Consider the following 72,089-nt stretch of genomic DNA (forward strand, 5'->3'; position numbering starts at 1 on the left):
AAACATTATCTGCCCTGGTATCTTCATGACAAAGGGGGATTTCCTCCCTGCTGTAGATCAGGATCTGTCTTCAGAGAAGCTTGTTCGAGGCTACAACATAATCATGTTAAAACACAGACTTTCAAAATGACCTGAAGGGGTAGCCAGCTGGTATAAATTATGGATAAAGTCAAAGCCAGAATGGCTTTCATTTAGCTTTTATGGGCTCCACACAGGTCTCAGCCTCAGGCTCACTGAAGTAATTTTCAATTTTCTCTTAACTCCTACAAATCAAAGTATTTTATCTACTGCTCTGTATCTCTGATGGTGGTTGTGGGTGGCACACCTTTAAAATGCCTGTTTTCCTTTCTCAGTGTAGCTATTAGTCATCTACAAGAGATTCCCATCTTCAGAGCCTCCCAGCCATTTCACCTGTTTTCCATCAATAACAATCAGTCCCTTACTTCCATCCACTCAAGGGACCCCTTTCCTTCCCTTCATTAAATGGTAGCATGTGCTGCTCGCTAGCTCTGGCTGGTTGAGCACACCTGTGCTGTTCTGCCTTTTAAAAAGACATGCACCGAGGGGTGAGCTGAGGCTTTTGGAAGTAGTGTTTTATGATGATTGGGGAGGTGGCTTTATTGAGGCATAAAAACAGAGTGTTCAGTAGCTTTCATGGAAATGCAAACACTAGCTAGGACACCTGAAAGGTGGGAGGAGGAGAGACAGACTGTGACAGGTTCTGTTCTTCTAAAAGAGAAACATTGATTTAGTCCTGATGTTGCTTGTTGGGGCAGCCTCATGTGATTTACCTTGTGCTCTCAGGTATTCCCAGGGGGGCAGTAATCACAAATAAATTTTCATATGGCAAGGTGCTTTAGTCAGCTTATCTTGATGCTGTTGTCCTCCTCTGGAGGGAAGAGATTAGAGCAGAGAGTGGAGGTTCCTCTTTTCTGAAGTTACCAGCCTCTGCTTCACTCAGCTGATGGAACGAGCAAGTTCCCAAGTCATGTGGGCTGATTAGTGTGTATTTTACATCAGTATGAACATCCTTTCGGGGTGTATATGTGTGTCTGCATATACTGGCCATGGATAGTATCTTAGCTGCTGAGTCCCTGTGTGGCGTCAGGCAGGTCCCTTGACTGTCAGATGCATTGTACTATCCACCTGTGAAATTGAATAAAGAGCAGAAACCTGCCTGCTGAGCAGATTGTTTCTAAACTGCATCTCTTATTATTCAAACCAGCACTTCCAGTTTATACAGAACTATACCATGCCATACTTGTCAATGTACCCTGTGCTCTTAGGGTCATGTCTCTACTTGCCCTGATTGAGAAAGGGTATAGCCTTTGATACTGCTTGGCTTTCCTCTGCTCTGTTAGAGAAATGCCACGAAGCTTGAACTGTCTCATGAGCAGATCCCCAACCACCTTAAGCACACAAGAGTTCTGCTCCACAGTGTGCAGTAAAGCCTGAAGAGGAAGAGGGTTTAATTTGAATAGGTGTGACCCTAAATACAGTAGAATATAAACCCACTGAAACTAGCAATAGGCCAGACCTGCAAAATGTGGGTCTGGATTTGTTTTATGCTCCTCATAATACTGATACCAAGCTGGGTGGGGTTGCAAGTGTTTTGGGGGGATAGGATTATAATTCAAAATAATCTGGACAAAGTGGAGAAATGGCCTGAAGTAAATAGGGTGAAATTCAATCAGGACAAATGCAAAGTACTCCACTTAGGAAGGAACAATTGGTTTCATACATAAAATGGGAAATGACTGCCTAGGAAGGAGTACTGCGGAAAGGGATCTGGAGTCATAGTGGACCACAAGCTAAATATGAGTAAACAGTGTGTTGCGCAAAAAAAAAAAAAAAAAAAAAAAAAAAGAACATCATTCTAGGATGTCTTAGTGGAAGTGTTGTAAGCAAGACATGGGTAGTAATTCTTCCACTCTACTCTGTGCTGATTAGGCCTCAGCTGGAGTATTGTGTCCAGTTCTGGGCGCCACATTTCAGGAAAGATGTGGACAAATTGGAGAAAGTCCAGAGAAGAGCAACAAAAATGATGAAGTGAGCTGTAGCTCATGAAAGCTTATGCTCAAATAAATTTGTGAGTCTCTAAGGTGCCACAAGTACTCCTTTTCTTTTTGTTGATACAGACTAACACGGCTGCTACTCTGAAACCTGTCAAAAATGATTAAAGGTCTAGAAAACATGACCTCTGATGGAAGACTGAAAAAATTGGGTTTTTTTAGTCTGGAAAGGAGAAGACTGAGAGGGGACATGATAATAGTTTTCAAGTGCATAGAAGGTTGTTACAAAGAGGAGGGAGAAAAGTTGTTCTTAACCTCTGAGGATAGAACAAAAAGCAATGTGCTTAAATTGCAACAAGGGAGATTTAGGTTGGACACCAGGAAAAACTTCTTAAGTGTCAGTGTGGTTAAGCACTGGAATAAATTGCCTAGGGAGGTCGTAGAATCTCCATCATTGGGAGATTTTTACAAGCAGGTTAGACAAGCACCTGCCAGGGATGGTCTAGATAATATTGTCATGAGTACAGGAGACTGGACTGGATGACCTCTCAAGGTCCCTTCCAGTGCTATGATTCTATGATCCCTAAGCATATGGATGTTCAGATCTGGGAATTTGATTTGTCCTGGTTTTTAGATAGAGGCCAGATGTTAAATTCAGATTCCAGCAGTCTCCCCCCTACCCACACACATTTGGGGACATTGGGAGACTGCATTTGAACTGGCATTAGAAGGTCCTGAATTCTAATCCTGGCCTTGCTACTGACTTGCTGGGTGGCCTTGGGCAAGTTACATGATTTCTTTGTGCCTCAGTTTCCACATCTGTGAACTGAAGAATTGCACTATGTAAGTGAGATTAGAATCAGGCCCACAAAATACAATTTGAAATCCCAAAGATAACAAAAGAGGTGTCTGTCACTGAGCCTTGTACCTCCCTGTTTATTCCCTACATCAATGTTGGGGATAGGTAATATCCAAAGAACCTTATCATTTCAGCTGCAGCCACATAATGTGCTAATCTTAAACCTACAGTCCTCCATCTTCACACCCAAAATATTTTACAAGGGTATCAATTAATTACTAAACAACTTAAATTGTTCGTGGCATTAATTAATGGATGAGGAACAGGGTTACGTCTGGGGAATTCTAATGCTTTGAGCCAAACAATTTGAATGTTTATTTCAAGCTTGTTTCAGTTGAAAACTAAGGAGTCAAAGTGCATTGCTAAATATTCATGGTCATTATTAACTGTGTTAATCACTGTGCTGTGCCCCTCGAGCATGAGAATAACATTTTTTGCATTATATGCTGCAAGCTGTAGGGGACAGCATAGGTCTCCGGAGAATGCCAGTGTTTTTCATTAAATACAATGCATAAGCAATTAATATGTAGGGAAAAAATGAGGCATCATTGTAATCAATCACATTAATTCAAGGATCGGCAACCTTTGGCACGCAGCCCATCAGGGAAATCCACTGGTGGGCCAGGACGGTTTGTTTACCTGCAGCATCCGCAGGTTCAGCTGATCACAGCTCCCACTGCAGTTCCAGGCCAATGGGGGCTGTGGGAAGTGGCAGCCAGCACATCCCTCAGCCCACGCCGCTTCCCACAGCCCCCATTGGCCTGAAACGGCGAACCGCGGCCAGTGGGAACTGTGATCTGCAGACTCTGCAGGTAAACAAACCAACCCGGCCCGCCAGCGGATTTCCCTGATGGGCCGCATGCCAAAGGTTGCTGATCCCTGCATTAACTGTGAGAGCACTTTAACTGTGCGGTGATATTCTGACACACATGGGAACTTGACTTCAGCGATCTTTTGTGCCCCATCTGTAAAATGGGCTGAATAATCCTTCCTTTATCCGTCGCGTCTAGATTGTGAGTACCTCGATGGAGGGATTGTTTCTGATTGAGTCTTTGTGCGTTGCCCAGCAGAATGGGGAGCTCAGATCTCACTAGGGTATGTAGGTTTTAGCTGTGATATAAATAATGAAAGGGGTAAAGAAGTTCAGGATCCTTTCATTCACGCTGTCTTTAGTGGCTCACAGACATAGGTGGTTTATTTTGGGGGAGTCATTCTTATCCACCTCTTAGATGGTCTATGTTTTTTTTCTTTTCGTCTGTATTTCTTCTCCCTTATTCTTCTGTAGCTAAGAGTATTTGCATGAAAAGAGGGTCTGTTCTGCAAGAATTCTTCTGATCTGGATGCTTATAACTCCCCACCACCACCAAATAATCATAATGTTCCTTTTAGGAAAATATGAATTCATTTACTTGAAATAGCCTTCTGAGATATGCACTTTGTTTTCATTAGCTACCCAAGAAAGAAGCAATTTTGGTTGTTACTCCAGCATCTTTCAGTACAGCACAAGCAATATAAATGGAGATACTCCATCTAAGAGAGCAGACAACAGAACTGAAACAATTACAATTTCCATTTATTTTACACTGACATAAAGGATGTGCATTTTTTTTTTTCTTTTCAAGCTAGACAATACAGGTGCCTGTTTCAATGGGACAGATACTTTATTACAGTTGTCTGGGGTTGTTAACCCAAAAGCCTGCCTCACATAGCCAGCCTTAGCTTTAGGCACCTTAAAATGAATAAGTAAATTGATTGAAAGTCATAGCTGCAGCCTGCTTTGGAGAAATTTTGGACATAAATAATGTTTGTACTGAGCAGTAACTAGTGCTGCCTTTGCTCAGAGAGACTAGCGTTATTTACTGTTCTTCACTGAAGCGCTAACGATGGTTTGGTGCAATACAGTATACAAATGAAGGTCGTCTCCCCCTGAAGACCTTACAAACGAAAAGACAGATACGGAGAAAAGGGGATGCACTGTTTAAGGAAACCTGGGAAAAGGAATTGGTTGGAATTGGATTACTTCTTGTGAGCATTTAGGAGGAAGTGAGTTCTAGGAGGCACTTTAGCTTATTAACTTGAATGCAAAAGGTCATAATCCTGAATCAGTGTTCATAAGAAAGGGCAGACTTCCAGAATAAGTTCATTCTCTCTACTGTGCCTTCTGAGGCACTTAAATGTACAGTAAGACCATCATTCACTGTGGGTAATACCGTAACTAGTGGCATTCCTCCACTCTGCTTTCTTGGAAGTTTATCATTATTGATGTCCTAAAGAGGGCTAGGTGTGTCCCAAGACTGCTGAAAGACATAATCACTGCCCAATAAGCTTACAAACTCAGGCCCGGATGCTGCAAAGTACTTACCTTTTATGTACACAAGCTATCCCAATTTAAATTTGCTGGGATTACCCATGTGTTTAAAGTTAAACTCATGCTTAAGTTCTTAGCAGGCTCAGGGCCTTAATCATTATTGAGAGTTTCTATAACCTGAGAAGTGAATCAAAAACTATGGTCTTTCTTTTATTTAATTTTAAAAAGTACCCCATGGGAGTAGAGCCATGCCCCCAGGTTGTTAAATCTGACTGCTGGTGATAGCTCGGGGCAAGGATGAGGCACTGTAGTACAACGTTGTGTCAGGGTGTGTGGGTGTTTTATTTGTAAGATACTTGGTTGTGTGTGCGGGAGAGAGATCAAATTTCCTCCAGTGGCTTGGCTCACAGAGAGAATAGAGAATTTTATTTCACTACTATCAACCACTTTAAGGAAGACCTCCTTGTTGTAGAGCAGGGGTTCTCAACCTATTTCTTTTTCTGGCCCCCTCCAACATGCTATAAAAATTCCATAGTCCACCTGGGCCACAACAACTGTTTTTCTGCACATCCAGTAGCTTAAAAGCCGGAGCTGGCATTAGTAGGTAGTAAGCAGGGGCCCCACGCCACAAGGGGCCCCTCAAAGCTAAGCTGCTCAGGCTTTGGCTTCAGCCCTGGGCGGTGGGACTTGGGCTTTGGCTTCAGCCCCAGGCAGCCCTTGGGCTTCGGCTATAGCAAGTCTAACACCATCCCTGCTCTATGGTTTATTTTGGCAGACCCCCTGAAACCTGCTTGCAGGGACACCCCCTGCCCCCAGACCCATGGTGGAGAACCACTATTGTAGGGGATCTAGGTTTTCCTTCTGAAGGAACAAGGTTCTGTGGTTCTAATTGTGAATATTTAGAGCTACTACTCATGATGGCCACTAGGGGCCATATAACAAGGAGGTAAGGATCTGCGTAGACCTTACCCAGCTCAATGGGAATGTCTGTCTCTAGCATCCCCCATTTTTTCATGTTCTCTGTATATATATCTTCCTACTGTATTTTCAACTACATGCATCTGATGAAGTGGGTTTTAGCCCACGAAAGCTTATGCCCAAATAAATTTGTTAGTTTCTAAGGTGCCACAAGTATTCCTCCTTCCTTCTGTCTGTAGAGTGACATGTAGTCCCATGGACTGAATGCATCCTTGGTCAACTTAATGAAGCAAAAGTCTTCTCATTAGACCATAAGAACGGCCATACTGGGTCAGACCAAAGGTTATGAGAAGGAGTAAGTAACACGTTCTTATTTACTTTCTCCTCACCAATCATGATTTTATAGATCTCTAGTATAATCTTGTCCCCTCTTTGAGAAGCATTTCCCCAGCTGGGAGCAATGAGACAGGCAGTCTGCATTGAAGGAAACTCCATGCTGTTTCTTTACTAAGATGTAGATTTGTGTCCCTGCCCCCTTTCCTGCCAGAGCATGGCCACTTAGCAGGTAATGGTCCATCAGCCTTGTTTACACCTGAGTGAGGCATCAGTTTTCCCTTTGTCTCTGAGGAATGGGTTTGGCCACTGCCCACGTTTATTTGGAAAAGATATGTTTAGTCATGATCTCGGCTTATGTTTATAACTTCACATGTAACACAGCTATGTGCATTTTGCCATGCTATTACTGATCATCAGATTATGAGGTTTTTAAATGATTCCTCCTCACAAGGCATACTTTTTACAAATGTTAGTGCAATAACCTATAGCAGTGGTTCTCAAAGCTGGTCCGCTGCTTGTTCAGGGAAAGCCCCTGGCAGGCTGGGCCAGTTTGTTTACCTGCCGCGTCTGCAGGTTCGGCCGATCGCGGCTCCCACTGGCCGCGGTTCGCTGCTCCAAGCCAATGGGGGCTGTGGGAAGCGGCGCGGGCCAAGGGACATGCTGGCCGCCCTTCCCGCAGCCCCCATTGGCCTGGAGCGGCGAACCGTGACCAGTGGGAGCCACAATCGGCTGAACATGCGGACGCGGCAGGTAAACAAACCGGCCCAGCCTGCCAGGGGCTTTCCCTGAACAAGCAGCGGACCGGCTTTGAGAACCACTGGCCTATAGGGTGTGAAGCCAGGAGTATATTCTGTCACAGTGTGAAAGCATTTGTTTCTAGGTAGTAAGATTTACCTTTGGTTCCAGTTAAGATGAGCAATCAGTCTCTATGAACTGCCTTGTTAAATGACAAACTGAGTGACAAAAGTAGCAGAAGGAGGAAAGATCCTCAATCTGATCCAGATTCAGATGTCCATCAAAACTCCAGGAGCTGGATAAAATGTACCAGAAAATCCAAAACATTTACTTGTATTTACTGGGAGGTGAGTGATTCAGTCTGATCAAGTGTGGCAGAGAAACACCATAGTTTGGGATTTTAAAAAACAGTTCCACAGCTTTGAGGGAGATCCAGTTCAAGCAACTTCACGGATCACTGGAGAGGTATGGCATGGGGAGATGGGCAGTCACTCGAACTTAAGTTCTTTTTGGAGTTTGTTACATCCGCACATCTGTTGACCAGGCACTTGGACATACTTAGCGCAGTCCCCACCCAATGGCAGGAGCTACTGTTTGTACTTTAACCCAGCAGAGAATCCATATGGGACCCTCTTGGTATAAAGCAGGGATTGGCAACCTTTGGCATGCGGCCCCCCCTGGCGGGCCAGGCCTGTTTGTTTACCTGCCGTGTCCACAGGTTCGGCCGATCACAGCTCCCACTGGCCGTGGTTCGCTGTCCCAGGCCAATGGGGCATGCGGGAAGCGGCGGCCAGCACATCCCTCGGCCTGTGCTGCTTCCCGCAGCCCCCGTTGGCCTGGAGCAGCGAACTGTGGCCAGTGGGAGCTGCCATCGGCCGAACCTGTGGAGATGGCAGGTAAACAAACTGGCCTGACCTGCCAGGGGGCTTACCCTGGCGGGCCATGTGCCAAAGGTCGCCAACCCCTAGTGTAAAGAGAGCTGCTCTTCCATTGGCTGAGACGGTAGGAGCTATGCTGTAATCTCATCTGGAAGTTACTGTCTGTATATTTTACAGCTGTCAATGCTAACACAGTTGGGGAGGTGGCAAACTGTAAGATTCTAATCGATTCTAACTGAAAAATGTAAGTGTGCTCTTCCTTATTGAAATCTAGATACACTATGGGTCAGATTCGGAGTGGATATATTATTTAGATCATGAGCTTTTTGGGGCTAGGCACTTTTTTTCTTCTACATGTCTGTAAAGTGCATACATGGAGTTGCTGCTATAATAATAGCCAAAAAATAATGAAGTGTAAGTAGGTGCAAAAACGCTGATGTCAACAGAGTTGCACACACTTTCACCTGTTCTGAATTTGGCTCACCACATTTAGGGCCTGATTCTCCATTGCCTGGCTCTAGTGTTTGCTCATTTGCACCAGAGCAAAATGAATGTGAAGTGGGTACAAAATGCTACCATTCTGTTTTCGCAATACTTTACCTCCCCTCTGCCCCCAACCCCCTTCATATTGGCGTAAATTACTTCACAAGTCACAGTTACCATATAAAAGCCTAATTCATTGTGGCTCTAACATCTCCATAGGAGAAATGCTACTGCACTGATCCCTGTCACTGTCATGAGGTAAATTATCCAGTAATAACCTGAAGGTGATGATCTGAATTGAGAAGCCACTGTGAATTATGCCATTGCATAGATTGCTTGTGAAAATATCTTTTTCTGCTTTTACCTACCCAGTCAGCCTAACTTATGCAAATTAAACAGCATTTCTATAGCTTTTGTTCATCCTTACTAGTAGTTTTCCAGTCCTAAAACTCCATATATTAACTAATAATGTAGCACTTTGTGTTTGGCATTTTCATATTACATATGCATAATTTCCCCCTCAATACAAAAGTCACTAATGGATCATCACTCTGCAAATGCACCCAACTATTTCAAGGCAGGAGGAGTGGGACTGCTAAGTGACAGTACTTGTGAGTATATGGCACATTTCCATAAGGAAACTGATCATTAATTTTTTGAATTCACACTGAAAGATTGGCCCAGGGAAGCGGGACTAAAATGGTAAAATATCAAATGTTTCATCCAATTTAAAGCATACACAGCCCATCATCATGCTGCTTGTTGGCTAGCACCTTGATTTAAATTACATGGCTTGTTAGTAGAGCTATGCCTGTAGCCATTATCACCTTGGGTTGAGGCCTTGTCACTTTGTAAAGCACTACAGCTGGCTGAAATTTTTTAAAACTTGTTTTTTGGTTGCAAACATTTTCACAAAAAAGTGTGTGCCCCCCCCCCCCCGCCATTTCTGATGCATTCCACTAAGCGGGGCTGGACCATGTTAGTATATGGACGAGAGACCTCCCCCGAAAAAAGCCAAATGCAGCAGGACATGCTGTTCTTATAGGTGGCATTCTTCTCTCCAAGTCAACAGTGAAACAGTGTTCCAGCACATTACTAATGGGTGCTCTGCTGCTGCAGGTCCTGACTATCCATTCATAGACGTGAAGGCCAGAAAGGACCATTAGATCATATAGAGTGACCTCCTGCATAACACAGGCCATAGAAATTCATCCATTATTGAGACCAGCAACTTGAGTTTGACTGCAGCATAGCTCCCAAAAGGCATCTGGTCTTGATGTGAAGACTTCAAGAGATGGAGAATCTCCACATCCTTTGGTAGTTTGTTCCAATGATTAATCACCCTCTCTATTAAATATTTGTGCCTTATTTTTAATATGAGTAGGGCTGGCTTTAACTTCCACCCATTGGCCTTATTTTGCCTTTCTTTAGAGATCGTACACTGATCAGTTAATCTCTTCCTCTTTTTTTGTTAAACTAAAGAGATTGAACTCCTTGAAATGCACTGAAAAGCATTTTTCCTGCCCTCAAATAATTTTTGTAGCTCTTCTCTGCACTCTTTTTCTCTAATATTTCACATCCTTTTTTAAAATGTTGACATCAGGATTGGTTCCAGTAAACTATTTGCAGTTATTAAACTACGTAAGCATTTTCCACAAGAATTGGAATAAAAATTCCAGCATGTGCCCAAATTCTCACATGGGCTATTTTATTCTGCCTCACTGGAAGGTTCCCTGCAGTTTCAATCCGATACAGTATTTTTCCTCTCTTCTAAACTTGTTGTGTGGCTGCATGCTGGCAAATTGTTGTGCTTCACCCCAGTGGTGGATGGCTACGCTAAAATGGTGGGTGAAGTAATTTCCATGTGCTTATCCATGGTTGTTTTTTTTAAAAAAATAATATTATATATCAGTTTGATTGAGAGCTTTCTGGATAAAAGCTATTTTACAAATATAAGATCGCATTGACTCGGCAATTCACGTTGCTGCTCTGTGAGGAATCAGTATTTTTTCCCAAGCCCAGGTCTGCTGTTGTTTTGATGAAGGAAGGCCTGACCAGCTTTCTTCTCAAAGAAAGAGATAAAGATTAACTGCTACCAAGTTTAGACAAGTTCATGATCAATTTCTGGTCTGTGAATAATTCTGTAGGACCCAGAGTCTAGGTCATATACAGTAAACAGCTGGATAAACTACATATATATGTAGAGCTAGGAATAGAACAAATCGGTAGTTGATAGCAACAGAACTTTCTAAACTGTGCAATGAAGGCCTTTAGTAGTGCAAATTTGGAAGCAAGTGTTATCTTCCAAAACTGAGACTGGGAATCCAATTTTGAGAATGTAGACATGGGGGATCCAGGGGACATAGTGTACTTAGAATTTCAGAAAGCCTTCGACAAGGTCCCTCACCAAAGGCTCTTAAGCGTAGTAAGCTGTCATGGGATAAGAGGGAAGGTCCTCTCATGGATCAGTAACTGGTTAAAAGGCAGGAAACAAAGGGTAGGAATAAATGGTCAGTTCTCAGAATGGAGAGAGTGGTGTCCCCCAGGGGTCTGTACTGGGACCAGTCCTAGTCAATATATTCATAAATGATCTGGGAAAAGGGTAAACAGTGAGGTGGCAAAAATTGTAGATGATACAAAACTACTCAAGATAGTTAAGTCCAAAGCAGACTGTGAAGAGCTACAAAAGGATCTCACAAAACTGGGAGACTAGGCAACAAAATGGCAGATGAAATTCAATGCTGATAAATGCAAAGATCACAACTATATAGAAAAAGATGGGGTCTAAATTAGCTGTTACCACTCCAGAGAAAGATCTTGGCGTCACTGTGGATAATTCTCTGAAAACATCCACTCAGTGTGCAGCAGCAGTCAAAAAAGCTAACAATGTTGGGAATCGTTAAGAAAGGGATAGATCATAAGACAGAAAATGTCATATTGCCTCTATGTAAATCAATGGGACATTCACATCTTGAATATTGCGTGCAGATGTGCTTGCCCCATCTCAAAAAAAAGATACATTGGAATTGGAAAAGGTTAAGATAAGGGCAACAAAAATTATTAGGCGTATGAAACAGCTTCCATATCAGGAGAGATTAATATGATTGGGACTTTTCAACTTGGAAAATGGGGGATATGATAGAGGTCTATAAGATCATGACTGGTGTGAAGAAAGGAAATAGGAAGTGTTATTTACTCTTTCTCATAACACAAGAACTAGGGGTCACCAGATGAAATTAATAGGTATCAGGTTTAAAACAAACAAAAGGAAGTATTTCTTCACACAACGCACCGTCAACCTGTGGAACTCTTTCCCAGAGGTTGTTGTGAAGGCCAAGACTATAACAGGGTTCAGAAAAGAACTAGATAAATTCATGGAGGACAGGTCCATCAATGGCTATTAGCCAGGTTGGGCAGGGATGGTGTCCCTAGCCTCTGTTTGCCAGAAGCTGGGAATGGGAGAAAGGGGATGGATCACTTGACAATTACCTGTTTTGTTCATTTCCTCTGGGGCACCTGGCATTGGCCACTGTCAGAAGACAGGCTACTGGGCTAGATTGGACCTTTGGTCTGACCCAGTATGACTGTTCTTATAAAAAGAAGTGGTAAACACCCCAAGTAACTCCCCCTCCTCCCCCGCCCATCACATTCTCTGCACCTGAAAAGACAAAGGAAGCAGCTGCTGGACTCTGGGGGAGGAGTCCTGACTGAGTAAGGTCAGTAAGACTGCTGAAAGCATGTGATGATGAAACTTCTCTTTGAAGGCTAGGATGCTTTGAATCTAATATAATTTTTAAGTTAAGTACTAGTAAGTATTTTAATCTTGTAACCATTTCTGACTTTTATGCCTCATTACTTGTACTCACTAAAAATCTGTCTTTGTAGTTAATAAACTTGTTTCATTGTTTTAATCTAATCCAGTGTGTTTAAATTGAAATGTCTGGATAACTATTTAAAATAATAAACTGGCATATTATTCCCTTAAAGGAATAACAGACATAGTATATTTGTACTGTTGAGGAGAGGGCTGGGCAGTACAGGACAAACATTTCTGGGGGAAGATCCAAGACTGGGTGTGTGTTGAGGTTGCCCTGCAGTATAACCAAGGCTGGTGAGAGCCAAGGTGTGGCTTGGATGACTGCAGTACACACAGACACAGCTGGGAGTGACTTACATGCTGGAGGTTGTTTGTGAGCAGTCCAGGTTGGAGGCTACAACAGCAGAGCATGATAAAGGGCACCCCAGGTTACAGAGCACAGGTGACACAATCCCCCCACTAGTCTGGATTGTGCCCCAGTATGTCACACACACATAAAAGGAGATTGTAGAGTACTTTCAATCCAACATCTCACCTATCCTCCAACTGCTATAATCAGAGAACGTAATTTTACTTTAGATTCTAAGGCTGGGCTTTTCAAAGCAGAGAGCCACTCAACTTCCACTGAAAATCAATTAGGTATCTACTCCAATAGGCTCCTTTTAAAATTTCTCATGACAGACATCATTAAAATGTATCTGAAAATGCCAGTGAAAATACACATCCATATTAATTTCAACCCCATTTTCAGAACACAAAACTGGGGGAAATTGTGTGGCAAATGTTGAATTTTTAATGGCATATACTGGCTATAAATTTATTCATTTGAAATTACCCAGAATGAGCCATAATTTTGCTAGAAACTGTTTTGTATAGGGCCATCTAGACTTGCGCCTGGGAGCTGAACTGGATGATCCCACAGTTTTTGGTTTTTTTTTCTTCCGTCTGTAACTTAACATTCATAGACAGACTTCAGGATGTGACATCTTTTTATTCATTTCACATAACACATACAAACTTTCTATTTGTTCTAAGGCCCATTTTCCTTGCACAATTTGACCAACGAGGAACACAGTTTATTATCTGTTTTTATTAACTAAAAATCCCAGACTAATGATGAGGAAACATTTCCAGGAGTTTTGAACATCAGCTGGATTCTTACTGTGCCAGAAACTCCATGTCATTATGCACAAGTGACCAAGAGGTAACTAGGAAACATCACACAGTCATGACAGCAGCGAGACGCAGGAAATCCATCTTCCGTGGGGGACTTACAGTCACTACAGAGCAGACAGGACCCTGATGCTTTAATCTCCAACACTGGCTTTGTTTGAAAAAATAAAAAGTTACATTTGGACAGAGCAATAACTCAGATAAGCACAAGATCCTTACTGGAAATGTGAAGGTTGAAAGTCACAATAAAAGGGAGAAACATCTGTTTCCTGCACAGCTCTTGTCAAACATTTTTATAAAGTTCTAACTAGTTTCATTGTGATTTGTGAAAAGGTCCAAAAATTCAGGGAACAAAGTGAGGAGAACTTTTGAAGGGAATCCTTTTCTCTTTTTATTCCATTTATTTCTCCTCCGAATGGGTGTATATTTTTAGATTCTCTTCCCTCCTCTCCAAACCCCATGATCAAAAATGTAATTCTGCTCTTTGATCTCTCCTGTGCTTCCTTTTGAGTGTTGCTTGACATGGCACTTCCCACAAGAGATGCAAAATTCATTCATCCTGAATGAGTAGAAAATAAAAGCTGCAATTGTTAGTGACAAATATTTGGGGTTCCCTCCCTTTTCTTCCCCCTTTTCACAACAAGAAGGCCACATACACAGATTCAAGAACAATACAGACAGGTGAGTTGACAAGTGTTTAGGCTATTGATTATCTATTTAAATTCTCTTACAGGTGGAGGCCAAAGACCTGGAGGGTAGATATACTCTTCTGCCAGCCATCGCTTCTCAATGAAGCTGTGAGCTGTTGCTGTGAACTCGAACAGCAATCATTGTGCACACAGCTATCACTGAAGCCCAGAGGTTTACAGGACTAGACATTTTATACAAATAACAAAAGCCTCCAAAGATACACTAGATAGAATATAAAATTGAGAAGGGATATAAACCTTCATGTTTCAGGGCATAAACCAATCACTAACTTAGAAGACTTAAGACAAAACTTCCTTTATGGGCAGGTTTTTCCATAATTGTCACTTATAGGGTTTTATGCAACTTCCCCTGAAGCATCTCATACTGGCCACAGGAAACCACATTAGATAGACCATTGGTCCAATGTCCGGAACATAAGTATTGTCATATATCTGCTATAGACACTCAATGAAGCCTATCCTAGAAATCAAGCAGTCTTTAAAAGAAACCAACAGTCTCTTAAATAGACAGATTTCCCTATCGCAAAGCCAGACCCACATTTCCCATAGGGCTCAACGAGGGGAACTTATTTGTGAGTACATATAATATCGGAAAGCTGCACTTGAGGGTAAGTACTTTGTTCCACGATGACACCATGCTGTGCAAGTAGTTTGGTTCAGGTGAAATGGAAAGTAGAGGTCAGGCTTGGCTAGTAGGAGAGCAAATTGCAAATATTAAGGCCAAATATTGTTTAAATGCACTTTCTTATGTAGAAATGAAGATTCATTTAGTACAAGGGATGGTGAGGTAGGTTTGTCTTTTTGTTTTAATTTGGGGGGAAACTGTGGTGTCAATTTAAAAAGGGAACAATAGCAATGTCTTGAGCCAGGAATAGATGCTATCCAAGCTCTTGACGACAGATGCTATGCAAATTTCCCTCACTCATACCTCCCAGTAAGCCTCAGTTCTACTTACTCAAATTTAGTCCATGGCATTTCTATTGTGACAATCAGCATGGTTTAGATGCCAATTCTGGACCCCAGTTATTCCAGTCCTGGTCACACACCATTAGCACTGTCCATGAATCTTACTGCAGTTAAGTTCTGTTCCAATCCTCATACCCCCTACACAGCTTTACCAATGCATCTCAGTCATAAACTATCTTTGAAACGACTAAGCGCAGGCTGCTAATCATGACAATCTGTGTTGGTTTTGTTATGGGGAAAGGTGTCCCCTGAGACTAGATTAATAACCAAATGCTCTGAAGTGTCCTAATGAATGTGTGCTGATGTCTGCATCAATCAAAGCTGGGGTTTGGGTAGGAGTTATTAATGAAAGTGAACTAAACCATCTTACAAGTTTCATAAGAACATAAGAATGGCCATACTGGGTCAGACCAAAGGTCCATCTAGCCCAGTATCCTGTCTTATGACAGTGGCCAATGCCAGGTGCCCCAGGGGGAATGAACAGAACAGGTAATCATCATGTGATCCATCCCCTGTCACCCATTCCCAGCTTCTGGCAAACAGAGGCTAGGGACACCATCCCTGCCCATCCTGGCTAATAGCCATTGATGGACCTATCCTCCATGAACTTATCTACTTCTTTTTTTTTTAACTCTGTTATAGTATTGGCCTTCACAACATCCTCTGGCAAAGAATTCCACACGCTGACTGTGCATTGTATGACGAAGGAAAAAAGAAAAGCTCCATTTATTACAACTTCGACAGCTACGTGCTGAACGTGAGCACTGTAAGGTTTGAGGTAAGAACAGTGTTCTGCTACAGGGGTGGGCACTGGGGCTGTCCAGCCATCCCTCATCGAGGTGGGAGAATAGAGTCTTGAATCATGGCAGAAGGACCTCCCAGTAGCTGGTACTAGTCAGCTGAGAGTAGAGTGTTGAACTCTCTCTCTCTTCTCCCACAGCCTTCAATGAGAGCAGGATTGGGCCCAGATACTGCAGTCAGTCCATCCATCCCTGTGTCATCAGACAGATTTTATTTTTCTCAAGGCTTTTTTAGTTTATTTTAGTATCTCGGTGAGCCTGAGGGCCATGAACCCTCTTCGGGGAATAGGTGCTAAAGAACACCAAGAAACAACGTCTACTGAGTGTGTAACAAAACACAGCTTCATAAACAACTTGAACTGAATATCCTGATCTGCAGCTGAGCAAGCTGTCAGGAATAGGTCCAAGAGAACTCCCTCCTCTCCCCCTAGCGGGTTGTATCTAAGCCCTTTACACACTAGTAGGAGGATTAGGCACTGAGGCAACAATCAAGAAGACAAGAATATGCTTTATCTTCTGTCACAGCCCTAGACCAGGTGATGAAAGGTAAAATACAGGATTAATAAGCAAACCACTGGCAAAAATATCTGCTGTCAAAAGAAAAAGGAGAATGCTAAGGCCTGGAATGATGTGCAGCAGATTCAGACAGGCAATGTGAGAGAAGAATGAAAAGGATGGAAGGATTTCAATGGGACAAATTCAGAAAGAAAATGACACTTTATTCAGAAAGCTGGAACCATATGCCACAGCAGTGAGTGACGGAATAGGCTTTGAATGGGTTCCGCTCATCTGGCTTTCTGCTATATCCGAGCCTTCAAAGCTAGAAGACCATCCCTTAGAGCTTAGCTTCTTTAAAGAGTGTCTGAGATAAATTACATTTGGTTTTATAAATCTGCCTTTGTGTCCTTCAGAGGTTTCCAATTGGGGTTTCATCCAAAGTGCAGGAAGTTCAGAAATGTTGCTTACCTGCTGAAATTACGTGTGTCGTTAAATATATGATGTGAAGGAAGCAGACATGTTACCTTTCAGCCAGAGAGCTGTAGAGCAAGTTGTCCTGACTTGAGAGAAAAGCTTTCACTTCACTCTCCGCTGCAAAGGGGACCTATTTATTTGTTTGCAAAGGGACAAAATCACTGTTTCAATCTCTTTGCAGTTTGCTTCTGAGCTGCTTGTCTGTTTGCTTCCCCTCCTTTGATTTTGGTGGGAGCAACTCTAAGTACGGTTACATTTACACCTTCTTCTAGATCATTAATGAAAAATTCAGTGTGGTTTCCTATAGTGACCCCTGTGAAACTTGGGACTTGAGTCAAAGCCCATTGAAATCAATGAAAATCTTTCCATTGACATCAGTGGGCTTTGAATCAGGCCTTTGGTACTGTTTCACATTTGAAGGGCTACAATTAATGACTATATTGTGTCTCCTTCATCAGCTAATTTCTAATTCATGGTGAGTTCTCTTTATCTAGCTGGTGTTTTTCCTGCATCTTTGTTTGCTACGTAGTGCGACTATATAACGACTTGTTTCTGAAATTCAAATATCCTCTGTGGCACATTCCCCATTATCTACTTCATCAGTAATTATGCTGAAGGCCATTAGATTCATTTGGCTTGAGCTAGTGTTAATAAATGCACGCTGTTAATTGGTCATTAGACACATCTCTCCTGAATCCTTACATATTGACTCACATCAGCCTGTGCTCCAAAATTTTCCCTGGAACAGACAGTTCACCAAACCTACAATGTGACAGGCTTGCCTTCTAGTGAAATTGGGGAATAGCAGGGGAGGTTCTGGGGTTTGCTTGCCAATGACTAATTCACCAAATCACCCATTTGCCTAGACGTTTTATCACTGAGAAGTGTCAAAGAACTCAAAACTATATCTACAGAGCATGAAAAGGTCCGGATCACACAAATTTCCTCGAATGCCTCTCCCCCCCACCCCAAAACTCCATTTGAAAAGCCTGATAGCTATGTTACAGAGCTGCCTGCTTCCCTCAACGTCTATGCCCTATTGCACTGTATCACCTAGAAAGAAGCTCTGTCCCTTGCCCAAGAAGGTCACTTGTACTTGGCCAAAACTGGGCACCCAACTCTAAGTAAATGGCAATCATGATCAGAGAAAGTCCTTGGATTTATCTCTCCATCTTTCCCACCTGAAATAACTATCCAGGACTCTATCCTGAGAAGCAGCGACTGTCAAATAAATTTGGGCATCATGGTGGATAATCAGCTGACCATGGGCTCCCAGGTCGACACTGTGGCTAAAAGGACTAATGCAATCCATGGATGCATAAACAGGGGAATCCTGTATTTGGCACTAGTGTGATGGCTGCTGGAATACAGTGTCCTGTTCTGGTGTCCATACTTAAAGAAGGATGTTGACAAATTGAAGAGAGTTCAAAGAAGAGTCACAAGAATGATTGAAGGATTAGAAAACTTGCCTTACAGGGATAGACTCAGAGAGCTCAATCTATTTAGCTTAACAAAGAGAAGGTTAATGGATGTCTTGATTAGTCTATGAGTACCTACAAGGGGAACAAATATTTAATAATGGGCTCATCAATCTAGCAAAGAGAGGTATAACATGATCCAATGGCTGGAAGTTGAAGCTAGACAAACTCAGACTTTTAACAATGAGGGTATTTAACCACTGGAACAACTTACCACGGATCATGATGGAGTCTCCATCACTGACCATTTTAAAATCAAGCTTAAATATTTTTCTATAAGACATGTTTTAAAATTATTTTGGGGAAATTCAATGGCCTGTGTTATACAGGAAACCAGACTAGATGATCTTAATGATGCCTTCTGGCCTTGCATCTCTGAGCCTGGTGTAATGCCACAGCACCCCCATCTCTAGTCACTGGAAGTCTGAAAGAAAATATCCAGACTGCTACCAACAGTAAAAGAAGATTATTATTGTTATTATGAAACATTTATATATAGTAACGCCTACAGCCCAGCCAGTTTGGAGCCCCATTCTGCTATGTGCCAGACAAACACAGTAAATGACAATCCTTGCCTTAGAGATTCACTTTTGGGTCCAACAGTAGAGCATCTTGATTTTTGATACAAAGTTGCTTAAGACCCCAATTCAGTAAAGTGCTTAAGCACATGATTAGTCCCTCTGAAGTCATATGCTTAAATGTTAGGCATGTGTTTTAAGTACTTCGTTGATTCAGGCCTTAGTCTGTGTTCTAGCAAGGGCAGATTCCATGTACTTTTTAGAACTTTAGACCAATAAAAAGGACACATAAATTATTATAAGTCTAGTGCCATGCAGTTGAGTTTAGTGTAGATACAATTTCTTGCCACTCTGACTTTGCCAGTCAAACCAGCCGGCATACCCTTTTTCTGTCACACATTCTATCATTAACCTAATGTGAGAGAATTGCTGCTATCGGTATCTTCTTTCTTTGCTATATTAATGGGAACCCTTCGAGCGACACAGAAGCCTCTGGCAATGGGGAAAGCCTGTTGAGTTCCAAATCTCATCCAGGCATCAATAATTACCGTTACAGACAGCAAAGTAATTATCATGATTTACAGAGCCAGTGATTAACATATGCTCATCCAGGGAAGCAATCTCAGCAATTAAAGAAGAGCTGCTCTTGGCAACAGATCCAGGGAAGACGTGGCCAAGTGTAATGGCAGAGAGCTGGCAAACCAGAGGGAAACAAAGTAGACAACCCACTCATAGGAGGAGGGATATGTTATTCCTTCAAAAGTAAACATGAAGCAATTCAAAAAGAGTAAGGAATATCAAAAGGGGGCAAGAAAATAAATTTAGAAGAGGCATCAAATGTCTTCCATCAAATGTCTTCAGCTGACAGTGATAACAGAATAACTTGCATTCCCATAGAATCTTTTCAGCTGGAAGGATCCCAAGTCATTTTATTGACTCTGTATAAGGATTACTCACTGAAATGGAAGCTGTTTCTGGGTGGACCACAGAAGCCATTCTATGCCAGCAATATTGCCTAATAGTATTAAGCAAGAGTAGTGAAGAATAACTTCTGTAGTTTAACAACAAGAAGGACTTTTAGGGCAGGGGCAACATAAACATGGGAATTTGAATTTGATCAGAGGACTGAGGCCAACACCCCATTGCCTACAAAGAGTGCTCATATGGTGGTTCTTTAAAGAACCACAACTAGTCAGATCCCCAGTTCTATATTTCACATGAAAGATGTCAATATTAGTGTTGTTGCTATGATTATTTTATAGTACCCCAAAGCATGATAGGAACTTTTACAGAACATATAGAAAGTGATGGTCCCTGTTCCAAAGAAGTTAGATCTCATAGTAGATATAATGTGATCTGGGGGGATAACAAACTGTACAGAGGGGTGGGGAAAGAAATGACAACGGTTACAACAAGGTGCTCAGATACCAAGGTTACCCACTTTAGGCGGATGCTCATCTTGGTGGGTTATTTTAAAGGGTATCTGAACAGATTTAATAGTCATATATTAATTGACTTTGGGGAGATTTTCAAAGGCACACATGGTAGTTAAAATCTCAACTCCCATTGACTTTTGGCTGTTGTGACATTCTACACCCCAGGGGAGTGCCCTATAGCCCCCATATTCATCATTTGTATATAACTGTGATACTGCATATAAAGCATGCCATGTGAGGTATCATGGGAAAGCTTATGATCTGCTGAAACCCACGGTTCCATCTAAATATGTATATCATTAATCCATATGAAGTTATGAGAATGTGGTGTATGGTTGTCACTAAAATATGCTGTGAGTTGGGGAATCGCCCAGGTATTAGATCCCCAGAGACTAGGACAAGAGAGCTGGGGGGATTTGGCTGGTGCCTTTCTCTGTGTGATTCATGAGCGGCTCTGGGAGCATTCATGCAATCTAGCTGGGTGTGGGGCTCCACATGCGGTCGTGCTGAGTGATAACAGCAACTGGAGGGGTTTCCTGTTTGTCACGAGCAAAGCATTGTGAGAGACAGCCTAGGCTGGAGAGTTAAGGGGGTACTGCAGTCTTACAGTCCTAGGCTGCACCCTAGGGTTCCTGTCACAGTTGTTTGTGAAATGTTTGCTTAGATTTGTCTGTATTCTAAGTCACACGATCTTGTTTCTGTGCCATGATGGAGGACTGAAAATTTTTGAAGCAAGGCACTAAAGAATGAGAAATAATGAACATATTTGTCAGGTATGGATTTTCAGAAGAATAATCCTCTGTTAAAATCAGCAAAATGTTCAGGATATGTGAATGTTTTCACGTGGTGGCCATCTGAATATTTGTGGTAATAACAGGACCTCATGAATCACAGTGAACCCAAACTTGTTGTCTGGATTAACAAAAATATTCATTAACTGGTATTTTTATCATTCAGTTAGTGCTGTGTCCATATCAGAAGATAAAGGAATATTTTGTGCTTTATTTGTAGGCATGGTGCACCTCAATCCCTCCTATTCTCTGTTTGTGGCACATAATGGTTTTGTCTCCTGAAGGCTTTAATACCTTGGTTTAATTTCCGTTTTGGATTTAGCATGTAGGTGCTGGGCAGTGTTGGTGGCCTGTGATCGATAGGAGATTGGACTATATGATGTGCTGGTCCCTTTTGGCCTTGAATTTTATGACTCTGTGGTGTACAAGCAATGTTGTCCGCTGGGATCCAGTGGTCTTAGACCTTGCCTTCCAAGGAGTTCTTTCAGGTCACACTTGAGAGAAATTACAGGTGTTCCTTCTAATTTTACTGCTGCAGCATATGGCAAAAGCCCCTCCCTTTGCCTGTTGACATGTTGGGAAAATATTCTTCCATTTTGTTTTCAGCTACGACTTTGCATTGTGATCAGTGAAGTGATCAGTTTGTGGTGTGATCGATTTTGTACACAGCCGGGCAGTTGGGCCATCCTGTGAACTTTAATTTGGGGAGGCTAAAACGAACAAAACTATCTTTGCTAATATAAAAACGTTATCTGCTTCACCCTCTATCTGCCATACTCTCCTTTTTTTAATAACCCTTCCTAATGAAACTCTCATTCGGGATTTATAATTTAGCAGATTGCATTTGAAACCCGGGCACTTCACTGATACAATCTTGTAGGCTGTTTATTAAGAGTATTCAGCAGGCAGACTTAACTAAGAAGAACAAAGATGAACTGCCATTTAAAGAACATTGAACAAGAGACAGATGTTGAGCCCTGTCACTATCAGCTGAATTAAACAGCCTCAAGGCCTTTGATAAAATATATTCCCAATTAGAGGATTATGATATGGATCAGCTACTGGAAAAGGATTCCCTGGACAGTAGATTCCCTACACAGTTTGGGGGCCTTAGAAAAGCTTTAGGTCAAATACTTAAGGGGGGGATCAGTTTTCTAGTTCTGGCTTTACTCTTCCACTCCATTACCTGAAGAATCCTCATCTACTTTCCCCATCTTTAGTTTTAAACCACCCATTACCATAGCTTATCCTTCACTAGAGCAAGTTCCTTTGCTGATTACATTGTCAAATTGGTCAAATAATATTTGACCTCTGAAGGCTCCAAGCTAGTGGATTCAAACAATAGGTTTTGCAGGGTGTGATTTCAGACTAGAAAGATAACTTTTTTGTTCTGTGGTTAGAGGTTAAATAGGTAAGAATCAAAAGGAGAAAAGTCCCCAGATTTGGAGAATGAACTAGTGTCAGGAAAACTGAGCCCTCTCCAGATATTCTATGTATCTGTCTTTGGTTAGCATTGTCCTTCTCTTCTAGCAGTATATTTCATTCTGTCCCATACCCTTTCCCAATCTAAAGGGGGAGACTTCTCCTTCCAAAAAGAATTGCCTTTAAAAAATATTTCTGATATACTCACTGGGTGCATGTGACCCACCATACATTTTCAAGCCATGAGCTCAACTCTGATGCTGCTAAAAATTTAAAGCTAGTTTATTAGAGGTTGTTATTTCTCTGGTTTATTGCGGGGTTTGCTCTCTATCACATTCCAGTTCCAAAGTCAAGCAACGGGGCAATGGCAGAGCTTGAATTAAAACTCAGGTCATCTGACTTCCAGGGATGTACCCTGTCTATCCACTGGACCATACTACCTCCTCCTGTGGTTACAATACATTACTGGCTAAGGCTGTGTCCATGGAGAATGCTGTAGTTCAGACTGATTTGGACTTTTTGGCCTGGTACAATATAATTCCCCCATTATTGCCTTATTGATACTAGGTAAAATGGGATGTTTGCCAGAGAAAGTCTTCAGTTTAATGCACGCCCTCCTTGAATAAAAACTTCAAAAACCTATTCTCAGTAGTTAACAGAAGTGAATTGGTATTTGCTAACCTAAGTTTCGTGCTGTGAGACACTTAGTTTACTGCAGCCTGTCTTCCTGCTCTGTTGTCTGCTAAATGAGTCCTTAATGTAGTTTGAAATGTTTAGTATTTCTTGGAATAATTCTTATTTCACTGACGTTCACATAAGAAAAGAATATCTCTCTGAGAACAATGTATTCCTCTGAGCCAAGGGACTCGGGAACAGATCTTAATTGCCTTGGGCAGGGTTTATCTGCATTAGGCAGTAAGTACACTGAGGCCTGGTCTACACTGGGGGGGATCGATCTAAGTTACGCAACTTCAGCTACGTGCATGACGTACTTAGATCTACTTACTGCAGTGAAGACACTGCGGTAAGTCGACTGCTGACACTCCCCCATTGACTGCGCCTCTCGCTCCGATGGAGTACTGGAGTCGAAGGGAGAGCGCTCAGCAGTTGATTTATCGCGTCTTCACTAGACACGATAAATCGACCCCTGCTGGATCGATCGCTCCGGAGGTAGGTGTAGACACGCCCTGAGAAAAATGTCTGTATTTATTATTGCTACTTAGATAGACTATGGTAGTGCCTCGAGGTCCCAATCGAGATCTGGGCCCCATTGACAAAGGCACTGTATAAATGAATAGCAAGGGACAATCCCTGCCCAAAGAGCTTGGAGTCTAAATAGACAAGACAGACAGAGTCATAAAGAGGGGAAGTCCCTTGCCTGTCCAACGAGCGGAACTGGAAATAGAAATTAAGTCTCCTGAATCACGATGCAGTGACCTGTCTGCTGAACCATGCTGCCTCTAGGTGTTAGACAGGCAAAAAAATGTTCCTTCTTTTTGAATGCTCTTAAATCTTTGTCTTCTTTCCTGACTCTGTCACCCTGACTCTCCCTCTCCTTTCCTCCCTCTGCAGCTCCCTCTGTCTAATGGTTGCTTCAGCATAGACAGATTAATCTTTTCAAGGAAAAAATAAAATCCTTACTCTTGCTGTGCTCCTGTAAACTCGGTTGTTTAACTGAGACTATGATGTAACATTCAGTAACGCTACAGAGTCCTATAACTGTTAAGTTAATAAATGCTACAGTCCTGAGAAAACATTCATGACCTCTAGCTTAAGTGCCAATGTAAATCCATTCACTCAATTAATGTTATAAAAAATCCCAAACGATAACAAATCAGACTAGGACCTAATATTAAAGTGCAGTTCCACTCTGAAAAGTTGCTATGTAATAATGACCCACAGTCCATGGACCTGCTCACTGCTAACGTTGCTGCCAAAATCAGTTCTGTCTGCTTTTACTCTTGTTAGATATACAGAGCCAACGTTGTACTGGGAGAGTGAGCTGGATTCATAGATGTGAAGGCCAGAAAGGGCCATTAGATCATCTAGTCTGACTTCTTGCATAGGACAGGCCATAGAAATTCATCCATTATTGAGACCAATAACTTGCGTTTGACTGAAGCATAGCTCCCAAAAGGCATCCAGACATGATGTGAAGACTTCAAGAGACGTAGAATCTCCACATCCTTTGGTAGTTTGTTCCAAGAATTAATCACCCTCTCTATTAAATATTTGTGCCTTATTTTTTATTTGAGTAGGACTGGCTTTAACGTCTACCCATTGGCCTTCTCTTGCATTTCTTTAGAGAACCTTTTAATACCTAGTATGTTTCTTCCCCTGAAGGTACTCATACACTGATCAGCTCATCTCTTCTTCTTTTTGTCAAAGTAAAGAGATTGAACTCCTTGAATCACACAGAAAAGCATTTTTTCCTGCCCTCAAATTATTTTTGTGGCTCTTCTCTGCATTTTCTTCTTTCTATTATTTCAACATCTTTCTTAAAAGGTTGACTCCAGAGCTTATTGCTGGATTCCATTTAACTATTTGCAGTTATGAGACTACCTATGCACTTTCCACAAGAGTTGGGAGTGAAAATCCCATGGCAGTTGGAGGGTCTACAGCTCCCCACAGTTGCCTGCATGGCTCTTATCATGGCTCAGCTGTGGCTCATTGGCCCCCAAGTCCGCACCCCCAGGCCAGGCCGGAAACCAGAGTGGGGTAAGAACCATGCGTGCAGCTGAGGGGAGCTGCAGACCCTCCACCTGCCCTAGGCAGGAGGCCCGGGGAATGGGAACCTGGACTGGGGGCTGCTCGTGGGCCCCCCCACTCTAGGCAGGTAGAGAGGCCCGAGCTCCCTGCCCTGGTTCTGGCCTCTGGCTTGGCCATGGGGGCGAGACATCAGGGAAAGAGGAGGCAGGGCTTCGTGGTCCCTCCACTTTTAGGAAGAATCCGTCACCCCTGGCTTGAGGAGGCATCTGTCAGTGGCAGTGAGCTGAACACCATTCTGCTTCAAATAGGAATGGGGAGTAACTGGCTAGGAAGTGATACTGCTGCAAAGGACCTGGGGGTTATAATGGATCCAAATGGAATATGAGTCAATGCAATGTAGTTGTGAAAAAGGCTAATATTCTGGGGGGCGTAACCAGGAGTATTGTATATAAGACACAGGAGGTAGTTATCCCACTCTACTCAGTCCTGGTGAGGGCCTCAGCTGGAGTACTGTGTCCAGTTCTGGGAGCCACACTTTAGGAAAGATGTGAACATACTGAAGAGTCCAGAGGAGAGCAATACAAATGATAAAAAAGGACAGAATGAAAAAACTGAGCAAGTTTAGTCTTGAGTCAGACTAAGGAGCTCCTCTTTTGTCCCCATTTCACTCCACACTCTCCCTTAAACAAAGCAGGAAAGCCTTCGTAACTCACCTGGTGGCTCCTGATTGGCCATTGCCTGACCCTTCAAGCCACTGGAGGATCAAGTCTTCTTAGTATCTGAGCCTGAGTGGCTTATCTAGAAAGGGGTTTGCCAGGCCAGTGATACCCACAGCAGGGGGGCAGTGAAGGCCTGGCATAGCCCATCACATCTCCCTTTTCACGTTATGCCTCTGGATCAACAATATCCATGATCTCTCATTTCCTGGCATACTTCGCTCCTCTACTAAAACTCCCCTCTCAACCTATTGACATGAATGATGCATCATAAATAAAGCCCTTTGCCACCAAACCTTTTGAACTCACCTTGACTCTCCAACTCACAAATCTGTGTTGACTGTCTGCACATTTGTGGTGGAGCGAATGCTCTGTGAGGAAGGCCTCTGCTTGTACCTGGCTTGCTCAATCCATGCCTCTCGATAGGCCACGATCACAGCGGGCAACACGTTGTCCTGTGTTTGAGGCACCTTCTGGCACATGCTGAGTAAGGACTTGAGCTCTGAGCGGAAGCTCTCGTTCAGCCAGCAGTAGATGAAGGGGTTATAGCAAGTGCTGCTCATGGCAAACCAGTGCAGAGCAAAGTAGATGGAGTTTTTGGTCTTGATGCCAAGACTGGAGATGAGCACTACATAACAGTTGAGTGGGAACCAGCAGACAGCAAAGACCACCACAACCAACACCAGCATCTTGATGCTCTTCTTCTTGTTCTTGTGGTGAATGATGTATTGCTGCTTGGTGATGTCCCCAATGGCATTGCGCAGCCACAGCTTCTTGGCCAGGCTTGTGTAGGTGATGGTGATGATCAAAAGGGGCAAGAGGTAGAGGAGGAGGAAGGTGGAAAGGTCCAAGTATTTCCACACCAGCTCTGCAGGCTCAGGAAAGTCAGGAAGACACAAACTCCGGACAGTAGCTTCCCTTTCAAAACAAAAAAAAGTATTTATATAGTATGTGGCCACAAAAACCTTCATGAAAATTCCTGCATTTCCTCAAACCAGTGTGGGACTTTCAGGCCACAATATAAATCGCCTTTATGCTGCACTTGTGGACATCACAGAGCTAGTATTGCCACCACGGCTTCCATAGGACCCAAATCTTCTATCCTTGTGTACACTGAACCATACCCTAATATGCAAGCAGCCCCGTTACAATCAATCTGACTACTCCCATGGTAAAGTACTACCAGATGGAAGGATGGCAGTACCTGGTTCATAGTAACTAATATCCTTCAAAGGGGAAGAAGTACCTTCCCACCTCATGTCACCCCACTTCCAACACCCCTCCCCTCACTAGAAAAACAAATAAATTACAGATGTGACTACTTATAGATACTGTAACATTGTAACTGCAAGATGTTTGTATGCATTCTTGACTACCCCTAGTCTTGTATTTGTGACACTTCTTCTCCATATCCCCCTCTGTTGTTTGTATGTATGTGCCACTTGGGACAGAAAACATGACTTGTCTGTCAAGCATCTTGCACTTACAGGTGCTGTAAATAATAAATATTAATTGGGGGGTGGGAAAGGCTAATCATGGAGGACAGATTATGAAACTGAATATGCAGTATGCAGAAGTGTAAAAATAGTGTGTATGCATGCATACATGAAGGGGAGTGCTGTACAACTTTGATTGTGGTATGTTTGGGCAGAGCTGAAGAAAAGTAAGAAAATGCTACTTCTCTAAGGCTTTCCAACCAATGATCTCCAAGCACTTTGCAGATATTAATCAAACCCTCATCACCCCTCTGTGTTAAATGAATATAACTATCCCTGTATTGTAATTCTGTTTATGAATATGTTGCACTTCTATAGGCCTCTTTCCCCATCACTTTCAAAGTGCTTGGCAAAGCTGGATAAACACGATTATCACCATTTTACAGAAGAAGTAAATGATGCAGAGCGGCTAATGGGGCTACGCCAAGAATTACTATGGGCCATATTAATTAAAATACAGGTTCGTATATGTATCATACATGTGTAAATTAGTATTATGCACAATAATAATATTCATACTATCTACTTTTACACTAAGATAAAAGTGATCATGGTGATCTATGGTGTAAACTGATTACTAGCTGGTATCACAGCATAGTACTGGCACAGTAGGACATTTATACTTTCCTCTGAAGCATCCAGCATTGGCCACTGTTGGATGGGCCATTAGTCTGTTGAATTATGATACAAAGGGAGGGCAGTTCCAGTACAATCATTCCAGTGTTCGCACAAAGTGGAAGATATTGGGTATCTGATTCTGTTAGGTTCTTATCCTGGCCAAGGAGAGCAGCATTTCAGAAAAGTGTTAGACTAAATCAGGTCCTTGTATCCTAATGGGCTTTTTTGTCACCATGATGCACTCTCCCTTGTATTGAGGTCCACATTCCCATTGTCAAGAGTGAATGACATGTTTTTTGGTTTTTTTTTGGGTGGGGGGGCGCGGTCCTGAAGTGTTGCATTATTCTAAACAAGAAAGGCCTATTAACAAAAACTGAAATCTTCTCTTGGAAGCTGTTGCTAAGAAATGGGCAGTTTTGTCTGTCATGGCATGAGATGGGTCCTCACGTCCCCTCAATAAGGCAAAGAGAAACTCTTATGACCCATTTTTTATAAACAAGATAACAAAGGCTAGCATAAAGCAAGTAACTGCAAAGAAAAGAGAGTTCCCTGCAGGATGTCGACAAGAGAAGCAAGGACAAAGCCCCATCAGACAATTCTTAGGAATGCTACACAACCCTCCTACTCATCTTCCCCACACAAACCCCAAAGGGACAAACAGAAGGTAGGAGTGTGTCTCTGTAATATCCCAAGCTGTGGGCTCCACCTAATGACTCCCCATGCTTCCCCAAACTCACAGGTGTTGTCTGTTAACCTAACCCTGTATGATAGGCAACTATCTATTAATAGAAGTTAAACAATTTCTCAGTGCCCCCCACCAAAAGGGACTGAACGTTCCATAGACCAAAAATAAGTAAGTGTAGCTGGAATTGATGAACTATTAAGGGAGGTAGTGATCCACTCATTTATTTCCTGGGGGTGTTTTAAACCCATCTTTTTCTGTCTCTCTCCCCTTCTGCTTTGTCTCTCTCTGCCCATCTTCTTTCTACCGCTGTCTGTACTCAGCTGCAGTCACTGAAGACTTCTTAATCCCTGTCAGACAACTTTATTCTCCACAGTTTGATTAATATCTTTAATATCCTGTTGTCAACCTCCTGCACTGACTATTATGCCATTAATAGAAGACCTTCCAGAACTGACTGCTGTGAATGTGGGATGACTACAAGCCTAGGGGGAGCTGACAAATGTCAGGTGTGTAACTAGAAGGATTTTGAATTTTTAGGACTTGGAAACTTTTGATAATAAGGAAGTAGATGCAAATGGAGAAAGCAGACTTTGAGACAGAGAATTTAAGGCCACAAAGGACTGTCACAGTTTAGGGCAATTGCACGCACAGGCACTGACTTTCCAATGTGCGGGGGATACTCAACCGCCGGCTCTGCCCCAGGCCCTGTCCCCCACTCCATCCTTCCCCCCCAAGGCCCCACCCCTGCCTAGCCCTGCCCCACCCACCTATTCCTGCCCCTCCCTCCCCCGAGCATGTCACGTTCTCACTCCTCCCCCCGCCCCGAGCCTCCTGCATGCTGTGAAACCGCTGATTGTGGTAGGTGGGAGGCACTGGGAGGGAGCAGGAGGCGCTGATTGGCAGGGCCCGCCAGTGGGCAGAAGGTGCTGGGGGGAGGGGGAGGTGCTGATGGGGGGCTGCCAGTGGGTGCTCAGCACCCACCATTTTTCCCCATGGGTGCTCCAGCCCCGGAGCACCCACAGAGTCAGTGCCTATGACTGCACTTGGATTCCCCCTCAGTGGTCCTGCCAGGGCATCCACTCTCTGCTTCCAGCTCCCCAGGTGTTGTCTCTCTTCAGTGGAAACAAGTGTCTCCCTCCCTTCTGACTGGTGTTTTCCCAGGCTGGACAGTTCCATTGCCTTCACTCTGTCATTCCCAGCATGGACAGGTTGCCTTAGGACACCTGCTTGCTTTCTCTTCAGAGATGGATAACACTGTAATTGCTACAGACATAAGTTACCACACAGTTCTTTCTAAGCAAGCCTACTTTATTCTTACAGTACAAAGCATTACAGAGAAAACATTTTAAAACCAATAGAAGGACCTAATAAGCTTACTAGAGTTTGTCCTAACTTTCTCTTGGGCTCTGGAAAGTGCATCTTTTAATACCCCACCCCAGGGGCATCCTTGTTGTTACAAGTTCATCAAAGTTTCGGCGCACAACGTGTCCACTCAGAACACATTCAGTTCCCTTTTTATACAGTTCAGAAATCTTAGAACTGGAGTTTCCGGAGGCAGGTAGTAAGTATACAAAGGATCTCTCCCTCCCCAGGGCATATTTTCAAAAGGTTGGCTTCAGAGGGGAAGAATTTGCATTCCTCTTACCTCAACGTATTTCCTAAGGCAGGGATCGGCAACCTTTGGCCCGTGGTCCACCAGGAAAAGCCGCTAGCGGGCCGAGACAATTTGTTTACGTGTTAATTCTACATATCATCTTGAATATGAATTCCTCCCTCCCCAAAAGGGAGTGAGAAATTAGGAGGCAAGGCAAGGGAAAACAAATGGGCTCTTGTATTAAAGGTTTTCTAGACAACATTCTTAATGCAATAATTTTGATGTAACAGCATTGTGTCCTCTCTCTCTTGCTGTCCATTCATAGGAGGGAAGTAGCTGTGAGCCAAGGAAGAACGCCAAGGCTATCTTGTGTGGTTTTTGCACAGATAAGTCGGAGGGCTCTGTAAGCAAGATGAAAATCTTTCAAATGTTGATTATTTTAGCCTCCACATTCTTCTCCTTGGGACTGAAATCTCAAGCAGACAATACTGCTCGCTGTGATACTATCTATCCTGTCTTGCTCCAGTGGGGTTCTCCTGGATATTTACTGACCAGCAGTATTGAATGAGAACATGGGGAAAAAATAAACCCGGTTTGTTTTGATGCATCATACATGGCTGCATCCATCCCGAAGAAACCTTTCTTTACTGGTTAAGAAAAGAGAGTCTCATTAGCTGGCGCCACAAACTTGCTGTCAATAGTGGACTAAGGTAGTACCTAATATCTTGGCCCTGCCCCAGAGCACAATGATCCCTGGATCCATCACCCCATCCTGCCCCCATGATACAATGTTTTGTGGCTTTAGGATCCCGACATCAAGTCCTCAAAAGCTTCTGCCCATGTGTGTTAGCTCAGTTGCAGGTAACACCCTGAGTTTGATTTACATGCCTTTTCCTGGTACTGATCCATGCTACTTTGTGGGCACTGGGGTCGGAAGAAATCTCACATAAAGGGAGAAGAAGTAGTTTAAGGCTTAACTAAGAAGAGACAACTGCTGGGTCTGAGCTTCCGCATGGCAGACTAGATAACTAGCTATCTTGCATCCAATTTCAAGATATCTTTGGACTCTCCCTCCCCTCCCCCCATGGAGCAAGAAGGGAAACATTTATGGATTTTGCTATGCCAAACTCCACCTCAGAATCTTCACCTTCTTGTGGAACTTTGTGAATCTTCCTCTGAATGGGAAGTTTCACTTGATCCCCTTCACATTTGCCAAGCAAACAGCACTCTTCACCTCCGCTTTACAGCAAAATAACCAAAGCAAAGGGGCATTAACAAGAAAGGTTTTATTGTCCTGCAGAATCACCAGACTGCCTTAAAAAGCACCACCATGTGTTATGAGGCTGCTGCTTCTATTTTGATGTATTGTGTTTAAGTGTTTGTCAGAGGTGCCTAACGTGTTCAGTGAGGCTACTCTTGTTTAGATTTATCAAACAAATAAAACCAAAGATGCTGAAGGGAGATGATCTCGCTCACTGAGTAAAGGAGTGGCTCAGTTTGCTGAGGTTCGCTCTCCTGTTGATCAAAGAGGGAAGTCTTTATTGTGTAACGCAGTGACACTAGATAGCTCCATGCATGGCTTAGATATATAAAACCTTGCCTATATAAGTACCAGACATGTGTGCTGTGTTTTTGATAGTTTGATTCCTGCCTCCTTCACCTTCCCTCACAAAAATATAGGGTTTGTTGGATGGCAGGGGTGTCCTGTTTATGAACAAAAAAGCGAATAGGGAAAACAGTTGCCGTCTAGCTAAAACAGCCCTCCAGCAGTGAATCTAGTGCTGAGAGAAACCACACAGTAGCTCTGAGTCTTTTAGAGATGATAGAAAACCAAGGCCCTGAGCACTTGTGCTCACTAAAGTTCCAAAGGCCCCAAGTTTCACAGTGGACCAGCTGTGTTGACCAAACTCCATTTTGGGTAATCACAAAGATATTTAGGTACCTAACAACCATTAAAATCCATGATAGTTAGGTGCCTAAATGCCTTTGAGAATCTGGGCCATGCTGTCTATATAAAACTCCCTGTGCATTGTCAGCTGGATGCAGTGATTGTCACTTCTTGGGCTAAACTATCCTGCTTTATGTCAGCCCAGCTTCCCACCTGAAGTAGAACTACATTTCAGTAGTGCGGGAAGCGATTCTTGTAAATGACTGTGTAAAGTGCCATGGGGGCAGAGGAGCAACTTACCGGTAGTTGTACTGGAAAAGCTTCTGATAGATTGCATGGGGCAGGGAGAAGCAGGTTGCCATCAGCCAGATAACAGAAATGCTCAGCATTCCTCTTGTGAGCGACATCCTTTGCTTTAGCGGGTTCAGAATAACCTGCAATGGAGACTTCACAATGACTGTCATCTCACTGGGAAAGAAAAGTCCCTTCAGTGACTGATACTTCTCTTCACATGTTCCAATGCTTTTAAGAAAAATAACTGAATACTTAGAGAACTGCCTAACAAATTAGAGTGATCTAGAGAAAACTGAAACGTAGAACTCTACAGCTGGTACCAACGAGTACCTTCAAGTCAGTTTTCTCTGGTTTGTCTTGAAATTACGTCATACCTTAAACCATGACTGAGCGTGACAATTATGTAAGATTATCTCCACTTGAAAGGACGTTTATTCTAAATAAATCAAATTAAGAAATGCCTCACATGGTAACTGGGCCAACAGAGCACACCCAGCTTGGGTAATTTGCGTTTTCACACAAGGTGAACTGAGCTCTTTATTTTTTGACATTATTTGTGCAGAATTTCAGGGTCTGAAGATCAAGTTTTCTACAGGGAAGGGACATTGTTTGCACATTTCTAGTTTTTCTCTCTACATTTTGTAATGACGGTAGTGCTCACAAAAGTGACAGGCTGACACCAATGGCTGTAGGCCAGAGTAACATAGGCAGATGCTATGTAAACTCCCCTCTCAGCTCTATGTGACACCCCCTCTTGTGACACCCCATTTTATTTCAGTTCTGGACTCCCCTTTGCTTACCCATGGTTAGATAGGGGACACTGTGGTTTGGAGCACCTGTGGCAAAGGAATCTTACACCAGTCTGGGGATTCTGTACCTGATGTCTGTCCAGAGCTATGGCTGTCAGGGTGAGTGTGGAGACATGAAGAGAGCAGTATTGCACGAAGCGGCTGATATGACACATGGCCTTTCCAAAGGCCCACGTGCTGTTCACAAACCGAACCTGCAGGGAATGTAACAAACCAGCAAAATCATCAGCAGGGCACGGTGGTTCATGTACCTGAGCCAAAACAAACAGAGGCGCTCTTGAGACTGCATCTGGAGAGCTCAAGAATATACATAGCCTTATGGTGCCCTCTGTCACTTGGGGCAGGTTTCCTTTGAAGCCCAAGAAAACTATTGTCAACTTTAGACATTGAAACTCCTTGGTAATTGTTCATAAATAAGGCTACGACTTAGACACGGAGGTCATGGAAGTCATGGAATCCATGACTTCCAGCGACCTCTGTAACTTTAGCCTGCGGTGGTCAGGAGCTGCAGGGGCCGGGAGCCGAAGGGGTACCCCCACTGACTTTGGTGGCCCCTGGAGCTCCAAGCCACCGCAAGTGGTAGGGGTACCCCACTGTTCCCGGCCACAGAGTGGGAACCTCCCAGCTTCCAGCTGCGGCAGGGGAACCCTGAGCTCCTGGCTGCAGCAGGCAGTGGGAGCCCCCAAGCTCAGAGGTAAGGGGGGAACCCCTGGGCTCCCACGTGCCACGGGCCCCCAGAGCAGCGGGCGGTGGGGGTATCCTGCAGCCCCCAGCTGCTGCAGGCTGTGGGGGCCCCTGCATGTTTCAGCAATTGGTGGTGGGGGACCCTGGATCTCCAAAACCCAACCCGTGGGAGCTCCTAGCCGCCCCGCAGATCCCCATTTTGACACCGATATTTTTAGTAAAAGTCACAGACAGGCCACGGCTTCTGTGAATTTTTCTTTATTGCTTGTGAGCTGTCAATGACTTTTACTAAAAATATCCCTGACAAAATCTTAGCCTTTTTGTAAAGGTTAAGACTGAAATTCCAGACATTTTGCTAAACAGTAACTTCTAGGAGCTTCACAACTAGTTTAGAGCCTCCTAAAGGGTTGAGCCTGTAAATCACACCCCCACTTGTGAATACATAGAAAATAATTCCCATGGAGGAGTCTATACAAGCCCTGTTGCACTCTAGTGGTTCAATGGCAGGGACTAGGAGGTGATGTTGTTGGAACTAATTTTGGATTTGGAAAGACTAAGTTGGAGTGGGGGGGGGGAAAGACCCCTCTTTTACTTCCCTGGAAGAGCTGCTGTCTATGGGCCACGAATGTGCCCAGCTCAATTCTTAGCCCCAGAAGCATGCACCGAGTGAGTGCAGCCACCAGATGAAGCACGGTGCTGGATGGCCAAGCCCATGTCTGGCTCCGTTTTTGGCAGGCATAGTAGCACGGCTTGTGGCACTTACCAGAGTGAAAGGAGTGTTGAGCAGAGTGATCATAATATCGGACACTGCCAGGTTGACAATGAAGAGACTGGTGGCTGAGTGTGTCCTCTTGTTCTTGATCACCACGTGGCAGACCAGCATGTTGCCAAACAGGGATATGATGATGATAACTGAGTATGCCACGATTAGAAGAGCTTTCACTGTGGGCTTCTGGGACTCTGGTTCATACTTGGCCAGCTCAGCAAACTTCTCCCACTCAACAATCCTGCTGTCTGTCCAGTTGAAGGCTGTCCTGTTGGCTGCCTGGTAGATTGACATGCGGTTGGCCAAGGAAGAGCTATGGTCAAACTCCTCCAGAACTCCTGTGACCTGGGGAAAGTAGGGAAGCGACTGATGTAGGGGGCGAGTCATTGTGGTTTCCAACTGGGTTAAGCTAAGGGCAGACATAGTTTAAGTTGCAGCTCCAGGAAGCGTGGTTAGTGATTGTTTGCTTGACTTTGACAACGCTGCTTTTCTATGAGACTAGCATGAGTAAAGCCGGCCTTTAAAATGTAAAATTAGAGAGCGGCTAAAAGTCACAATAAATTGTCCTGTGCAATCAGAAAGGCAGTAGGGTCTTGTTTAACTCTGATGTGCAGTGTGGAAAGGAATTGTGAGGAACTGCAGGCTCTCATAACTCTTTCGTGTGGTAAAAATTGCATTAGCCAGTAAGACAGGGTGGAAAAAAATCCCTGATTCCATGAAACAAACCTGTAACAAACTCTCGGCTCAATGCTAATCTTGGACAGCATTTGGCACTGTCCTACTCCCACTTCAGCTTCTCTTCTTGTTCTCAGCTGTACTTATGGTTCTTTCGCCCTTCTGAGATACTGTTGTGTTCATCCTCATTCTTTATTTCTGACCACCTTACTCTTTTCTGTTGAAATGAAATGCACAGCTATTTCCAAGACTGTCCTTAAGTGCACAAATAGCTGTTATCTTCATCTAACCATGATAATTGTCCGGAGGGTATTCAGAACCTGTGAATTATATCAGAAGAACATTATAGGCTATTTTCTCTTCCACACAATTGCTGTGAATTCTGCTTCCTCTCTTTCATTTTTGATGGTAAATGATCTTTTCAGCTAGAGGCCTGGACACACAATCGTAACTCCTAATACCTTCTGAGCCCCCCTCTCAGCGTACATCCAGATATTTCTGGCAACTGACCTGCAATTAGCAGAAAGCAATACAGATTTTTGGATGCTACTGACTAACAGGGGAGGTATGGCATAAAGATGTTGTTAGCAGGAATTACTTAACTATATCACACCATTATGTATTATGTATATGCTATATGTACACATTAGAGAGCAACAAGTGTTACATGCTGTGACGGGGTGGACCCCTTGGGAAGTCACCTGATGCACTGAGATATCACTGAGTCTACCTGTTCTGCCAGCATGGGTCCCTTTAACCTGTCTAGCTGAGCCAGGCTCTTCAAACCTCCTCTAACACACCCACAGGCAGGGCCACACCCAGCTGCAGATCTGCTCTGGGAAGACTCAGCTTAAGGGACTTGCTCCAGCACTCAGACGTCCACTTCCCTTGGAGTACAAACCCCAAATTATATGAAATTCCCCTCTCCCCTCAATGTGGAGGAGGGTGTACACAACTTCTCTCTCCCCTCACCCCATTTGAAATTACATAAACTGGGTTATATTATAAACCAGAAATAATTTTTTTAAATATAACAGGTGTATTTTAAGTAGTTAAGGAGGTAGCAGACAGAACAAGGCAGATTACTAAGAAAATGAAACAGAGCATGCAAACTAAGCTTAATACACTAAAGAAATTAGTTACATGTATGTTCTCACCCTAAATGTGGTTCTAATAATCTTCTTCACAGGCCAGACACTCTTCCAGCCTGGGCCCAATTCTATTCCCCTGTTCAGTCTTAGTTGTTTCCAGCAGTCATCTTGGGTGGTGTAGCAAGGGAGAACTAACAACCTTGGATTACCTCACTCCCCACCCTTAAATAGGATTTGCATAAGGCAGGAGTGCTTTCTTTCCTAGTTTGACCCCACTTCCCTTACAGGGGAAAGTTACAAGAAGTCCCAGGTAATTTTTTAGTATCAGGTGACAAGACCACCTGACTCTGTAGGGCCCCTGTAGCCATTCTTCACAGGCTGACCCACAGGTTCACAGGAAGACTAAGTGTCCTTGTTGATGGGCCATCAGCACTGTTTGGCTTTTCCATTGTTGTACCTGAAGCGTTGGCAGTGGGCGTCACCCAAAGTAGCATAGTTGAAATACAGATACATCGTCAATATTCCTAATTTCAGATACAGAAATGGCACATGCATACAAATAGGATAATCGTATTCAGTAAACCATAACCTTTCCAATGATATCTCACATGACCCATCTTGCATAAAGTACATCTCAGTTATGTCATTCATATCATAAACATATTTTCATAAAGAATATGGAATGACACATCACACATGCTACTTAAAAGTTGCACCAATGTTATTTTGCGTATCCCTCTGCCTGTGAAACCAGATGCCTTCACTATTGTAAGTGCAACTCAACAGGCCTCAGAGGGAAAGGAAACCTTTGAAAAATTCCTAAAATAGCTTTGAATCGCACACTTTTAAGGATTGTATACCTCACAAGCTTCTGGGGCTTAGCCTTAAACTGTTGGACAAGAGAGATTTCTGGCTTTCTACTGGGACAAAGACCAAGGCCGCGTACTTTAAACATGTCACCTAACTATTGTCACTGTTGTGCCAGGGTAACCTGCAAAGAAGGAAACACTTTGGCAGGTTGATTTTTCTTTTTTAAAACATAGTAGCTGTTTGAAGCTGCTCAAAGGTTTGTAAGTGGGGAAACATTCTCTCTCTCTCTCTCTCTCTCTCTAGCCCTCTATTTTTTTCAGGTAGTCTAGTAAGAGGCAGTAGAGTGAGCAATTTGTACACTCACTGAATGATCCAGTGCCCCAGCCACAATATACCAAGTTAGACATGCAGGTATAATGGGTGGTGAGTTTAGTGAACTCAAAGGGCCAGTCTCTATAGATAATTCTCCCTTCCAGGTGGTCCTTCTATTTCAACCATGAAGCACCGTGTGAGAGCAGTTTGTGGGGGAAGTTTACATTGTGCTATCTCTGCTAAGAGGATAAGCAGGTGACTGGGTCAGGCCTGCCAATCTGGCATCTTTCACCACCCACTAAACTCAGTAAACAATGTTAAGGAGAAATGTGATCCCACACAGAGACTGTAAATCTCAAATACAATCAATAAACGCCTGTGGAAAGCAAGAATTCTAAAGCTTTGTCTCTCTTTTGTTTCCAATAAATGTTGCCCCTAGCTGGGTCGAGGGAGGGGAATTTATTGGCCGGTGTTTCTGACCCTTTCACCAAACTGACCAAACCCACAGTCTTGTATTTCTACTGCTGTCTGCCAGTGCTGGGGGATACCCCAATACCCAAGTTCTGTGTTGTTCCCAGAGGATGATATTTCTTGCCCATTGTATACACTATCCTTTCAATGCAGTATAAGCACAGGGCACTGACTTACCCTCCTCCCCACCTCCCAGAACTGTTTATCAGTAATAAAAATCTCTGTGATAGCACCTTATATTTGCTTGCTGCTCTACGACTATGCACCCAAATGCTGCAAGGAGCTCTGCCCCATGCCTACTGTGATGTAGTATACACCCCACGCAGGACTGGAAGGGGTTAAGGTGGCCAGGGAGGCCAATTAACTCCACAGGTGGGGCCTATATAAAGCCAGTTAGCTAGCAACAGAAGGAGGCTACTGGGAAGTAGGATGCAGTCACTTGCTGAGTGGAGGGAGTTGGGAGGCTGGCTGGCTGGCAAACTCAGAGAGGGGGGAAGCCATGAAGGTAGGTGAAGGCTCTGGGGAATAGCAGCAAGGAATAGGAATGCAGACCTTGGCTGCTGACCAGAAGGCCCCTGAGCTGGAACCTGGAGTAGAGGACAGGCCTGAGTTTCCCTACCAGACACTGGGAATGTGGCACCAACCAGGCAGGGGACAGCAGATTGCCTGGGACAGTTTGTTCCCCTTCAGCTGGGTCACCATACACTATCCCCAGGAATCATGAAGAGGAGGTTGCGGTTCCTAGAGTGAGGATATGCCAGGAGAGACACCACCAGAGAAGGGCTCAATACCTGGCCAGAGCTCATCCCCAGGATAGCCAGGAGGAGGCACCACTAATGGTGAGTTCCCTTATGGTACCTACACAGAACTCCATGCAGCATTGGGGCCATAACAGGAGATGTTCCCTGCCTTGAAAAACACATGCTTTAAGCTAGATAAGACACAGGATAACAGCAGAGGGAAGGTGGGTTGTGAGAATTACTGATGAATTAAAGGACTGGTGGAAGAAGTGCATTTGATATGAAAGAAGAACATGAGGGTGCAAGGCAGATGAGAAGAGGAAGACCCTCTAGCATGTGAGGGAACATGATGGAAGAAAGGAAGCCAAGACTGGATGGAGAGAAAGAATACAACAAGGCAATACATGTGTATAATATGTAGTGTAGGGGCTCTGTAAGGATACAGAACAGTGACCAAAGTGGGCAATGCTGGCTGGAAAGGGGGCATGGCTTTCCCTGCATGTCTGAATATCTTTTTCCTTCATGTCTGCCTGAGTTTCTGGAAAGTCTTTTGGGACAGTGTTAAGGGTGGTCTATAAAAACAAGTGGATAAAAATACAGGTCTTGGAAGAAAGTATCCAAGAGACTGAAGGAAGCATGAATCCTGAAAACAGCTCATTGAATGCACTCTTCTACCCATTAAATTGTTCACAAGAGAGAAAGATGGACTATAGGGGAAATCCAAGAGCTTTTACCTGCTAAAGTACAGCAGGAGTAATAAAACAGGGGGAAAAAATTCTGATTTTCTGAACACCGAAATAATACTGGGGGGTGGTTAGCCTTTGACTGTGATGGTGTTTTGCTTTTGCATGACACGAGAGCCAGGGCACATTCAATGAAACTGAAAGGCAGCAGAAGTCAAACAAAAAAGGAGTGGTTTTTTTTTTTTTTTTTTTTTTTTAAAAAGGCACAATTAGCCCATGAAACTCGTGTTACAAGATATCTTTGAAGCCAAGAGCTTAGCAGGATTCTAAAAGGACTGGGTGTCCATATCGATAATGAGAATACCCAGATTTACATTAAGTAAGGATTTTACAAAGAGTGTGGAAAGGATATGAACCCTGTAGTAACTTTAATTTAATCAATTCCTTGTTGTCCTATTCAGCATCATTCTGCTCCCCTTTAGGCCACCACTAGGTCTGACCTTTCCATCCTCCTTTCTTTCTTTCTTCCCATCTTTGAGAGTCTCCGTGACTCCTTCCTTGGCATTTCCGTTCCTGCAGCAATTCCCAGCTCTTCTAGCGCTTTAGTCCCCCCGCTTGCCCCACCCTCTTTTTCTGTTCTGTCTGCTAGAATGATCTGCCATGGAATGGTTAATACTGATGTTGAAGTACCATAAATGGGCTTTGTAGCTGATGTGTCAACTTAGATGAATGGGGAGTGGGTTGGTTCACGCCCCTCAGAGCTATCTTATCAGGCTCTCTGCAGACTCAAGCAGACACTGTCAGTTTACACTGGTTTAACATTTGGAAGGTTTTCTTTGCAACAATAAAAGATAATTACTTTTTTTTTTAAACATGAAAGCTGAGTTTCTGGAGAACGTGGCTAGGTCATGTGGGCCGCATACATACACTATGGGGCCAGATCTGGTCTGCCAGTCATACGTCTGACAGACCTCCTGAAAGTGGTGGAGGTTAGGAGGAAACTTCCCCTGAGGACAGGTTATTCTATAAAAGTGGAATTTTTAAGTGTCCAAGGCACATGAGCCCCACTGAGCCAGTAGCACTTGGGTGTCTAAGTCATTTAGGTAGGGTGGGATTTTCCAGCCTACCTAAACGGGCCATTACAGAGTTTCTTCCAGTGTCATTTGAAGTAACCAGTACTGGCCACTGTTGGAGACAGGATATTGGAACAGATGGACTACAGGTCTGATCTGGGATGGAAATTCCTATTTGTGTGTGTTTAAGCTAAACCTAGATTGTGCTCTTGTCATAACTGAAACATTCTGTTTTTGAGTGTGAAGAGAGCTTGCTTAGCAAGCAGATTTTTGTACATTCGATAGATTTATATATTATCTGGAGGAAAACTGAAGTAGACAGCTTCAGATACATTTTTACATGTTTCTTTTATGAGGCATCACCATCTCTTTTGAACATATGTCTAACTGTTTAAAAACATCTTTTCTGTTTAGCAAGCATCTTCACAGTCACAACCTGACAGTTAAATCCCATTCTGAATATATAAGTATTAATGAAACTGTTCCTCCATTGCTTTGTCAACCCAGGGTAAAAGCAAATAAACTATTTAATAAAATCAGATATTAAAAGTACCAATTATGCACAGATTACAGGCAAAATCTAATGGAGAACAAATTACCTTGTCTTTAATTTATTTCTCATTCTGCCCTCCACTCACATTTGCTTGATTTTGTACAGAAATCCCCAAGAATTATTACGTCAGCTTTAAAAGGCAATTTCTTTAAGTACTGTCACAAAAGTGTCTCCAATTAAAAAAATAAGGGCAGCAACAGAGATCCTCCAACAATTGCAGCAGTGTCTCCGGGATTTCTCTCTGTTTCCAGTTAGGAATTTATTTAGGGATCTGCAAAGAAGTACATTGCAGCTTCACACCCTGATCTGAGCGATCAGTGATGTGTTGTATAAAACGCTTTCCATTCAACGGGTCTCTTCAGAGAGCATAGAAAAGTCACACCCAGGGAAGTATTGCAATCTAGTGACTCTCTCTCTCTCTCACTCACACACACACACAAAACCCTGGATATTTTTTGCAGCCTAGTCTCTCTCTCTCATACACACACAGTTACAATAGAGTGAAATGCATGCCAACACCCCCAGGTAACTAGTGCAGTCGAGCCACACACAAACCCCTCAGAGAGTGCAAGCTAGTGGCACACACAAACTCTGTCCATTTTTTTTAAAGTGCGTGATAACAATGCCGATTGCCTCCACAAGAAGCTAAATTCACAGAGCTGCTACATTGAGCCAAGCGCAGCAAAACAGCGTTCGTTCTCCCTTTGCTACCTATTTAACTTCGCTTCTTTACCCACCTGCTGCAGCGAGCGGTCTCGCAGCCACCACAGCAGCTCCTGGCCCGGAGGAGCGGCTCTCCGTTGGCCCCGCTACTTTGCGAGAGGCTGGTTGCATCCCAGGGATCCCCCCTCCTAGCCCTGTTCGCCCGCAGCAGCAGGCTGGAGGGGTAGGGGACCAGCCTGTTGCACTCTCACATGGTGCCTACCGCCCGCTCCCCCTCAGCTGGCCCCACGTGCGACGCTGCCCGGCCAATCAGAGGCAGCAGCAGGCAATGGGGGGAGGGGCCTGCTCTCGTTCACAAAACAATGGGCTCCCCGCCCTGGGTGGGCGCTGGCGATCTGCAGCGCGCGGCTGAGCAGCGGGTGTGGATACCGCACCAGCAAACCCAGCCGAGCAGGTTGCAGCCCTAAGGGCACGGTGAGTGCCTTGAGCAAGGACTGAGGGAGGCTATGCTTTGAGCAGGGGGGTGGAATAGATGACCTCCGGAGGTCACTTCCAACCCTGATATTCTATATACTGATTGCCAGGCTGCCTGCCTGTCTCGCTTTCTGGCTACCTTCTCCTATAGAGCCCATCAATATGGCATCTCGCTGCTTAAATTACATTGACTTTTTTTGAATGGGTTATTTAGGCAAGTCGCTTTGCTGCGTCATGCCTCAGTTTCCCCACCTGTGCTAAACATACTCACCTTCCTTGGTAAAGTGCTTTGAGATCTGTGGATTGCATGCTCTGCATAACAGCTAGGTATCATTAGTTTGCAAAATCAATCCTACAGTCAACCCAGGAGAAATCAGACAGTAACCAGGTCCTGCCTCCCCCCCCCCCCCCCCCCCCAAAGTGAATAGCTCAATTCCAGGTTGCCGGGAGATGGGTATGCAGAAGTAACCTTCTCAGGCAGGTAAAGAAGAGAAGACAGGGAGGCATCCGAATCACATCATTCTGAAGGAGGTGCTGGAATCAAGGCAGGAGGAAGAGACTGCCAGTTGGACTGTCTTATTCTGTAGCCTTCAAACTAGTGATACATACTCTCTCCAACCAAAAGGAATTGGGTTGAAATGCAAGCCACCATGAGATGTTCTTTTTGTTTTTTTTAAATAGAGACAAGAAAATCCAAAATGGAGCTCACTGTATGTGCAATATACACAGGCTGGAGGTGATTTTAACACTGGTTGTATTAGAGTTCTTGCTTCTAATATAACATTACGTATGCACTTAGAGTCGAACCAGCCTAGGCGCTCACACCCTCATGTGGCTATATTATTCAGCTAAACACCAAAGGAACCGATCTATGTATTTAACTAAAAACACCCACCATCGTTTAGTGATTCTTTTGTTTCTTTGCTTCAGCATCAGATGTCTGCATAGTGCTTTATAGACAGAGAAAGGCACAGCCATGTACCAAGGAATTTACAGTAGGGACTTGTCTTCCCTAGCAGTTTCGCAAGAATTATGGCCCAAGTGTTCCTGTTAACGTTTGCACAGCAGTTTGTCAATGCAAGGTGCTATCTAAATGTTGTTGTTGTTATGTCATAATAAAATGTAGGGATTAGAAAATGAGAGATTAGATACACCTGCAAACAAACAAACCTGTAGTTCCTTTAGAATTTGAATTTTATTGGTGGTGGGGGATGCTAAGCAGAAGAACGAGAATTGAGTGCTCATTTCAAACAAGAGATTTGATTTCTACCAAAATCAGTGAAGCCACATGAAACAAGAAATACCTTGTGTCCTTCTGCCAAGAGGTGCCAAATCAGATATCCCCTGATGCTGATGACAAAGGATTCATCTGTCCCACCAATCAACTTAAAAGCCACAGTTCTCCAAGCCCAGCTAGTATGAAATGTAAGCAGCTGTGCTGCTTATTAGAAAGGAAATTCTCTAAAAGCCTGATTCAAAGCCCGGAGAACTCTATGGGAATCTTTCCATTGACTTTGCTAGGCTTTGGATTGAGTCCTAAAACAGGAAAGTTCAGAGTGATGTGAAAAATGTAGTTACCCTGCTAGGAGTCTGGGTTATAATCATTGTTTTGAAAATTGCCAGCAGCAAAGATTTAGGCAACCTACTTTCAGGTCAGATTGAGTGGGCTGTTAGCCTAGAATGTTTTGTGATGGTGTGAAGCACTTGTGTTATATAGAAAACTTGGAAACACAATGTGCAGGGGGGAAAACCCCTTCAAACCTGGCCTAAACATTTTGGTTTAAGATCTTTAGTGGATATTTTTTATTTTTAGTTGCTGATTGTTCCTACTCCTAGGAACTTGTTTTCCTGTTTCTGAGGCTCCTGTTAACTGATTCTGGTATCTGAATAAAATATAGTCTAGAGAAGGATTTCAAGAGGCAGTTGGAAAGTGGTATTGCTCTTCACATTTTCCTTCCCACCATGTGCATTTTTCTTACCTTGATGTTTTAAGTTTCAGTGTTCTAGATGATATCCCAGTTCATTATTGTTTACAAGGCTACTAGGACGGTATACATTTATGGCTGGCATTAGTATTGCCTTTCCTTTCTTATTTAGTACCATATGACACTCCTGATTTCACTACAAACCTGATCCCCCAAAGCTGTTCAGTGTCAAAAAGGGAACTGAAAGATGACAATCCCTTTCCCTCTACAGCACAAATAGGCAAAATATGGGAAGGTGCCATTAAAGTGTTGACAAGCTACAAACATGGATTTGACTCCTGGCAGGATGGATAAGATGAGCTGTAGTGCCTTGGCGAGTGATCTTCTGGGGAACACCAAGTGAAAATGGTGAGATTCTTCCATAAGACTCTCAGATAGTATAGATGGCTATAAATCCTGCGACCAGTCCATGCTTGACATTGTTGGAAATGAATTTTTCATTGTACCTACAGTCTCATTTAGAAAATACACAGTCCAGAGAGAGGATAAAAAATGAGTGTGTGTGTGTATTCCAAAGTGTCCTAAGACTTCATTTTCCTTTGACAAATTCTGCACCATTCCCAGCCAGCCAGCTGGATTCCTTAGGGTAACCGTGCCAGCTAAACAGATGTAACTCCAAGGTAGAAATTGGTCAATTGTCTTTATGGTTAACAGCAGATAATAAACACTCCCACATGGAGAAGCGTTAATATAACACATTGAAGAATGGGGCTGTGAGCCCCTGAAGGGCTGCTAGACCTCTCTGTGGAGAATCAGGGCTACTGAGCTCAGATCAGAGCTAGAGTGCAGGGCAAGCAGAGTGTTTTCCTTTAAAATTCGTGTTCCTTACGTGCCTTTGGTGTTGGTGAAATGTGCTGGTCTGATGTCCCTATAGATCAAAGTCCTTTGTAAATCTTTAGTGGAACATTATTAGTTTAAGCTTCTCTTGCACTGTCCCCAGCCAATATTCTTCATCTTGACTCTGGAGAGTACCTCAGTGAGTAGGCAGGTCTCCAGCAAGATCGTGTTTTTATATAGGAATTGAATTAATTACATATCTGTCTCTGACAGGTATAAAGAGGGCAATTTGTGGGTTTATCATCTCAATGATTTTTTTGCATCTGTTCTCTGATTGTGATATTCAACAGCATCTGAATACTCCATTCATAATGATCCATTTGTATTTTTCCTGCCTACTACATTTCACTCTTAACATTCTAGTGGTTTATAACCATGTGTAAATTCAGGGATGAAATCTGAAGAGTTCATAGTAGCCAATTTCCAATAACTCTGGGAGTAATTATTTAATTACATATGTGCTCTAGCATCTTCTGAAGCGCACACATCACTAACTGTTTATAAATTAAAATCCGATCTATTAAAATCAGTGCATCTTGCATTTCTTGGTACCTTGTTTATGAAATTCATTTTTCCCCCAAACTGCATACTCTTTGAAATATCATCTTGCCCTGATTTGCAGTTTGCGAAGGTACTTACTTTCTAGGTACCAAGGCCCCAATTCAGCAAAGCACTTACGCCTAGTCTACACTACGGGGTTAGGTCAAATTTAGCCGCCTTAGATCGATTTAAAAATGACTGCGTCCACGCAATCAACCCCGTTCTGTCGACCTAAAGGGCTCTTAAAATCGACTTCTGTACTCCTCCCCAACGAGGGGAGTAGGGCTAAAATCGACCTTGCTGTGTCGAATTTGGGGTAGTGTGGACACAAATCGATGGTATTGGCCTCCGGGAGCTATCCCAGAGTGCTCCTTTGTGACCGCTCTGGACAGCACTTTGAACTCCGATGCACTAGCCAGGTACACAGGAAAAGCCCTGGGAACTTTTGAATTTCACTTCCTGTTTGGTCAGCGTGGCGAACTCAGCAGCACAGGCAGCAGAGACCCCAGAATCATAGAGCGTAGAATGTTTCTACGCTCCCCTTATCACCGTCCCTGAGGTTATCACAGATAAGAAGGTGAAAAAATGCACTCGCAATGACGTGTTTTCCAAGCTCATGCAGTCCTCCCGCATTAATAGGGCACAGCTTAATGCGTGGAGGCATTCACTGACAGAGGCCCGGAAAGAATTAAGTGTGTGCAAAGAGCGGAGGCAGGACGCGATGCTGAGGCTAATGGGGGAGCAAACGGACATGATGAAGTGTCTATTGGAGCTGCAGGAAAGCCAACAAGAGCACAGACCCCCCGCTGCATCCACTGTATAACCGCCTACCCTCCTCCCCATGTTCCATAGCCTCCTCACCCAGACACCCAAGAATGGGGGTTGGGGGGAGAGAGAGGCTCTGGGCACCCAGCCACTCCACTCCAGAGGATGGCTCAAGCAACAGAAGGCTTTAACTCAAACAGTTTGATTTTTAGTGTGACTACAATAAGCAATGTGGTCTTGTCCTTTCCCCCTGCCGCATCCCACCCGGCCTTGTCCGTTATCTCATTTTTTAAAAAATTAATAAAGAAAGAATGCATGGTTTCAAAACAATAGTTACTTTATTTTGAAGTGGGGAGGGTGGTTAGCTTATAGGGAATTAAAATCAACAAAGGAGGCGGGGTTGCATCAAGGAGAAACACACACAACTGTCACACCGAAGCCTGGCCCGTCATGAAACTGGTTTTCAAAGCCTCTCTAATACGCAGCATGCCTTGCTGTGCTCTTCTTATCATCCCGGTGTCTGGCTGCTCAAAATTGGATGCCAGGCGATTTGCCTCAACCTTCCACCCTGCCATAAACATCTCCCCCTTACACTCACAGATATTATGGAGCACACAGCAAGCAGCAATAACAATGGGAATGTTGGCTGTGCTGAGGTCTGACCAGCAGCGCCAGCGAGCTTTTAAACATCCAGAGGCTTTTAAACATCCAAAGGCACATTCTACTCCCATTCTGCACTTGCTCAGTCTATAGTTGAACTGCTCCTTACTACTGTCCAGGCTTCGTGAGCCATGGGAGCAAGGAGTAGGCTGGGGTAGGTGTGACCATGCAGTGCTGCCAGCTGGGAGAGCAGCCTGAGGCAGAAACCTCCAGGCTCGCAGAAGAGCAGAATTGCAGCGGAAGTGGTGGAGCCGTACACCCTGGACAAGGATGGCTAGCAGTCCTACTGCACCATCTGCTGCGAAGGCACTCAGGAGCTGCTGCTGTGTAGCAATGCCAGCTGCTGTAGGTGCTTCTGTGTCGAATGCTTGGAGGTCCTGGTAGGGCAAGGTACCTCAGCCCAGGCAAAAGAGCAAGAGCCCTGGCGCTGTTACATGTGTCAACCACAGAAGTGCTATGGGGTGTTACAGCGCCGACTGGACTGGAATGTACAGCTGCAAGACTTCTTCATCAGTGACAAAGGACAGAAATATGATGCACCTAAAAAGAGTCACTACCCTTGATAACGGAACATGAGTGATTGCATTGGCTACTTGGATCAGAGCAGCCCCCACACTAGATTTGTTATACCAATAAAATAAAAACGAGCAGGATCTTATTAGAGGGGATAAGACAAAATGTCACATTTATTGTGAATACAAAAAGAATCATAGTAGGCAGTCAGTTATAGCTATAACATTTCATTCAGTTTCACATTCATTCACACGTTCGTTCATACACACACACAGGGTCTGCAGCTGCTGTATAGTTACCAGTCCTGAATGTAGCTTGAGTTCATGGCTGGGTTCGTAGCTTGTGGAGGCTAACAGGCCAGGAAAGCCAGGCACAAGGAAGAGCTGGGGTCTCTGTTGGGCATGTTACCCTCCAAAGTCTGCCATCTCACCCATCCTTTTTGTAGGCTTTAGTTTGAATCCAGAGTCTATAGGTCTTGCTGTGTCACGCTGCATCTGGGTTTGGTGTGATTGATCACCCGTCAATTGCAGACATGACTGTCAGCCTAGGAAAGTTTTGATGTTTCTTCAATTGTACTTTTGCTCTTTTCTTTTGAGGGTGGACTCCTCTTACTTTGTCAGGGCTGTTGTCTGCATCTTCAGCCTTGGGTGTTTACACTTTATTGGCCCATTGGCTGGGGCTGGGGCTGGAAGTTGATTCCATCATCCATCCATACCTCATTCACACATCTAAACTAATAAGATTACAGCAGGATTTTGCAAAAATGAAGGTTGCAGCAAGCTTTTACAAACGGAGTGAGCATTTTAAAATGGAGTTTGGGACAAGTTAAAATGGAGTTTGTTACAATATAGACAAGTATAATGAATGACAAACAGTGAGCAGAAGTTACAATGTTGAAACAATGTAAGTTTCAGTGATTTAAGCAGCAGTTGGATTGAAAGTAATAACTCAATTAGCCAGTTATCGGGGTAACCGGTTTAATGAATGAATGTTGTTTCATTCATAAAACTTTGCTTGTGAAGTTATATTAATACAATGAACAATTAAAAACAATTTCATTGATCAGTTCTACAGACTTGCCCACAACAGCAGCGGTGACGGTGAGCTGAGCAGGCTCTATGCTCGCCATGGTCTGGCGTCTGCAAGGGTAACCCAGGAAAAAAGGCGCAAAACGATTGTCTGACATTGCTTTCATGGAGGGAGGGGTGACTGACGACATGTACCCAAAACCACCCGCGACAATGATTTTGCCCCATCAGGCACTGGAATCTCAACCCAGAATTCCAGTGGGCAGCGGAGACTGCGGGAACTGTGGGATAGCTACCCACAGTGCACTGCTCTGTAAGTTGATGCTAGCCACAGTAGTGAGGACACACTCCGCTGACTTAATGTGCTTAGTGTGGACATACGCAATTGACTGTATAAAATCAAATTCTAAAAATTGACTTCTATAAAATCGACCTAATTTCATAGTGTAAACATACCCTTAGTCATGCTCTTAACTTTAGAGCACTTGTTTATGTTCCATTCAAGTTAATGCTTAAGCACGTGCTTAAGTGTTTTCCTGAATTGAGGGTCTACAACTGTTTACAATCTCAAATAAGGGAATAAAATTCATTTCAATCAAGGTAATAGTCAAAGAATGACCAGTTTGAGTTGTCATGTATCCTTTGAAATTATCTGAGCTTAAATGAAAACACTTTAAATTGAATTTATGCAGTGTTGTTGTAGCCACATTGGTCCCAGGATATAGCTTGTCTCTCTAACCAACAGAAGTTGGTCCAATAAAAGACATTACCTCAGCCATCTTGTCTCTCTTAAATTGTATTTGGCTTTTAAAGTTCTGTTGAAATTAAAGAGTGTAATGCTGTATGATTGAAATATGACCATTTATATCATTAAGATTGCCACTGTTAGACAATTGCAACAAATCTTGGACAAAGTACATCATGTAAGTTGTCAATGGAAAAGTTAGGATTTGCTAAGTATGATTATCCTGTTTATATGCATGTATCATTTTTGCATCTGAAGTAATAAATATTGACTATGTACTGCCATCCTTCATATGTGCTGTATTCCTTGGATAACAACCATCAGGCAAGATCTACATTGAAGCCAGACGGCTACGTATTTGATGGCCCATTAAAGACAGTTAACTCTCCCAATGGGCCATAGAAAAAACTCATCCTTCCCAGTACTACTTCCCGTGGATGTCTTTCTATGGATATGGGCAATGGCTGCTCCTGTGAGTCAGCAAGCCATGTAAGGACATGTGATATGTTCATGGACTCCATCTTGTTCAAGTAATTTTTCACAAACTGGGCTGTGAGTTTGTTTGAAACATAAAATTTCCAGACACATGGCCAAGGGTATAAAAGACTCCTGGCATGACTCCTTTTTGCCTCTTTCCTGCTCTGATTCTCTGGACTCTGGATTTACAACTAAAAGGAGCATATATGGACGGAGGACCTTCCAATCTTTAGGAAGTTACCAGAGACTTTACAAGACAGCAATCTATAACATTATTTCTACAAACTGGATATAAGAATATTGCAGTTATTGTATGTATATGATCCATTTAACTCTCTCCTTCTTTTCTTTTCTTAATAAGACCTTTAGATTTTAGTTACTGAAGGATTGGAAGCAGCGTGGGTAGGATCTGAGTTGACCTGGCTGTGTGGCTGATCTCTTGAGATCAGAAGAACCCTTTCTTTGATGAAATGGGCTTTCAGTAACCACTCATCATAGAGTCCAGTGTCTGTGTGGTGAAACTAGCCTAAGGAGACTGTATTTTTGACTTCTTGTTAACTAGTGTGGTGACACAGAAGTTGTTACTGGCTTGGTGTAATCTTATGATAGAATAACCTTCAGTTTGGGGTGAATCTACCCTATTTCTCAGCAGTTTGTTCTGAATCTGGCATCCTCAGCTGTGACCCACCAAGGTGCACTGACAATAGGGAACTATCCCTCTTTTAAATGGTAGCTGAATTTAATTTACAAATTTAAACTGAATAATTTCTGCCTGGATGGATACAAAATACCTCCCTCCTCTTTTCTTTATACACTCTATGGAATATTCTATTCATCAGTCTACTTCTATCTTTGCTTTCATTTTGACTGCCATTTGCCTGTTTTATTACCTCCTATTTGAATTAAATACTCATTTCTGGGGCTTCCAATGTATCTTGTTACTGAGCACGCTGGTTGTTTTTTCTCCCCCCCCCCCCCCCCCCGAGTAAAAAGATTGCTTGGTTGTCTTTTGTGCATATTTCGTGGGTGATGCTCACAGTATCCACCTGCTTCTGTGGAGCTTTTGCAAACCATAGATATCAAAGGCATCCAGTAGTTACCTTCATTTGTTGTTTTTAAATTGTTGTGCTTATGGGTGATTAGATACTATAGAGGTGGGTGCATTAGAAATACAGCGGATACATAGATGTTAGAGAAGTTACACTTTGGCGTTTCAAGAAGTCTTTCTTTTGCACCATAACTTTAAATATCAATATCATCATCATCATCATCATCAAACAACTCAAAGTGTGTAGCTAGCAAACTAAAATGTGTCTAAATGTACACCTACACACTCTGACTGCATACAAGGGACAAGTGATCGACCAGGGGATCATTTATAATCCCCTCTGAGGAGCCCCAAGTTGGGCACCCAAAGACTGTGGCACTGAAAATCACTAGTGAAAATCGGATGAGTCCGAGTTCACGCAGGAAGTCAGTGGCAGAGCCAGAACCTCGAGTCAGTGCCTTCTCCACACGACTATTTTCCTTTTGGATCTTATTTCACCTGAATTGAGATCACTGAGTTTAGACTAAAAGTACGTGTTACTCACTGAAAACTGATCTGTGCAATCCAGTTGTAGCCATGTATTTGAATGGGAACAGTGCCTTTCAACTCGCTATTTCAGACTGACGTCTGCCATTAGCATATATTTTTAACAGCTTTTATATTGCTCACTAGGGAGTAGGAGAAGGGGTCAATTTCAATAGCCTTCAAACAAGAAAAGGCAAACAATAAAATAGCAATTATGCTTGATTTTCTTCAGATAGTTTCAAAATGTGATTAGTATTCAGAACACAAGTGACAAATGTGATTGCTGCCAGTAATGGAACATCAGAGAGGATAGAAAAGAATTTGTTTGCAAATGGGCTAGAAGTCAGAGAACTGATGTACTTTCAGATAGATCAGTTGTAGATCTGCTCTTCATTCTTCCATTGAATGCCTGATCCTGAAGACACTTGTGCATCGGCTTAACATGATGCACCTGAGCAGCTCTATTGAATCATATGGGATGACTCACATGTGTAGGTATTTGCAGAACTGGAGTCCTAATTTTCTTTCCCCTATTGTTTAAATTTCTGGGGTGAAATCTTGAGAGTTTTGCAATGACTTCAGTTAGGATTTCACCACTGGAACTGAACCTCAGATCCAGAACTCAGTGCTTGGTCTGCATGGCTGGTCTGGGCAGATGCAGAGAGGAGTAGAAATTCTCCTTTCCTTCCTAGTCTACTTTGTGATAGGTACTTCAGTCTAATGGTTATTAATACATGATTGTTATCGATTAAAAATGTTGGTAAACGTACACACAAACCCAAATCTGATACCAGCGTGAAGAAAAGGACAAAAACAAGAAAAAATTGCAATGCCTTTTTTTTAAATCAAACCACTAAATAAATAGATTCTCTCCTCAATTCAGATTTTACATTTACTGTTCATTCAAGCCCTACTGAACACTATCTTTCATTTGTAGAAGTAGCTGATGAACTCTTTTCAGAGTAGCAGCCGTGTTTGTCTGTATTCGCAAAAAGAAAAGGAGTACTTGTGGCACCTTAGAGACTAACCAATTTATTTGAGCATAAGCTTTCGTGAGCTACAGCTCACTTCATCGGATGCATAAAAGTGGAAAATGCAGTGAGGATATTTTTATACACACAGACCATGAAAAAATGGGTGTTTATCACTACAAAAGGTTTTCTCTCCCCCCACCCCACTCTCCTGCTGGTAATAGCTTATCTAAAGTGACCACTCTCCTTACAATGTGTATGATAATCAAGGTGGGCCATTTCCAGCACAAATCCAGGGTTTAACAAGAACGCCTGAGGAATGGGGGAAGAAGGGGGGGGGGTTGTAGGAAAAAACAAGGGGAAATAGGTTACCTTGCATAATGACTTAGCCACTCCCAGTCTCTATTCAAGCCTAAGTTAATTGTATCCAATTTGCAAATGAATTCCAATTCAGCAGTTTCTCGCTGGAGTCTGGATTTGAAGTTTTTCTGTTGTAATATCACAACTTTCATGTCTGTAATCGCGTGACCAGAGAGATTGAAGTGTTCTCCAACTGGTTTATGAATGTTATAATTCTTGACATCTGATTTGTTTCCATTTATTCTTTTACGTACAGACTGTCCAGTTTGACCAATGTACATGGCAGAGGGGTATTGTTTGCACATGATGGCATATATCACATTGGTGGATGTGCAGGTGAACGAGCCTCTGATAGTGTGGCTGATGTGATTAGGCCCTGTGATGGTGTCCCCTGAATAGATATGTGGGCACAGTTGGCAACGGGCTTTGTTGCAAGGATGGTTCCTGGGTTAGTGGTTCTGTTGTGTGGTATGTGGTTGCTGGTGAGTATTTGCTTCAGGTTGGGGGGCTGTCTGTAGGCAAGGACTGGCCTGTCTCCCAAGATTTGTGAGAGTGATGGGTCGTCCTTCAGGATAGGTTATAGATCCTTGATAATGCTTTGGAGAGGTTTTAGTTGGGGGCTGAAGGTGACAGCTAGTGGCGTTCTATTATTTTCTTTGTTAGGCCTGTCCTGTAGTAGGTGACTTCTGGGTACTCTTCTGGCTCTGTCAATCTGTTTCTTCACTTCAGCAGGTGGGTATTGTAGTTGTAAGATCACTTTAGTTAAGCTATTACCAGCAGGAGAGTGGGGTGGGGGGAGAGAAAACCTTTTGAAGTGATAAACACCCATTTTTTCATGGTCTGTGTGTATAAAAATATCGTCACTGCATTTTCCACTTTTATGCATCCGATGAAGTGAGCTGTAGCTCACGAAAGCTTATGCTCAAATAAATTGGTTAGTCTCTAAGGTGCCACAAGTACTCCTTTTCTTTCTGATGAACTCTGAGCACCATGAAGGAAATCATCATTTTGTCATTTATTTGATATGTGATAGATTCTCATAAGAAGCTTCTCCTATGAGGCTTTAATAATAAGGATGTTGACTGTTTCCATCATATCCAAATGAATTGCTCTGCATGTGAAAGAGCAGTTGCAATCCCAGTTGTGGATTCAGCACCGGCCTTAGGGAAAATGGTACCCTGACCTGTGTGAACATTTGGCACCCTTCCTTTGAGTCCGGATGCACGGGGGTTGGGTGAACAGGGGGACAGCTCCTCATATAGAGACCCCGCTCCCCCTGCAGCTGTGGAATGATGGGGTAGGAAACTGTGTGTGTGTGTGTGGCTTCCTGAAGCTGAAGGAGGTTCCCAGAGGTGGGTCTGACCTAGCCTTGGGAGCATCCCATGCAGGGGAAGAAGTCGTCCCATCCCTCCTCAGCACAGCCGGGATTAGCAGCTGGAGCCTGACGCAAGGTAGAAGCCCCAAGCTGGGGCACCCCCAGCCCTGCCCCTTTCTGGCTCTGGGCCTAGTGCTCCTTTTAGGGGCCGTGGGCTGGCTTGGGGGAGGAGGGGTTGATCACAGCGCCCCCCTGACCACAGCACCCTGGGCAATCACTCATGTCACTCACCTGTAAGGCAGCCCTGTGTGGATTTCTGTCTTTGTACCTTGCAGTGCTGTAGGATGCCATTATAAGTGCAGTAGAGGTCAGAGTGGAGATTTATTTCCCCATCTGTTATCTAAGATGCAACCTGTTGCTGGCCAGAATCTGAGGGGTTTTTTGGTCATGAGTAAATAATTGCCCAAACATTCAGCCAGGCACATCTACAATTGTCCATGTAAATATGAGTGGACCTTGGCCCTGATCCTGATCCTGCAAGTGCTTACCTTTACACCATTGAAATCAGTGGGTCTAGGTATATGTGAAATACCAGCCAAACCTCTTCTCAGAGGGGTGAAAATCAGTAGTTCCATTGAAATTAATGGAGTTACACTGGGATAAAACTGAGTGAGAGGAGAATCAGGCCCATTGACTTTAATGGGAGTCAGACAGATTGCCCTTTAGTGTTACGTGTTGCTTCCTAATCTTAGAGAGACAAGGCTGGGGAGGCAATATTTGTATTGGGCCAACTCCTGTTGGTGAGAGAGACAAGCTTTTGAGCTACACAGAACTCTTCTAAATCAAAGATATTATCTTGTCCACTTCGTCTCTCTAGTATGCGGGGACCCATGCAGCTACAATAAAACTGCTTCCCAATCTTGTCTTGTCTTGATATTTTGTCTGCACAGGTAGCTGCTCTGCCTAGGCTCTACCTGCCTTCTCCAGTTACGTACATATCCCCTATTTCTGGGACAGCTCAGAAAGGCGTGAATGAAGGAAGAGCCAGACTTATCAATGGCTGGGTTCAGCTCTCCTGGGTGGAAGAGAAGAGAGAGTTTAGGCCAACAGAAAATGTCAGGAGAGCATCACTAATTGCCCATTCAGATTCAATAACTCCTCAGCCATTCCTTGCTTCCTGTCTCTTAAAGGGCATAAGGAAAATGATAGGTGAGATCACGGCACTCTGGAGCTGAAGGGCTCCTGTCCTCCGGGCTGCATTTTTAATTCCACTGGTGAACAGCAGGAAATAGCTTACTCATCAGAAACTCAAGCAAATAGCTTCAACTTGCTGCATCATGAGCATGAGAACCAGTGGTGTCCGGAAAGCGGCTTTCATCTACCTCTCGTCATTAAGACGTGAGGGGAAGAAGGTGTGTGGTTACTTGGCACATGGTATAGCGTGTTGGAAACACCTAGTGAGGAGGCCTAACATAATACGGTAAATATGTCTTGTTTCACAATGTTGTTTAGTGGTCACAGCAGGGGACTAGGATACTTGTTTTCCGCTTCTGACTCTGCCCCTAATTCTCCATGTAACCTTAGGAAATTCACATGGCTCAGGCGGAGGTAGAGAATACGTGTAATTTCCACAAATTGCCAACCCATTTTAATCCCTTTTATTCTCCCATTCCTAGCATGCATGGGTCCCATCAATCAGCTCCCCAGACTATTTCTATCTTAGTGAGAACTAAGTAGGATACAAATGACAGAACAAAATCATGTTAATATCCCTTTGTTCTTGGCATGTCAATACACGCTGAATCCTTGCACATAGAAAAGTTGCTGTTTATGAGAAGAATGGGGTGAACCCCCCACACCTTTCTTAAACAGTATAACATCCTCTGTTCATGATTGTGTTTCTCAGACATGGGTCATAGAGAAGCCACCATGGTTTTGATGCTTATTAGCACGTATGATTCTTTTCCTGGGAGGTTGCTGCGGAGTTTGATTGCTTTTAATTTCCATTTTGTAGCTAACAGCACATAATGACAGAAGGGGGCGTGCTTCTTTCAGTAGTGTATATTTGGCTGCAGAAGCTGTGTAACTGTACTGATTGCCAGTAACAAGCAAAATAGTCAAATGAGTACATGATGTGCAGAAAGGGTGATGCTGAGTCATCTATATACATCAGGACACCTTTCTGTTGCTGTGTGTTTCCTGACCCCAGAAAGAACAGATCTGCCTCCCCCAAACTGTGTACGGCTTTCAGCCTTCCTGTGGCTGTGAAACCACAGAAACAACAGAGAACAAAAACTCACAAGTTGAACTGTAATCCAGTACCAGGGCTCAGTCCTCCAAGGTGCTGAGTACTATGGTCCCGAACCAGCAAAGTATTTATAAGGACATCCTCAACTTTGTGTGCACAAGTAATCCCAGTGATTTACGGGATTTCAACTGATTTCATGGAGATATTCACATGGTTAAAGACAAGCATATCCTTCAATGCTTTGCTGGACTCCTCTGCAGTGAAGACCAATACAAAGAATTCATTTAGTTTCTTCACAACGGATTTGTCTTTCTTGAGTACTCCTTTAGCATCTCAATTGTCCATTGGCACCACTGACTGGCAGGCTTCCTGCTTCCGAGAGACTTAAAAAAACCTTTGATGTTAATTTTTGTGTCTTCTGCTAGTTGCTTTTCAAATTCTTTTTAGGCCTGCCTTATTATATTTGGCTTACCAGAGTTTATGTTCCTTTCTATTTTCCTCACCAGGATTTGCCTTCCAATTTTTGAAGCATCTCTTTGTCTCTAACTGCCTCTTTTATTCTCTTGTTCAACCATGGTGCCCTTCTTTTGGTCCTCTTACAGGTTATTTATTTATTTATTTAAATATGGAGTATACAGTTAACTTGGCTGCTATTACGGAGTTTTTTCAAAGTTGCCATGAAGTTTGCAGGTATTTCACTTTTGCGGCTGTTCCTTTTAATTTCTGGTTTTGGTTGCCTCTCTAGTCTCCCTGCATATGTCATAATCACTATCACCATCCCATCCTGGTCAGGTGCTTGGTAGTATATTTCTACTCCTATACTCGTATTATCAGGCTAATAGGTTTTACAGTAAATGTTCAGCTCCAAATGAAATAAGCTGTTACCAGAACGGTTCAAGGACGTACAACAGCTATGAAAAAGAGGGGGGGGGGGAAAGAATATGTACAAAAAAAATACTTTGAGTAATTTCTAAAACATAAATTCACTCCATTTTATATTCTTTGGTTGCTCTGGAAATGGGATCCAAAGCAGAGACCTCTTTCCAGTAGGACTGTGAAAAGGAATAGCGCTAAGGATACAAATTACAGAAGTAATGCCTAGCCTTCCTGTGGGGCTGTTTGTTTTTAATAGAGATCTCTGAGACAGGAGAGGTATTATATCGAGATCCTTGTCCTACTGGAGTCCTCACATTCCCGTACTGGTGGTCGTGTACTGCCTTAGACAGGTGTTTTCTCTAGAAGGCTCTTTCTTGCCTGATAGACTTGTTGACGTAGGACTGGCCCTGTAGCTATTGAAAGCGCTTTCTTTGTTTGTACAGAAGAAGGCTTGGCTTGTGGCTAAAGCTCAAGATTGGGTGTGAGATCAGGATTCTGTTGCCCACTTGGCCTCTGACTCATGATGGGGCTGATCCAAATCCCCTTGAAACCAACAGAGTGGGCTTTAAATCAACTCCTCTGTGACCTTGGGGAAGGTTACTTTGCCTCTCTGTGCTGCCTCAAATTCCTCATCTGCAAAACAGGAATTTAAATACTTCCCTACCTCTAAAAGGATTAGTGTGTGGAAGGCCATGAGCTCCTTAGAGGAAGACCATATATGTGGGTGAAGAATTACTGCTTTGTATTATTTTCATCTCTTTATGCTCACCTGTCTTAATCTTTTATTTCAGCTGCCCTCTTCTTTTTACTTTCTCCCTGCCTTTCTCATGTGAACTTCACTGAATAGGTCAGAGAATGAAGTGGATTTGCTTGCATGTAAAAAGCAAAACAAACCAACCATCACCTCAGTTCTGTGTAGAAAGGTTAATCTGCTGAGCTTTGGGAACTGTTGTCATTTATACACCTAATAGCCTAAAAAAGGCTCTGTTCCTCTTGGACCATCTCCACACTATCAACCCCACGCATATCTGGGTTTATGACTTTCCTTTCTTTTTTTTTTTTTTTTTAATACAAATCAAAGCTTGAGCCCTGAAGGAGGTGACATTGATTTGGTGATAGAGAGTAATGATGATCATTTTACACGTAGATAGCACCTGTCTTCCCGGCAGACTCTACAGTGCTTTTCAGGCTGTAATAAAAGGTTTATACACCTGCCATGTGTGGCCACTCAGTTTTCATTTAGCATCCTAACCTTATCGTATAGAGCATCAGGATCTAAGGGCTACAGTCTAAACCCCCTCCAGCCCAAACAGGACATGGTTCTGCCCTAATAGGGAAGCAGAGGATTCTCCTTGCACAAGAGAATCCCAGGGTGGTGGAAAGCCAGCATTGCCAGCTCTGTGCCACCCATGAAAGGCTACCCCCTACCCTCTTGCAACTCTCCAACACCATCTACTATGAAGAATTCAAAGAAGACCCCATACTACAATTTACCCAGGAATTTAAGGATATCATCAAATCCTTCCCCAAATGCCAAGAGAAACTTTACAACCTCATCCCCCATGAACCCACCTGAGGGGCCTTCTACATGGTTTGCAAGATACACAAAGAAGGGAACCCAGGCATACTCATGTCTGGCCACAGCACTCTTACCAAAGGAATTTTGGGACTCATAGGAAACTATCCTAAACCAGTCACCACACAAAGGCCCAGTTTCCTCCAGAACACAAAATACTTCCTCCACAAACTCTGCAACATTAACAACCTCCCTCAGAACACCAACCTTGCTACCATGGATATCAATTCCCTATACATCTTTCACAGTGATGGCATAGATGCCCGCCTCAAACATTTACAAGACAATGGACAACCTGCAGGTATCCACCCTAAGCACACTGCCAAACTCATCCATTTCATTCTTACCGATAATAATTTTACATTCAACAATAAACATTTTGCCCAAAGCATGGGAACAACCATGGGTACTAGGATGGCTCCCCAATATCCCAACCTCTTCATGGGTCACCTTGAAGAAGAATTTCTGGACAAATGTACCACAAAACCAATGATCTACCTGAGATACATGGATGATATTTTCATCCTTTGGAGACCCAATATAAAGTTCCTCAGATTTCCACCACAACTTCAACAACCACCACACACCCAATAAACTCTCTCTGGAACACTGCCACACTGGCATTGACTTCCTGGACACTACGATCAGCTTCAACAAAGGAAGCCCACAGACAACTATATACAAGAAAACCACAGAGCACCACACCTATCTTCATAGATCCAGTAACCACCCCAAACACACCAAAAAATCGGTTATCTACAGCCAGGCATTCGGATACCACAGAATATGCTCCTGAGGAGAAAGTCTGGGATATACACCTTAACATGCTTAAAATGGCCTTCACCAAACAAGGACACTCCCCCAGAGAAGTAGATCACATCAAGGAATGGGTCACTCACATACCCCGAGATAACCTGCTTCAATATAGAAATAAAACTCCCCTTGTTGTCACCTACCACCCCACACTGGAACCCATACAGTATATCACCAAACTACTACATGGGGACCCCATCCTGAAAGAAATCTTTTCTGAACCCCCATTCTGGCCTTCAAACAACCCCCAACCTCACCAAGCTCATCAGAAGCAAGCTCCCCACAGACCAGGACACACCAGCTCAAAGCAGCACCACACCCTGCCAGAACAATAGATGCAAAACCTGCAGACATATCTCCGCTGCTACAATGATCAACACTCCCCACCACGCATCTTTCAAGATCCATGGATCCCACAAATGCCTATCACAACACGTGGTGTACCTCATCCAGTGCACTAAAAGCTCCACTAACAACTAGGTGGGTGAAACCAGACAACCACTATGCTCTCGAATGAACTCACAGAAAAATGCTAAAATACCAAAACCACCATATCACCTGTAGGTGAACACGTCACAAAGCAATCACTCTGTATCTGACCTCTCAGCCTTCCATTCTCAAAGGAATCCTGCACAACGCTCTCAGAAGATGAGCCTGGGATCTTAAATTCATAGCTTTGGTAGATACTAAAAATAATGGTGTTAATAAAGACACTGGATTTGTGGCTTATTACAATAATCTGTAACCCACTATAACCTCCCTTCTTTTGTTCTACAACCACAGGGGTATTAATGGGCTACTTCACCTTGAATGGTCCCTCAGAATATGTGCTATTTATGCTAAACTATTTGAACTTGTATTTAGTTGTAACTCTCCTAGGACCCTTCCCAGATGGAAGAAGAGCTCTGTGTGGCTCAAAAGCTTCTCTCTCACCAACAGAAGTCCATCCAATAAAAGATATTCCATTAGGCTGTCTACACTACCACTTAGGTGTCAGTATAACTTATGTCGCTCAGGGTTGGACTAAGCCACCCCCTTAATGACATAAATTACACCAATCTAAACGTCGGTGTGCACAGCTCTATGTCAGCCACCGGTCATTGGGGGTGGATTAATTATGTGAAGGGAGAGCTCACTAGTGTGGCCATAGCCTCCCCACCCTATCTCTCTGATACCCTGTGACCAGCATGGCTACAACATTGTATACACGGGGGATATACTAGTAGCCATAAGTTGTAGCCATCTCAGCACTGAGAGGACAAAAAGGTGGTAGAAAGCCAAACTTCCTATACTTCCTCCTCCAGAGCACTGACCGCTGCTCAGCCTCACCTAAGGATCTGGCCCTAAATCTCAAATAAAATAAATCAAAAAGCCCGGTTTTCAGCCACAGGCACAGAAGTTAGGGTACACAGATCCGCATTTGGATCCCTCGAGCAATAATTAGGAGACTAGAGCTGGGATTTGAATGTACAATTCATCCTGTCAAAATGCCAAATTTGAAAATTAGATCAACAAAAAACTTAGAGGCTACATTTAATGAGCCAGGCTAAAATTTTGTTAGGAATCTTCATTAACCTCTGGTGGTCAAGACCTTGATTTTATGACTCGTCCAAGAGCTGACAAAATTCAACAGTGATTCCAGTAGTGTACATCTGCCTGTTAAAATGGCAATGCTCCAAGAGATTTTTCACAATTTTGAAAAATGTTTCTTCAGTGGCTATAATAATAATAACCCATTAGAAACCTGAGTGAAATTATTTGTTGCCTTGGTTACCCGCTACTTTCTCCCCTCCATCATATGTGAATACATATTTGTTATTGACAGGTTTCAGAGTAGCAGCCGTGTTAGTCTGTATTCGCAAAAAGAAAAGTACTCCTTTTCTTTTTGCGAATATTTGTTGTTGTAGCTTTATTCATGAATGTAGTCTCTTTCCTCCACCTACCCCTCACATCAAGACTTGAGACAAAGTTGAATATCTTCACTTCAGAAAGTGAGATCACTGAGCTGCTTAATGACTGGATCTGTCCCAAGCCATTTTGAGATCACAATAATAAGCTCCAATTTTCATGGTCAGCTTGATCTTTAGACTTTCCCCCCATAGATCAGAGAAATGTTCTAAATTCGACTCAGAAAAGTTTGCTTTGGGCTTTATTTCACAGCTCACAGGTCTGTCTGGGCCCCATTAGGGAAATGGAAGTCAAACAATTCATGTTAAAAACCTATAATAATAAAGTAAGGGTTTGTAGGAAGTTTACATGGGTACATTTCTCTAATAAGTTTGGGGTGGCGGAGTCATTTTAGTTTTATTTACTTATTGTACTTTTGATTTATACACTCAATTAAAAATGTGCCAATACTCTAAGTATGTCTGACAGCAAATAAAAATAAACCATATAACTAGGCTATAAACTATATGCTATCTTTATAATCAGAAAATGATAAAGTGTAATGCTGGACAGGACCTCGAGAGGTCTTCTAATGCGGTGTCCTGCTCTCATAGCAGGACTAAGTATAATCTAGACCATCCCTGACAGGTATTTGTCTAATCTGTTCCTAAAAGCCTCCAATGACAGAGGTTCCACAACCTCCCTAGGCAATTTATTCCAATGCTTAACCACCCTGACAGTTAGGAAGTTTTTCCCAATGTCCAAAATAACGGTTGTAGGTGCAAGACTTGGGGCAAATTTGAAATCACACACAACACATCTATTTTGGGGTAAAGTATTCCTTATCCAGACTACTGTGTACATACTACAACTGTAATAAAAACTAACAAACATTCTAGGTAGTGTAGCATTATCTTTACAGGCAAAAATGCTTTTTGACCGGGAGAGGGAAAATAAAACCCCTACTCAGTTCAGCATTTTGCTGTAGATTCCTTGACTGTAGTACAAACTGTCAGATGAGTGCAAACAAATTCCTGTTGTGTGCACCAGAGCGCTCATGTTTGATTCAAAGCTGAGGTGCTCTCAGAGACCTATTGGTGACAGGTTTAATTGCAGCCGTTAAAGGCATGAGTGGAGAGCAAATTGAAAATCATCAGGGGAGATCAAACATCTTTCAAAGAAATGAATAATGTCAAGATAACCACAAGTAAGGTACAAAATAGAATGGGCCAAATCCATTCCAGGTGTCATGCCATTTTTGTGTGTGTGTGGAGTCACTTACCAGGAATCTGTCCTCCAGGTTGTTCCTTCTGGTTTCTGGATGAGTTGTATATGCATCTTTATTTTATCATGAATACTTTTCAGGGGCTGGTAGTATGTAAGGCTTCAGTCTAATGTTACACCAAGATACTTCAGGGTGGGATTGTCTTGCAGTCTGGAGTGGCTCACGACCGTGAGTGCCTACATCAGGCCAGACCGTCAAAAACAGGGCGGACACTCCAAACTAGTGGTATGTTCCATAATTTGATGTCACCAACCCAGTAACAAATGTGAACACCTGGCTCACTATAGTAACAGTCTTGCCACAGAGTCACAGACAGTTCCCTTAGGCTCTCCAATCTATCTTGCCACCCAGGCAAGCTGGACTTAGTGATAAATGGTCACTTACACCAAAAAAAATCACATCATATTCAGGTTGCTTCCAGTCCTAAGAGACCGGTGATACCCCAGTTCAGTTGGTACCCTAGTTCTTACACCAAAGACAAAGCCTGTAGCAAATCCTGTAATAAACTATCTACAGGTTTTTTAACTAGGAAAAAGAAATGAGTTATTTACAGATTAAAGTGAGTAAACATATGCCCACAAATGAGTTACTATCTAAATCTTCAGAATGACAGAGTGATAGTGATCTGCCAATTCAAAGTGTTTATCACAGCAAACCGAGGCTGACTCTGGGGATCTCTGCTTTAGTTTAGTGTGTCTGGCCCTATGAGAGTTCAAACAGCAAAGAGAGGGAAAATTCTCTTTTTTTAATCTGTTACATTTAATCTTCCAGTCTATGCAACCAGCTCCCTTGTACGTAGCATTTCCAGTGTGCAATAGGGCCATTCACTGATTCTTTGTGTTGCAGTGTTCCTTAATGGCCTGTTTAATCTTGATCGGCTTCCTGAATGGGGGGCAGGGGAGATGATTCATATGCCCGAGTTCATAAGTTCAGAGCAAACATTTTCAAAGTTATAAAGCAAAACTTACACATTTCTGTATAGCGTGGAATACAGACATTACAAGTGAGGTTAATTCATACAGCAACTTACTGGCATTTTATAGAGTCCAAAAACTAAATACATTCTTGTAAGACTAATACCTACTTTGAACAAAACTAACATACAGGTGAGCTGGTTTGGTTTCCAGCTATGAGTTTGTCAGTTCTTAGCTAATGCCTATGGACTTGGCCAGAGCTGGCACTTGGTTTATCAGCATCACAGGGATCAAGTCTTGTCTGATGGCCACAGAGTTCATATGCAATTCCACCTTAACCTTTCTATTATAACGGTGGAATGCTAACACAAAACACTTGGTGTTGCATGTTCCAAATATTCTTCAGGGTTTTAAGGTTCTTGGCTAGGATTTGTTCTATGATAGGTAAAATCCGAGCCTGTGTACTCAGAGCAACGTCATCAGCATAGACAAGTTTCCATAATGATGTTCAGGGAAAACTCTATGGACACACAGCTCCCCTGCATGACTTGTCAACTCTCACCTTAACACTGCCATGCAGACCATTACATACACAGTCAAACAATGCTATTACTGTGGCTTCCCATACTGGTGCATGTCCACCCACCCCAAATTTGCTGTGATTGTGAGACTCCTTCAGGAAACCATCGTATTTGAGGGAACAAACATGCAAAGACCTAAATAACATACTGAGATTATTGCTCAAATGCAGAAAACCTTGTTGGCTTGCAGTGTAAGAGCATGGAGACTTGGGGTATTCCCCTGAAGATCAATGGTGAGCAAGGTGGAAGGATACCAGTGTGATGAACAAACACCTCATCAAGGACCCAAATTGAAAACCCAGTGGCTTTTCTCTCCAGCAGAAACAATGGTCCACCTTGAATTGCATCTGCACATCACATGGCAGGTGTGCCTATGTGGCCAGTAAAAGGGGACGGAGACACAATCCTATTTGTGACAGCAGAAACAAACTTCGAACTGTGGAATACTTCATCGGCCAATGTCCCAAATGATCATATCCTGGTGGTGTTTCTGCCATCCACTCCGTGTCACCTGAAGCAGTTAATTGGATGGTCAGCCTAGACTAGGACATCTAACATTGCTGCTTTTAAGCCATACACACTAAGAAGGAGCCCCAGTGTCAGGTGTAAGGCCCTGCAGCTGTGTCTGCTCAGTCTCTTAAGCGCCTAACAAGTCAGGTAGACTGCCTGATGGACTGCTCTGCCTGATTGGCTGAGGAAGCTAGCAGGCTCGTTCTTAAGTCGAGCAGTAGCTCACTGACTAGCACAATGTGCATGCTCACGGATTCTCTGCCTCTCTGTGCTCACCTCACTCCAAGCCCTGCTCCTGCCTTGCTGCTCAGTGCTCCAGCCTAGACCCCGCCCAGCACCCAGCTTTGTTCCAGTCCTGTGCCAGCCTTGCTCCTGCCTTGGAACTAGCTCTGTTCCTTTCTTCCGAGACTTCCAGTAATCCAGTTCTGTCCCTTGGTTCTGATTCCCGGCTCCGACTCTGTCTCGACCCTTGGCTCTGGCATTCAAGCTCAGATTATGGTTCTGATCTTCAGTTCTGATCCCTGGCTCTGACTCTGTTTGACATTTGGATTCTGACCACGAGGCCTGACTGCCTATGACCACCAGGAATTGAGTTTGGCTTCTTGACTTTATGAAGGACTCAGATTATAAATTGGAGGGAGCATTCTTCTAATGGAGTTCAAGTAAATTCTACCTACCATATCATCACTCAAAGCTTATATAAGGCTCAGTGGCATAAGTAGGCTAGGCCCCTTGTTAAAATCCAGTCACAGAACTCAAGGGGGTCTGGAATGATTTCCCTGGCTCTCTTGGAGTCATTCCCTCTTTCAACAGATTTAATAATTTTATTAAGATAATGTTGAAGTAAAAAGAAAACTGTACAGAGTTCAAGCATAGAAGTTTCTGGTTATCAGGGAATAAGGTACAGATTACCAAGGGGTGTGAAGTTCAGTTTAGGATCGGGTGGCGTAAGGAATACATAATCTGCAATCTCCCCGATAGGAGGTAAAAGTTTAACCGGTCAAAGTACAGACATTGAGATATGGGGGTATGTTGTCCATATAATGGCTATGTTCAGGTGTGGAGTGTAATGAGTGGATATGATGATGGGGTTGAATCTACCCTCATTTGGTGGGATTTAATGTTCAGTGAGTTTATGGTTCCAGTTCATATGGTCCAATGGAAAAAGTCTCTCAGTCCCTTTCCTATAGTTGATGCATGATGTCGTATCGGCTCACACCACCTGGTACTGTCGGTGGCCGGTGATGTGTTCGATGTAGATGTCCCTGGACCATCGGATGGTGTCCGAGACCATGAGGCGCCGCATGAGCCGTGCGTAGCGTCGACTGATCCCACAGGTCCGCAGCACACGCTCGTTGCAGGGGTCCCAAGCACCCAGGGCTCCGACTATCAGGGCATCCATCTGCACCTCGTAGCCCTTCGCTCTCAGGGTGTCAGCCAGGGGGGCGTATTTTTCCAGCTTACGAGCTCGGGCTTTGCAGAAGGCTGGGGTCCTGTTCTCAAAGGAGACCGTGATGTCGACAAGGATGATCTTTTTCTGGGCCTCGTCGGCAACTACCACGTCAGGTCGCAACTGGCTGTCGGTACCAGGGATGGCGCAGTTCACGGTGACCTTCCCCAGGCGTGGTGCAATGGCTTTCACCAGGCGGTTCTGGGTGGCATTGTGGCGCAGCTGCCAGGCTCTGGAGTGGGGCTTGCAGCTGCACAGGATGTGGGGCAGGGTCTCATTGGAGTAGTCGCACTTCCTGCAACGCTGGTCTCGGTTCCCGTGGCGGACGGCTCCGTTGAGCGGGACGCAGTTGAGCCAGGCGCGGTGGATGAACTGCCAGTCGGCGAAACAGGTGAAGCCGCCCCCAGCGAGGAAGTGGTTGCTGGCGTCCCACGTTCTGGTCAATTTGAAGGCTTTACTCTGGTCCGGTTTACACTTCAGGGCTTCCGTGTATGGCGAGTGGATGGCTGCCTTCAGGGTCCTCTCCAGCATGCCCCTTGCACTCGGGGTGACGATGGTGTTGTCATCAGACCTGATCTGAGGCACCAGGACTCCCAGCTCCTGGCGCTCCTTGCATTACTCCCAGCGGCAGCCGATGTGCTTCCCCAGGTGACGCGTGGCATTGCGAGCGCGGGACCACAGTGAAGCGATGTCGTACTGCACAGATGACTTACCTCTTGAGCTTATCAACACACTTCTGAAGAGCAAATGTTTGGCTTTGGAATGGACCAAATTGCACTAAGTAGCAGGTAAACATTTTCCTGGGGCAGGAGACACCTGGTCTCTAACAGAAAGTCTTAAATAGCCTAAACTATCAACAGATAAAAATTGTCCTGTGCAGAGGGCTGGTACAAAGTCTAAGCACCAGGTAAGTCCCACTTACCCTGCACCGGGTTGCATTTCACCCTTTGCATAATGCTGGCTAGACTTTTGAACCCTGTACTATGCTATCAGTGTACTGTTTGTCAGGAAGAAAGGATGAACATTCAGACAAAGTGCACCTTCATCTTTGGTAGGTTATTTTTTCCAAAGGTGCTGCTACCTTTCTTTTTTCCTTCCTGGTGTGGTAATAAGACATTTAAATTAAATTGGAAAGGATTCCACTGTCCCTTTTCTCTCTTTTTGTGTGAGCTCACAGTCAATGTTTAATGCAGTGATCATACCTAACTAAGGAAACTTTTGCATATCCCATGCAGGATACACTTACCCTTGCATAGCATTTTGCACTGCTGCTGCTATAAGCTTCCAATTTAACATGTGTGGAAGTAGGACTGAGCAGTAAGCCAGGGGATCAGCACTTTCCCATCACTTTTGCTTTGTGTGACATTTACACCTCAGTTTCAATTTAAGTTTTCCTCTGAGGAAAGTTAGTAGGTCTTGTTTTGTTGGTTTTTTTAAACTGAAACCAAACAACACAAAACAAAACAAAAAAACCCACTCAGTTTCTCCTGATTTGGAGTGCAACCATATATCCATCTGATGTTAGAAATCCTGACTCATGTAACTTGAGGTCCCGGAGAGCTTTATGTCAAAGAAAATAAAGCCAACGTCATTTGTGCTTGACTAATAAATATTCAGCTGATACGTGAACCCTAAAGTGGGAACCCCATGGGCACATATAGGATAGGATTTCTAAAGCTTTTGGGGAAGGCGGGTGACCATTGAGCTCAATGGAAGCAGCTGCATATGTTTGAAAATCCCACCTATAATGTCTCTCCATCCAGCTTTAATGCATCTGAATGGGTTTCCAGGATGATTCACTACCCCCCAGAGCAGTAGCACAATTGATGCACAAAGAATAGTTATCAATGGTTTGCTGTCAGACTGGGGGGTGTATCCAGTAGGATTCTGCTGTGGCCTGTCCTGGCTCTGGTACTAATCAATATTTTCATTATTGACTTGGATAATGGAGTGGAGAGTGTGCTTATAAAATTTGCACATGACACCAAGCTGGAAAGGGTTGGCGGACAGGATTAGAATTCAAAATGACCTTGACAAACAGGAGAATTGGTCTGAAATCAACAAGATAAAATTCAGTAAAGACAAGTGCAAAGTACTACAGCAAGGAAGAAAAAAATTAAATGCACAACTACAAAATGGGGAATAACTGGGTAGGTGGTGGTACTGCTGAAAAAGAGCTAGGGGTTCTTGTGGATCACAAATTGAATATGAGTCAACAATGGGATGCAGCTGTGAAAAAGGCTAATAACATTCTGAGGTGTATTAGCAGAAGTGTTGTATCTAAGATGTGGGAGGCAGTTGTCCCACTCTACTTAGTATTGGTGAGGCCTCAGCTGGAGCATTGTGTCCAATCCTGGGCACCATACTTTAGAAAGGTTTCAGAGTAACAGCCGTGTTAGTCTGTATTCGCAAAAAGAAAAGGAGTCTCTTAGGTGCCACAAGTACTCTTTTTCTTTTTGCATACTTTAGAAAAGATGAGGACGAATTGGAGAGCGTCCAGGGGAGAGCAACAAAAATGATTAAAGGTTTAGAAAACCTGGCTTTTGAGGAAAGGTTAAAAAACAAAACAAACAAACAAACAAAAAAAACAACCCTGGTCATATTTAGTCTTGAGAAAAGAAGACTGAGGGGAAGACCTGATAACCGTCTTCAAATATGTTAAGGGCTGTTATAAAAGGGACTGTGATCAATTGTTCTCCACATCACCTGAAGCTAGAACAAGAATCAATGGACTTAATCTGCAGCAAGGGAGATATAAATTAGATATTAGGGAAAACTTTCTAATTTCCAGTGGAGGTTGTAGACTCTCCATCATTGGAAGTTTTTAATAACAGGTCAGACAAACACCTATCAGGAGCAGTCTAGGTCCTGGCTCAGAGCAGAGGGCTGCACTAGATGACCTCTCAGGGTCCCTTCAAACCATACATTTCTCTGATTCTAGGGGAGTGCTGCAAACATTTGCTTTTCATAATCTCTTTATTAGTTAGATAAATAACACAAGTAATAACACACAGAAAAGATGGATATTTCCTTTTCCTATATAAAAACCATTGCCACATGCTGGGCTTAGAGAGCAGTTTCTCTCTTTCCAAGAACTCTAGTGATTTAGTTTTAATCAGAGTGCAGTTAAAGTGGACAGGTACAGACTAGGTCACTTACTCTGAGAATTGGTAAGGAAGGTTTTATTCAGACTACAGCATGAGAGGTCATTTCCACTTTAACTGAATTCTGATTGAAACTAGTCTTGTTTTTAAAAATGCTGAACTGAAATTAATTGAAAACAATTAACCATTGGCCTGAAATCCCGCCCCGGCAAAAAAAGTGGCAGATATCCAGCATGTAAAATTTCAGCCCAAATGGTTAATGTCTGGCAAACTGAAGTTATTAGCAACTGAGAACAGGGTCATATAATGGGAATTGTCAAGCAAACTTAATAATAGGTGGAACTATAATAATGTACTTCCTGTCAAGAACGGAATGCTGGGAAACCTTTTCCGACCTCTGAGATCTTCTTGTACTGGAGAATCCATAGAGACCAAGGCCCACATTCAGCAAAATACTTACGCCCATGCTTAATTTTAAGCACTCTTTAATCCCATTGAAGTCAGTAGGATTTAAGTGTGTTTTTGGTGGAGGCCTAAAGGATTGATCCAGTGCCCACTGACTTCAGTGAGCATTGGATTGGCCTCTGATTTCCAGCCAATGTGCTTGTTAACACACACAAGAAAATATTCTAACCAGAAAATGTCCAGGGAACCTCTTCAGCTTTTAGAATCATGGATATGTACTGAAGGAGTTTGAACAACCACGGTTGCTTTAAAAATGGAGCTGACTGAATAACCCATGGCAGGTAATTGCTTTGGTAGATTTTGCCCTCTTTCTGTTTGTGACTTATTCAGAAATTTACAATTATCTCAGATGTGTTCAAAATTAATTGCTGAATAATTTCTTGAATCCTTCTCAATCAGCTTTCTGGTGTGAATACTCATGAACAAGGGATCCAGTATCTGCTTTCTGTGAATATTCTCTTAAAGTGGCTTAAAATTGTTTCTGTGAACTTTCCTGTCAATGAACTCAGTTGTTTGAAAAGTCAGATTTACAAGGTCTGTTTGTAAACCCCAAGACCTATAGGTGATGGGTTCGGTCACAGAGACCCCCTTGGGACTGTCACCTGTTGTGCTGAAATTACCTCTGAGCCTGTGTCAAAGTTCCTTCCCCACTCTGAACTCTAGGGTACAGATGTGGGGACCTGCATGAAAACCCCCTAAGCTTATTCTTACCAGCCTAGGTTAAAACTTCCCCAAGGTACAAACTATTTTACCTTTTGTCCCTGGACCTTATTGCTGCCACCACCAAGCGTCTAACAAAAATAACAGGGAAAGAGCCCACTGGGAAACATCTTTCCCCCCATTATCCCCCCCAAGCCCTACACCCCCTTTCCTGGGGAAGGCTTGATAAAAATCCTCACCAAGTTGCATAGGTGAACACAGACCCAAACCCTTGGATCTTAAGAACAATGAAAAAGCAATCAGGTTCTTAAAAGAAGAATTTTAATTAAAGAAAAAGTAAAAGAATCACCTCTGTAAAATCAGGATGGTAAATACCTTACAGGGTAATCAGATTCAAAACATAGAGAATCCCTCTAGGCAAAACCTTAAGTTACAAAAAGACACAAAAACAGGAATATACATTCCATTCAGCACAACTTATTTTATCAGCCATTTAAACAAAACAGAATCTAAAGCATATTGAACTAGATTGTTTATTAACTCTTTACAGGAATTCTGACCTGCATTCCTGCTCTGGTCCCGGCAAAAGCAACACACAGACAGAGAGAACCCTTTGTTCCCCCCCCCCCTCCAGCTTTGAAAGTATCTTGTCTCCTCATTGGTCATTTTGGTCAGGTGCCAGCGAGGTTGTCTTAGCTTCTTAACCCTTTACAGGTGAAAGGGTTTTTCCTGGGGCCAGGAGGGATTTAAAGATGTTTACCCTTCCCTTTATATTTATGACAGCCTGTTTTCCCTGCCAGCCTGGGACTCCAGAACCCTGCCTTGTTGAGCCAGACATGCTAGCCTGCTGCAACACAGACCCAGGGTCTGGTCCACACCCCCAAAGCTGCAGACTTAACTGAAAACTGCTCAGTAGGTTACCTGTCTCCAGCACCCAGACACCCAGCTCCCAATGGGATCCAAACCCCAAATTGTTGTGTATTTGGTTGTTGTGGTAATAGAATCTTTTGTTGCTATGGCAACTGAGTTAGATTATTAGGGGATAGCCCAGCCAGTTTTGGTTGGTTATTAGTTAGTTCAGTGTGTGGCAATAAATGGCTGCTTTCAAGGTTTACAGCTCTCTGTATCTCCAGTGATTTCTTCCTAAAACTGTTGCCCCCACGAATATAACAATGTGGTGACGAGGATGGGATGTCTGTGCTGCCCCAGCAACAGAAGGAAGTAGAAGTTAAGGTACAAAAACCCCCCACTTTTTGCTGCTGGAAGGGAGTGAGAACTGGCTTGTTTGCACTGGCTGTGCAAACTGAAATTAAAATCATGGCTACACTTACAAGGTCACTGGAACCTTTTGAGGAGACTATAGTGCAATGGCATGTATATACTGAGTGTTTTGAGCTTTTTGTTATTGCAAATGACATTACAGAAGAGAAGAAAGTGCCAATATTCTTAAGTGTTGTAGGGGATAAGACCTACTCCCTGTTACGCAGCTTACTACACCCTGTTAAGCCAGAGACTAAATCTTACAGTGACATTGT

The 72,089-nt window shown here is 43.4% G+C and overlaps 1 protein-coding gene across 1 annotated transcript; it reads right to left on the reverse strand.

The window, feature by feature from the left end:
- Positions 1-14,004: 14,004 nt before the first annotated feature.
- On the reverse strand, positions 14,005-35,258 carry LOC144270260 (G-protein coupled receptor 83-like). Its single transcript, XM_077826612.1, has 5 exons — positions 34,869-35,258; positions 33,490-33,615; positions 32,619-32,752; positions 26,347-26,955; positions 14,005-14,078 (listed from the first exon to the last, which is right to left on the reverse strand). The coding sequence occupies exons 1-4, from the start codon at positions 35,256-35,258 to the stop codon at positions 26,361-26,363; spliced, it is 1,245 nt and encodes a 414-aa protein (XP_077682738.1). The 3' UTR covers positions 14,005-14,078; positions 26,347-26,360.
- Positions 35,259-72,089: the final 36,831 nt, after the last annotated feature.

This window comes from Eretmochelys imbricata, chromosome 9, assembly GCF_965152235.1.
Source record: "Eretmochelys imbricata isolate rEreImb1 chromosome 9, rEreImb1.hap1, whole genome shotgun sequence".
Taxonomy (NCBI): Eukaryota; Metazoa; Chordata; order Testudines; family Cheloniidae; genus Eretmochelys; species Eretmochelys imbricata.

What these genes read in the sequence shown, in the direction of transcription:
- LOC144270260 (XM_077826612.1), bottom strand. Translation starts at nt 35,258, where the DNA reads ATGACTCGCCCCCTACATCAGTCGCTTCCCTACTTTCCCCAGGTCACA. An exon ending in TAGCTCTGGACAGACATCAG is followed by an intron (nt 32,753 to 33,489) that starts GTACAGAATCCC and finishes TCTCCATTGCAG; the next exon opens with GTTATTCTGAACCCGCTAAA. An exon ending in CTTTTCCAGTACAACTACCG is followed by an intron (nt 26,956 to 32,618) that starts GTAAGTTGCTCC and finishes TTGTTTTGAAAG; the next exon opens with GGAAGCTACTGTCCGGAGTT.